Here is a 72,089-nt window from a genome sequence, read left to right on the forward strand (position 1 = left end):
AATGTAAAATTTCATGACTTTGATTCTTATATTTTAATTTAAGAACTTTCTACTTTATATTGTAGTGGTTAAAATCATTCCTCATTTTCCAGCCATCTCTCTCATGTTTCTGGATTTGTTTTGATCACTGATGGTGTGAGCACCTAGGAAAGACTGAATGACTTTTTATCAGAAATGTTATCAACAGAGTTTAAGCACTGAATGTGTGTTTGGCAATTTCTAATTTTGAGATTGTAACTACATCCTTTCACCAAAGCTCTCCAGTAGCCAACACGTTTTTGTTTTTTTTTTTCTGCCTTATATTTCTCTCCTGGTGAAAGAAATGCATCATTTTTAATAATTATTCACAGCAGTTACTCATTTGGATACTTAGGATATAACACTAGAGGTGACTTTGGGATAATTTGACCCCATCCCATTTTGGTTGCTAGCCGGCTATGGGCAAATCACTTAAACATTTTGAGTATCCGTTTCCATAATTATAAAATGAGGGGTCTGGGACCTCTCTTTACTAACGATCATTAATTACTAAACTTACCAAATAATGGTGTGTTATAGTAAAATTAAAATGAGATAATTGGGAGTGAAAACATTGGGTGAATATCTTAATTTTGGAAGCTGTTTTATGCATTATTAAAATGCCCTCTCAAGGTTTTATAGGTGACATCTGGTAATATATGTGACAGCTTTGTAAATTCCAAAGTACTATACAAATAAAATGATTAATCAGCAATTAAGTACCTTTTATGTGATAAGCTATCAGGAGACGTTCACTTTGTTCCCTTTTCTAGTTTAAACACTTATTGTGGTTGAATCTCATAAAAATACTACATCATTTTGAATAAACGGAGCTGTTCAATTGATTGTTTAGAAACTGGTATATAACAATGAAATAATCTACTTTGTTATCTGATGTTGTCTCTGTATTCAGAGTAATGAGCTTAACGTAATTGATATTCTTTTGCGTCTTCAAAATTGATGTTAATATTGGGTTCTACTTAAAACATTAACATCAAATATCTAGTTCTGCAAAATATCTAGTAAAATAGCAATTTAAAACGAACATTTCTTCACTGAATTAGTTTTAACTGTTCAGGCATGAATCTTGTTTGGCTCTCTTCCTCTAGTTACTTTGCTTTTTTACTATTTACATGAATGTGGCCAAAATTCATTTGGCTTTTAGTCTTTAGAGTTTGTGATATTTACACTGTTCCTTAACATGTTACAATTATTATGTCTAGTTGAAAACCCAGATGTATTATTCAATGGATTAAATAAAGTTTACCTTAAAAATAAAAAATACTGCTTTTGTATTTTAAATATGCTAACATTAAATTCATATTTGACATGAATTCTTACTTGGAATTTGTGGATTTCCTGTTTGAGGTAAAAAGAAAACATTTACAATGTGGCTATATAATATAACATTTAATTTTCCATTTTGAGACTTTTATCTTTTAAAGATGCAGGTGCACTTTGTCTTATTGTGCTCTGACTTACTGTGTTTTGCAGATATTTTATTACTACAGATTCAAAGTTGTTCGTAACCCTATGTTGAGCAAGTCTATTGGTGCCATTTTTTCCAACAGCATGTGCTTACTTCACGTCTCTCTGTCACATTTTGGTAATTCTTGCAATATTTCCATCTTTTGCATTATCATTATATCTATTGTGGCGATTTGTGCTCCATGATCTTTGATGATACTGTTATAATTGTTTTGGGGTGACATGAACTGTGCCCGTGTAAGATGGTGTGCTCTGTCAGTGAATGTTGTGTATGCTCTGTCTGCTCTACTGACGCTACTGACTCCCCATCTTTCCTTCTCATTGATTGCCTCCTATGGTGCCAAACTTGGTGCTAAGGCCTTGGAAGTTCAGCGTTGAATAGAACATGGCTCTTCCTCTTAATATATCAGGGCAAGTGAATAAAACAGTAGTTTTAGGGAGCCTTGGGGACCTAAAGAAAGACCATTATCCTAGCCTCCGAGTTTGGGACCATTTTCTGGAGGACATAATGCCTGAATGAAATTCAAAGGGAGAATAAGACTTAACTGCAAATGGTGACCCGTGGAGAGTGTTGCAAGCAGGGAAGCATGTGGGTAAAAGCATTCAGCCATCAAGTAGCAGGAGTTCTGCTCAGGAACTTACTTCTAGGTCTTAGAGTGTGAGGTAGGTAGAGACCGGCAGAAGAGCCTAGGTTTCTCCTTTTAAACTTTGTTGCTGAAGCTGTTTAAAGTATATGCGAATCAAATTTAGACTTCTAAAATGCATTTTTGTTTTCTTTTTTAGGATCAGTTCGACAGCTTAGACAAGCATACACAATGGGGAATTGACTTCTTGGAAAGATATGCCAAATTTGTTAAAGAGAGGATAGAAATTGAACAGAACTACGCGAAACAATTGAGGTAAGTTAAATTTTTTTCAGTTCTTAGAAATGAAGTTGCGTGTTTAAAAAGTTGAATATTAGATAAATGTGGCATTCCAGAGGTTAAATTCTATAGCTTTTATTTTTTTCTTTTGAGTCAGTGTCTCACTGTATCACCCAGACTGGAATGCAATGGCACAATCACAGCTCACTGCAGCCTTAACCTCCTGAGCTCAAGTGATCCTCCAGCCTCAGCCTCCTCAGTAGCTGGGACTACAGGTGCATGTCACTATGCCTGGCTAATTTTTTTATTTTTTTAAATTTTTTTGGATAGAGACAAGGTCTTGCTGTGTTGCCCAGGCTAGTCTCAAATTCCTGGGCTCAAGCATTCCTCTCATCTTGGCCTCCCTCATGCCTGTGCATGAGCCAAAAAAAAAAAAATCTAAATAGGCATGCATGACTGGAAGTTCAGGCACATTTTGATTCAGAGGTCAAAAACCTTCAAGTCCTATCACTTGGCTCTGCTCCCTCTTGTTGCCTTTGGTCTCAGGCTCAATTTACCAGTATCTTCTCTATTCCTTGAACTCTAGATTTGATGTCTCCACATCCTGGAGAATGATGGTCTTCTCTATTATTCGTGTGGGGAACAAGAAAGGGCAGGTAGGGAGAGGAGGAAAGAGATTAAAGAGGGGAAAAGGGAATGAAAGGAAGGGAGAGTGTAATCCTGAAATAGTCTTCTTTTCTTCAGACATCCTGGCAGATGGTCTGTTTTGTCCTTCTGACTGTGGTTAGGTTATATGTTTATCCTGAACAATTCATTAAAATGGTAGTATTGACTTATAGCTGATGATGGGGGAAGGATAGTTACTCAAAATACTTTTAAGGTAGTGGTCCCAGAAGGAAAGAGGGGATATTTGAGTTGTAAGCTGCCTATGTCCCCTGCAGTCCAACTGACTGGGTGTAGGGTTGAAATAGAGTAGACTATTTATAATATATTTATAAGAATATACTTATTATGATGATGATATTTATACAAATAGTGGCATTATCCTAATTTCTTAATCTGTCTCCTTTTTTAAAAAAACAAGTTATTTTCCATATTCGAACAGGGAGCCTATTGGTGTATTAATAATAACAGTGATGATATGTCACTATCTAAAACTTATAGTCTAGGAAACTTACCCCTCTATAATCTAGAAGCATGAAAGGGCTTTTGAGAGATTAAAATAGCAGTTACACAAATCTACTCGTGTGGACAGTTACAAATTTCTCTCATTTAATTTTTAATTTGATCTCAATTTTAGCACATTAAGCTGTCTGGTTTCCAAGTTTTCCAGTAGAAGTGAGAAGAAGGAATGTTACGGACAATACAGTGATGGCAATGCAAAGTGATAAACAATAAAGGAAAAGGTTGAAAAATGACCAAGACAGATGCATTTTAATATAGGAGTGTCTTAGTTTGTTTTGTGTTGCTATAACAATACCTGAGACTGGATAATTTATAAAGAAAAGTAGTTTATTTAGCTCATAGTTCTGCAGGCTGCGAAGTTCAAGACCATGGCCCTGGCTTCTGGCAGTGGCTTTCATGCTGTGCTATGACATGGTGGAGGAGGTCAAAGGGGAAGCAGGTGCATGGGAAGAGAGAAAACCAAGGACATCCTGGCTTTATAACAGCACACTTCTGTTCCCTCAAAAATGAATTCAGTCTAAGCAGAGGGAAAGCTCACTCATTACCAAAACAGCGGCATAAAGCCACCACCCAGGAGGGCAGAGCACTTAATATCCAGACACTTCCCACCATGGATTTTGGTGGGGACAAACCAACCATATCCAAACCATAGCAAGGAGTGAGTAGTGCTGTCTACTTCTGCGGCCTCATGGGTTTCACTATATTATAACAGAATAAGAAAATGATTATTGGTGAAAATGAGCCTCAAGAAAAGAATTATTCAGATTATTTTAAAGAAGGTAGGGAATTTAACAGTGTATCTCAAAATAAAAGTCTGTCTTTTAATCCAGCATTTTCATTTCTAAATTTTCCTGCAGAAAAACACAAGTGTGCAAATATGTATACACAAAACTTTGCATAAAAATATTGATTGCAGCCTAAAGGTGCCTGTCTGTAGAAGAATGATGAAAAATACTCTGTATATGCCACTTGAAAAAAATCCGGTGTATCAGCATATTTAAATTTGAAAGGCTAGTCAGTATATCAGTGTAAAAGTCAAGTTGCAAAACTAAATGTACAGTAAGATCTCCTTATTGCTTATTTGAGTGTTTGTATATAATATGTATACAATTTTGTATGTATTCTGAAGAGATCTGGAAGGATATACCTCCAATTGTTTTATGGTGTTTACCCCTATGGAATGGTAGTGGGGGTGATAAGGGAAGAAACTTTTTATTTCATACTCTTGAATTGTTGAAGTCTTTTCAATGATTGCACAGTACTTTTGTCATATAAAACACTTGCTCTTTTAAAAAAATTTTTTTTAGATTCAAGGTGTCCATGTGTAGGTTTGTTACATAGGTTTATTGTATAATGATGAGGTTTGGGCTTCTGTTGAACCCATCACCCAGGTGGTAGGCCTGGTACCCATTGGGTGGTTCTTTAACCCTCACTCCCCATCTTCCCTTTCCCCTTTAGGAGTTCCTCAGTGTTGACTGTTCCCATGTGTGTGCTTGTGTGCACATAGTGTTTAGCTCCTGCTTACTGGGGAGAACATGTGGTATTCAGTTTCTGTTACTGTGATAATTTGCTCAGGATGATGGTCTCTGACTGTATCCATGTTGCCGCAAAGGACATGATTTGGCTGTTCTTTGTGGGTGTATAGTATTCCATAGTGTATATGTATGGCATTTTCCTTATTCAGTCCACTGTTGATGGACACCTAGCTTAGTTTCATGTTTTTACTGTTGTGGATAGTGTCGCAGCAAACATGCACATGCAGGTGTCTTTTTGGTAGAGTGATTTGTGCTTCTTTGGATATATACTAGTAGTAGGATTGCTGAGTTGAATGATAACTCTATTTTTAGTTCTTTGAGAAATCTCCAAACTGCTTTCCACAGGGTTTTAGCTAGCTTACATTCCCAGCAACAGTGTATGAGTTTCCTTTTCACTGCAACCTTGCCAACATCTGTTTGGTTTTTTTTGACTTTTTAATAAAAGCCATTCTTACTAGTGTGAGGTGGTATCTCCTAATGATTTTGATTTGCATTTCTCTGATGATTAGTGATGTTGAACATTTTTTCATGTTTTTGGCCACCTTTATGTCTTCCTTTGAAAGGTAAACACTTATTCTTAATCAAAGAAGATGGTGCACTTCAGAGAATCCTATCACAAATTATAAAATACAAGTTGAATATTTGTAAGATAGACTTCTTGTAATATTTAACTGTCCAGGATGACTCAGACCTCAAAGATTTCAGCTAGATTACTCTAGCTAAGTTTTCACTAGAGTAACTGGACCCATCAAATCAAATGGCAGATTTGTTGGCCTTTCTGTCTATTCTGAGATGATAATCATCATTACAGTTTTCACTTACATGCAGAAAAGGAATTTGAGTATCACTTCATTGAAGCAAAGATGGGTAGAATTACATGACATGGAAACAAGAATTTTGTATTAAGAAAGTGGGTTTTATTATGCACAGATGCTTTAAAGCAGCTATTTGCGTCTTTTAAGGAGTATAGTACACTGAAGAAATTTGGCACTTTTCCATTCTGGCGATGACTCTCAATGTTAGTGACTCTCACAAGGGCAAAACTGTTGGATAGTTGGGGTATGAGGAATTAGGAAGAGTCTGGAGGAGGAATGTTTAATTTGAAACTATCTACTCTTTCCCCTCCCCCTGCATTGGGATTTACTGCTTGGGACCCAATACTTAGTAAATGATTGGATTATCAGCTGTTGTTTTTGTGTTTGTGTGCTGTATGTGTTTTGTCCAAAGGGAACAGATTTGTCTTGCTTATTTCCTCTTCCTTAATGGGAAATTCTTTTGGTTAACTCCCCTATTTTTTGCTACTGCAGGGGACACTTTCTTTCATAGTGAGGCAGCACTTTTTTTCCTCCTAAATAATGACTGTGTTAAGGGCGTCAGATATTTACATTTTAAATGTATTGCAAGAATAAAAATTTTCCATTAGTCTTTGATATCCCCAGATTGTTTTCTTCTTTTATCTTCTGGTCTTGTGTTTTGATGACTTTGGTTTAACTTTATTTAGGTGTTTGGTATTGGTTTGGAAATGGGAATAAATAGAAAATAAGGCATCTAATCAGGTTTGAAGACAGTTATAGACAATTGAATTTTGTCTTGATGCTAAGTGTTCACTTATTTGATTTTTGATTGATGCTAAATGATGACTTCAAATCATCTGGTGGAATGTGTTTTGTCTGCAAAGATATAAACATCTGAAATTGGCCATTCTTATTAATAATAGTATAATAATAATAGTCTTTGTATAACAGATATTAATAACTACCATTTCTAAGTAAAAAAAAGAAGCCCTATTTATATGATAGGTGTGTATCACTTTATTTTTTTTTTCTAGTAAAGGAATTATAGTATTAAGTTCTATCCCAGAAACATTACTATATGAAATAACACACCCCAGTCTCTACCCCAGAGTATACACATTTTTGATTCAGATGTGGCAGTGTAGTATATTGGAAGAAGTAGACTGGAAGAAAGGAGCCTACACACTACTCTTACCTTAGCCAGAGCAGAAATCTCTCAGAATTACTTTTGGCCGGAAACTATATTATATGCATTTTTGTACCCATGCCAAGCCATTTTGTTTGCCCATTCATCTGTTAATGCACCTTTTGGCTATTGTGAATAATGCTGTCAAGAACTTGGGGAATAAATACCTGTTTGAGTTCCTGCTTTCAGTTTCTTTGGGTATATACATAGACGAGAAATTGCTGGATCATATAGTAATTCTGTGATCTTTTTTGGGGGGGTAAGAATTGCCATACTGTTTTTCACAGTGGCTGAAAGCTTTTACAGTCTCACCAGCAGTGCACAAAGGTTCCAATTTGTTCACATCCTTTCCAGTACTATTATCATTTGTTGTTTTGCTGGTAGCCATCCTAATGCATATGAGATGATATCTCATTATGGTTCTGATTTGCAATTTTCTAATGATTAGTGATCTTTTCATATGCTTATTGATCATTTGTAAATCTTTGGAGAAATATCTATTCAGATCCTTTTTAAAATTGGGTTATTTGTTTTTTGTTGTTGAGTTTTAGGAGTTCTTTATATATTCAGGATATTAAACCCTTGTCAGATATACAGGGGCAAGGGTACCTTAAAAATCTGAAACTTATTTATAAAAAAATGTGTATTTATTCTTACATATTTAAACTTAAGTCACCTTCAAAATACTCTCTGATGTAATACAGCTATTGAGATGCTTTTTCACTGCTCAAGAGAGTTTTGGAACTCGTCAATTCTTATGCCTTTTAGTGCTTCTGCCATTTTTTGTTTCACCTCTTCCACGTTGGCAAAACATTTCCCTTGGAGGACTTTTTCATTCTGGGAAACAAAAAAAGTCACTGGGGGTGAGGCTGGATGAATGGGGAGGGTGGGGCAAGGAGGTCTTGCTGTTTTGGGTCAAACACTGCTGAACACTCATCATGGCGTGGGCAGGTGTGTTGTCATGGTGGAAGAATCAGTAACCTGTTTGCCACAATTCAAGACATTTCTTCCACAGATTTTTTTTTATTTTTATTTTTTTGAGTCAGAATCTCAATCTGTTGCCCAGGCTGTAATGCAGCGGCACACTCATACCACCATAGCCTCGACCTGCTGGGCTCAGGCAATCTTTCCACTTCAGCCTTCCAAGCTGGAATTACAGGCTTGCTCCACCACATCCAGCTAGTTTTTGGATTTATTATAGAGACGAGTATCACCATGTTGCCCAGGCTGGTCTTAAACCCTTGGGCTCAGGTAATCCTCTCTCCTCCACCTCCCAAAGTGCTGGGATTACAGGCATGAGCCACTGTGCCTGGCTCTTCCACAAATCTTGATGCAACCTTCTCAAAACTTCCTGATAAAAATTTAGGTTTTTATCAGGAGGAACAAATGCTAAGTGTACTACAAGGGCCCTGCTCTCCAAAAGGTAAATCTGGGTTTTTTGGGGTCCCCCTCATATGATTTGCAAATTTGTTCTCCCATTCTAAAGATTGCCTTTTCACTCTGTTGATTCTGTACTTTGCACTGAAGTTTTAAATTGTCATGTGACCCGCCTGGGCAACTCGACGAGTCCTCATCTCTACAATAAATCAAAAAAATTAGCTGGGTGTGGTAGCGCACACATGTAGTTCCAGCTCCTTGGAAGGCTGAGGTGGAAGGATTGCCAGAGCCCAGCAGGTCGAGGCTGCAGTGACCAAGAGTGGCCACTGCACTCCAGTCTGGATGACAGAGTGAGACTCCAACTCAAAAAAAATTGTGATGTGGTCCAATTTATCTATTTTTTTCCTATGTTTTTGATGTCATTCCCAAGAAATCCACTGTCATGGAGCCTTTCTCCTATGCCTAATTCTAAAAGTTTCATAGTTTTAGGTCTCTGATGCATTTTGAGTTAATTTTTGTATGTGGTGTGAGGTGATGGTCCGACTTCATCCTTTGCATACGGATCTCTTTTGTGTTTAACTTCCCACTGTATGAGAGAAGATTCTTGGCTGTAAGTGATGGAAACCCCAGGCTGAGCTAATTAGGCATAATGGTACACTTACTGACAAGATAAATTTACTGACTTTTAATTTTTTATTGAGTTAAAGGAGTTGAACAATCAAGCTGCTAGAAAACTTAGGCTACAGCTAGGTCACAGAAAAAATAAAGATAGTATCTGAAACACAGCCTTTGTCTTTTTTTTTCCTTCTTCTTTTGATGGGTTAGTGGCTTTATTCTTTTAATGCAGACTGGTTGGAAACAGAGGCACTAACAGTGCCAGTTCTACATCTCAGAAATTCTGTTCTCAGACTGGCCTGAAAGCTGTGTCAAGTCCAAAGTCTTAAAAATTCCAGAAAGGGAACTCTTTGGCCCAGCTAGAGTCATTGTATCTCTTAACTAAGCCTACAAATAGGTCCGTTTGTATTAATCTGGCAGCTCTTAAGTAAGTTAAGAAAAAGTACTAGTCAGTCTCAGGTCTCTAATATTACCCTTTGTCAAAAGAAGTAGTATGATTTTTATCCCATTTTGTAAATAAGTAGGATATTGATCACCTGTTAACAATAATTGGAATTCAACCTTACAAATGTTGAAAGGTTGAAAATGTAAAGAGGTGATTCTCAGCCTTTCAAGATTTGTGAGATATTTTATATTCCAGCATTTAACTGCAAAATGTAGCTTTAATAAAAGTGAATTAAAGTTTTAAGAAATCATTTGGAGTATTTTGTGATTTTTCACTAAAATCTAAAGATGACTGTAAACATGACAAAACTAGAATGGATAAAAAAGTAGATTAAAAATTTAAATATATGTTAAGTAGGGTGATATATTTAATACCATATATGTGTACTAGTATGTATATTAGTATAATATGTATACTAATATGCTTTAATCTTTGAAAATGCACATTAAATTTAAAAGTTTTTTTCAGACCACTGAAGGAACAAACTTTATTTCTTTGTATCCAGAGTTCATGCTCCCAAGGTCCTTAGAAAACGTGACTGAAACATCTCCCCACCACAACAAAATACCACCATATCTATGAGATCGGTTATAATTTCTGCAGTGTGTACTGTGTGTATAATAAAGCCTTCGGTTTCAGTCATCTTTTGATTTATAATATTCTACAAAAACATGTCTTACGTGTAGACTGCTGTCATAATTGGTAACTTGGATAATCTGAGGATTTAGAAGAGAAGAGAAAGTTCTGAAAAAGAATAGCCTAGAGGAAATGACATTTAAGGGCAGATTTCTTGAAAGAGATGAATTGTATAAAATATTTTTAGTTTAGAAACAATCTGAATGCTTTACACTTACATATTTAAGATAAACCAGTTTGAGATTTATTTGCACTAATAAGCATATTATGTTAAAACTGCAATGCAGGGATTTGTGGGACTTAACCATTCACTCCTTGGTATAACTTTTTGTTGATTTAGACTGTTTTCTCTCCCTCCCTCCCTTCCTTTCTTTCTTTTCTTTCTTTTCTTTTTTTTGGTCAGAGGCTCACTCTGTTGCCCAGGCTGGACTTCGGTGTTGTGATCATGACTCACTGCAGCCTTGACCTCCTGGGCTCAGGTGATCCTTCCGCCTCAGACTCTTGAGTAACTGGGACTATAGGCACATGGCACCATGTGCAACTAATTTTTTAAAATTTTTTTGTGGAAATGAGGTCTTGTTGTATTGCCCAAGCTGGTCTAGAACTCCTGGGCTCAAGCGATCCTCCAACTTTGGCCTCCCAAAATGCTGAGATTATAGGTGTGAACCACCATGTCTGGCCCTCTGTTCTTTTCTTTTTTTTTTTTTGAGTTGGAGTCTCACTCTGTTCCAAAGACTGGAGTGCAGTGGCCACTCCTGGCCACCGCAGCCTCGACCTGCTGAGCTCTAGCGATCCTTCCACCTCAGCCTTCCAAGTAGCCGGAATTACAGGCATGCGCTACCACGCCCGGCTAATTTTTTGATTTATTGTAAAGATGAGGTCTTGCTGCCCAGGCAGGTCTCAAGCCCACGGGCTCAGGCAGTCCACTCACCTCAGCCTCCCAAAGGCGCAGGATTACAGGCTGAGCCACTGAGCCCGGCTTTGTTCTTTTCTTTTAAGAGACAGGGTCTCACTCTGTTGCTCTGGCTGCTACATAACTCACCCAGCCTCAAACTTCTGGGCTCCATTGATCCTTCCATCTCAGCCTCCCGAGTAGCAAGGTCTAAATATTTTAGACTTTGTGGGCCATATGTCATGACTACTCAACTTTGCTGTCTTTCAACTCTGTTGTTGTCATGCAAAAAGAGAGTGTGGTGTATGCCAGTAAAACTCTATCTACAAAAATAGGCGGTGGGCCATGGTTTCTTTACCTCTAGTCTTCTGGCTGTTCATCCTGACTGTTCTCAACTTATCTTCCTTCCCTGATAAATGTGTATTCCTCCAGTGTCTTTTGCCACCTTTCATTTCACCCTTCTTGAGTAGCCTTGGTCACAAATCTTACTTTAACTATCTCAGGTGTCTGGAAGCAGTTTTGAGGTGGGTTTTGGCTTTCCCTGTTACCAGCTGTGTGACCATGGGCAAGTTCCTTAATGTGGCTTAGTGCTGTAAAGTAGTGTTAATGATAACCTGTGTGCAGTTGTAAGCACAGTACTACATATAAAGAGTCCAGCATTAAGACTGACAAACGATGCATGACTGATGAGTGGTAGCTCCAGTGGTTTCTGCTATTGTCCTCACACATGTTGACTCACATCTGGATCTGGATTCCAGAAATTTTTTTCGAGTTCCAGTTTTTACTACATACCTCTGTTGGGTGTTTTTACTTAGCTGTTCTATAGTGTCAGTTAAGAAGCATTCAGCTGCAAGTCTGAATCTTCTTACATAACAAGCAGTTTGGAAGCGGGACATTAGAGCTCAGGGATGTCGGGACATCTTCATGAATCTCTTCTCTTCCCCATCACAGTTGCAAAATATTGCATAGCCTCAAGCATCCACATTTGTATCTAAAACAGCAAAAAAGGGGACAGAAGAAGGGGCTTGGTGTATTTTTTCTTTGTATTATAAAAATTTTCATTTAAAAAGAGTTAATTAGGAAATAGAATCTGTAAGACTTTAACATGTTTAAGGTGGGAGAAACTTGATAAAAGAGGAGGATGATTGCTAGCTTTTTGACTTAAATGTCTAGACTCTAGGTGGATGGTGGTGCCATTAATGTGAGAAAAGAATAAAGTTTATAAAATAAGATAACTTACATGTTAGACCTGTTGAACAGAGGTACCTGACGGCAGGTGGACTGCCTACCCAACTGCTATTGCTCCTCCTAGAACAGCTTGGGGCATAATTCATATACCATAAAGTTTACCCTTTCCAAGTAGACAACTCTGTGTTTTTTAGTGCATTCACAGAGCGAGCTATGCAGCCATAACCACAATAGATTGCAGAACATATTCATCACCCCCAAAAGAAAACCCCATACCCATTAGCAGTCATTTCCTCCTCCTCTGTACGCTGGCAGCCATTACTGTTTTCTGCCTCTGTGAATTTGCCTGTTCTGATTACCTCTTCTATTCATCATCCTTTCCCTGTCTTCCTTTCTGATTCGCTTTTAGAAAGGACTGTCAGTCATGCACAATGACTAGTTTTCTAGCCATGACTCATCCCTTTCTGCCAATCTAGTACCTGAAATAATTAATTTGTACCACACAGTAGCTTTATTGATATCTGGGTGAATTAATAAATTAATTCATTGACAGCTATGAGTTTGGATAGTGTTTTGGGTAACCAGGATTAAGAACCACAGGTTAAGAGTATTTCTTTCAGCTCTTACAGCTGGCTTAGAAAGGTTTCTGCTTAGTGTCTCTTTACCTTTTCAACCTCACTGCTTGCCATTCTCTGGCTTATGTTTGTTGCTCCAGCAGCATTGAACCCACTCATGGTTTTTCCTAAGTGCTGTGAGGTTTTTCTTACTTCTTTCTCGTACTCATTGGTCTCCCTATTTAGATTCCCCTCAGTGCTTTCCAGTTGCCCCATTCCTGTTCACTTCTTTAGACTCAGTCAGGGAATCAAACATTTAAATCCACCCCCAAAGGCCCTCTACAGAGCCCTCTGTTGTTCTTACCACATTGTGTTATATAAAATATCTATGTATTTTATTTCTCTAGACCAACGATTTCTGAACTTTTTATTGCTCACCTGTGAGAAACGCTTGAGCATATACCTATAAAGTTATTTATAAATTATGTGCATGTACTAGTGTAGTATTAAATATTAATAAAGCTTTTGATAACAAAATATACAAATGTAAGGCCTAATGTTTTCATCCTGTGCCGTACTTTATAACCAGTGATGACTATGGGTTCCTTGATGGCAGGAACTCAATAAATGTTGATCTGAGCTCTTTTCTCAATGTCTTGCCTGATCTTTATCCACCTCTCATTGGTTGTTAGGTCTTCCTTTTCTTTTTATATCTTTATCATAACTTTTCTCATACTGTATATTATAATAATTGGCAAATGCTTGTCTTCTTGTCTTCTTTCAGTCTTCTTTCAGTAGCTTGTCTTCTTTCTCATGTCTCTTGAGCATGAGTACTCTTTCTGATGCTCCCAGTAGCTTGTGCAATGCCTGGCTAGCATGTAGTTGATGATTGTTTGTAGGATGAATAAACTGAATTGAATTGATTAAGTGGAATGAGTTGATATTAATCTGAAAATAATTAAGACAGTGATTCTTTTATAGTATTTATTTGAAAGATAGCAGGGTCTTTTATTTTTAGAATGCTTATGGTTTAATGCAGTGCATTTCAAATTATTTGTGATGGTAGACCAGTTTCTTTCTAGTTTCCAATCCATTATGTACTGATGGTTTTGTAAAATATAATAAAAAACTAGAAAAATGATATAGAAAGGGATACAAAATATAAGTCCCAATTTTTTGTTATGAGATTCGGCAGACATAAAGTAGCTCTCAATTTCTGTGCTTATCTCATGGACTGGTAACAGTCTGTGGACCTTTGCTGGTCCGTGTACCATACTTTTGAGACTCATGATATAAAGTATCATGATATAAAGCACTTTATGTCATTCAGTTCTCTTAACTGTGTGGGGTAGATACCGTTGGCACAGAGAAGCTAAGTAAATTGTCCAAGTTCACATAGCTTTTATGCAAAACAGTCAGGATTCAAACCCAGGTAGTCTAGTCTGACTCCAAAGTTCATGTGCTAGTCCACTTATTTCAAAAAGATGAAATATGGTTGTAGTCTAGCTTAAGAATGGTAAGAACAGATATGGATGTGGGCAAAGGCAGTTACAAGTCAGAATGTAATTCATTTGCCTAGAGAAGAGAAGGTTAAGGGGTCACATAATGATTTGCGTACACAAGTAGAGTTATGGAGGATGGTGGCCAACTTTCGCTCTTTAGCTCTTTCATAAGTCAGCATCTGCTTACATTTGACTTTAGTTAGTATTAAAATCCCTGATTTGCAAAACAGGAGTATTTCTTGAAATGTGTCTTTTTGCCACAATTTTACATACTGAGTATAGTTGTCCCTGAGGGGGATTCATTTCAGGACCCCTGTGGATACCAAAATCTGAGGATGCGAAGTCCCTGATATAAGGTGACATAGTATTTGCACGTAACTTATGCACATTCTCCAGTGTACTTTAAATTATCTCTATATAATACAATGTAAATGCTATATAAATAGTTGTTATACTGTATTTCTTAATGTGTATTGTTTTTAGTGTTGTAATTGTTACTTGTTCATTTGTTTATTTGAACATTTTCCACCCACAGTTGGTTGAATTTGTGGATGCAGGACTCTTGGATACAGAGGGCCAACTGTATTTTGTTTCTCCTACTTTTCCTTTCACCTCTTTTCTTATTTGGTAGCATAATCAACCAAAGTGTTAGGATTATACTCATAAAAACAGAAATAGCCTATAGGTTATTTCTATAAGTATCCATATTTTAAGAACAAAATGTGGCCAGGCACAATGACTCATTCCTGTGATCCCAGCACTATGGGAGGCCAAGGCAAGAGGATTGCTTGAGCCCAGAAGTTTGAGATCAGCCTGGGCAACATAGCACAACCTTGTCTCTCCAAACAATAAACAAATTAGCTGGGTGTTAGAGGCTGAGGCAGAAGGATTGCCTGAGCCCAAGAGGTCAAGGCTGTGATGAGCTGTCATTGTGCCACTGCACTCCAGCCTGGGAGTGAACTGAATGAGACCCCAACTTCACCCCCAACCCCCCAAAAATGGATCAAAACGTAAATAATGATCATACATGATGATGTTAATAAAATAGAGGATCATATTTCTGTCTTGTTTTATATCATGAAATTAGAAACAATATTTCAATTTCAACAATAGTAATTTTAATAAAATTTAAAAAATTTTCTTTCTGTAGAAATCTGGTTAAGAAGTACTGTCCCAAACGTTCATCCAAAGATGAAGAGCCAAGGTAAATTATAGACCTGTTTATTTTTGCATATTACAATATTTTAAAATACTTATTATTTAGTAAAATAAATACACCATTTGCTTTTTAATAAAGATTTTTTAAAATTTATTTTAATTTTAAAAATCACTGTTTATGAAAGAGGGAATTACTGTTTATCTTTTACAAGGATAAATACTTTAGTAGGTTTAATCAATAGTGTTCTAGAATAATTAAAGTGTGAATTTCCAAGTAAGTGTAGACTAATACTCCACTTGAGTGATTTAGTCTAGAGAAGAAAAGGGTATTTTTCGTATTTTATTTTGTAGTTGTCAGCTATTAGATTTTTGCTTTTACTCTTACAGGTAGTAAAACAATTTGGCTGGTTGGTTTAAATGGATCATGAAAAGGACTGAGATTTTTTAGGGTAATTTTTGAACCCTGAATAAAAGGTTGGAAATTGCCTATGAGCTTTTGGCAACTGTAAACAGGAATACATGGATGACTGTAAAAGGCAGAATCACAAACTGACTAGACTTAAACAAATGAACAAGGAACTTTGTAATTGTTAGTGGCTCAGGTTCTCAGGCTTAGTGTTAATGCAGTCCTATATCTGAGCTGTCAGTCTCCAGCTGTAGGAGTGTCCAAGTGTGTTCATAGTAGATATGTACATTTTAATACAGTGATTCTCTTTGTTTCTCTCCTTCCCTCCACACACATTTTTACCCTTATTTTTGACCCTTCTACCCCCCTTGGTGCCAACCATAATGGTGCTTCACTTCCATTCAGCATGTGGGCAGGCATACAGGCAGCTGTGTCCAGAGCTGATAGCAAAGTTGTTCTGTAGATCAGCCATCGAGATGCATGTGAGTGGTATGATTGGCAGGTTCTGTCCTCGAGAGCAAGCACTTCATCTCTGCAACAGGTTCAGCTGCCAAGCCTAGGAATCCAACCAAGTTCATTCCCAAGCTCAGGCCAGTCATTTGGCAACTTGAGCGATTCCAGTATGCCAAAAGAGCCTGCAGGTAGTATTTTTATTACTTTTTGATTCCAAATACCCTTTACTAATAAAGTAGACTACTTGAAGATTTGCAAACGTGTACAACTTGAGATAAATGAAACATTCTTTTCATGTGAAAGATAATTTAGAACTAGTAGCTGAGATTTAGGTTGAGTATGTTAAAATTGTCAAGTGTTAGGCTCAATCCATACCTCACTGAAAATATTCATAATGAAAATAAAAATGTCTCACCATTTTAAAATGTGTTTTTGCCAGGTTTACCTCGTGTATAGCCTTTTTTAACATCCTTAATGAGTTAAATGACTATGCAGGACAGCGGGAAGTAGTAGCCGAAGAGATGGCACACAGAGTATATGGTGAATTGATGAGATATGCTCATGACCTGAAAACAGAGAGAAAAATGGTAATTCTTATCATTTTTATCCAGTTTACAGTAGTACAGAAATACTTTCACAGAAAGTTACTTTGTTTAAAAAAAAAATGTGTGTTCACTGTTTCACTGAATTTCTTCTAGCTGAAAATCACTACAAGATACTCTTGCTAATTTATGATCTTTTTGAATTTAAGACCAGGGTTTGGCAAACTACAGCTTGTGGGCCAAACCCAACTTACTGCCTGTTTTTGTTTTCTAGTTTCCACAGCTAAGAATGGTTTTTCCATTTTTAGATGGTTGAAAAAAATCAAAAGAATATTTCATGACATGTTATAGTTACATGAAATTTACCTTTTAGTATCTGTAAATAAGGTTTTAACTGCAACAGACCCATACTCACCAAACTCACTGATGTACATACTGCCTGTGGCTGGTTTTGAGTTGACAGAGACAGCGTGGCTTGCAAAGCCTGAAATAGTTATCAGCTGACTCTTTATGGAAAATATCTATCAACCCCTATTCAAGATAATCATTATTTTTCTAGACAGCATTTCTGTTTTAATGGTTATATTTAAAGAATTAAAATAATGTTCTATAAAATACATTTTGGAGAGTTTTGCTTTACTTTCTTTAGAGTATTGAGAAAGTTGTATACTTAGTACCTTGAAAAAAAGAAAGTAAAAAGCCTTTTTGGTACTTTAGACTTTATTTAGTGTTTAAATGTAATTATTTTTGTTTGTTTTGTTTTATTCTATTTTTTGGTGGTGATTATAATCTTTAGCATCTCCAAGAAGGACGGAAAGCTCAACAATACCTTGACATGTGCTGGAAGCAGATGGATAATGTGAGTTACGATGTTTTCAGGGTTAGCATAGCATTTTGTGGACTCCCTACATTCAGTTATGCTTTACATCTATTTGAGCTTAATGTTTCTGAATGTATTATTCATAATTTGACATTGGTTTTGTTGCCTAAGGTCAATAAAGTGCAGATGGGAGAGGTGAGGTCATTTTGTCAATTTTCTTTTTATTGTGTATAATTCTATATTAACACAGACTCTGCTGTCCTCACATCTTTGTGAACATCTAGGGAGATTCCTTTTGACTTTACAGTAGTTATCTGTAAAGTATTAATAGAGGGTAGAAGACTATTTGAGACTGAGAGAACCGGGATTCTCTTTCTACCTTTCTCTTAGCACATGGTTTCTCTTTACTTCACTATTAGCATATGAAAAATGAAGAGAGTGGGCCAGATTATATGAAATGTTTCTTCCAGTTCAGTAATTCTATAGCATTGTAAATGCTCCTGATATTGGCCTGCTAGTCAGCGACCATCCCACTGTAGGAAATAAAATACTCTGTGGTGCAAAATTTTAAAAGCACAATAATTATTTACTTAAAAATTTTTCCTAAGGTTATTGCTAATGTGGTTTTTCTTAAATGGTCTGGTATACGTTAATTTGAAAAACAAGATGTCTGTATGGAACACTGCGGTCACTTTTACTTGTGTTGCTCTATAATGTACCATGGGATGAATTTAAAAAAAAAAAAGAAAGAAAAAGAAATGCTCTATTAGATGATGTTCTGTAGTATGAGATACTAGTTTTGAACCCTCAGGTTATCAAGTAGTTTCCTCTTCACCAGCATATTTCTTTTGTGGATACTGTGTTCCTTGGAAATTATGCAGAAGGGAGTTTCTCGTGTTAAATTAATCAAGTTAATATGAGGTTGTTACAAAAAAGGACTTTGAGATTAAAAATCTCATGCATATTTCACTATTTTCAGCCTGTTTTCTTTCCCTTTCAAAAAAATAATCAAAGCTTAGATTAAATTTCTACTGTATAAATGCCATTGATGTCAGTTCTAATCACCAGTGCTGGTTAAGAATTCTTAGGCTGTTTTCTTCCTTTTTTTTTTTTTTTTAAGTGGGGGGGAGTCTCACTCTGTTGCCCAGGCAGCTTCAAATTCCTGGGCTCAAGCAATCCTCCCACCTCAGCCTCCAGTGTAACTGGGACTACAGGCATGCACCACCACGCCCGCCTTTTTTTTGGTAGAGCCAAGATCTCGCTATGTTGTCTAGGCTGGTCTCAAACTCCTGGGCTTAAGCAATCCTGACCTCCCAAAGTTCTGGGATTACAGGTGTGAGCCACTACTCCTGGCCTGTTTTCATTTTTGTTTTGATTTTCTTTCTAATTGGTTTCACAATACTTTTAGGGAGTATTTATGTTAATTAAATTTTAAATTGCCTTAACTAGCATTCTTAGACACCTAATGAGTGTGTATATATGTATTTGTTTTCATTTGCACAAAATAAAAGACTCCTACACTCATGAGTCATTGATTCCTTTAAAAATTGTTGCTGGCACAACTCATTCTTGTTAATATGTACCAACTTGCCTGTAGAAGAATTGACAGTTTCTAAGCAAAAGTTACAGAGGTCATAAGTAAGAAAGAGGCATCAAAAACGTAGAGAGATTTCTTTATGGTATTAGCAATACTATGCACAAAAGGCGAGTTAAACTCTTTCGTGTTTAGTGAGAGGATCTTTGACCTGGTTCCTGTTTTTATAGATCCTACAGTCTGGTGAAGGGAGATGACAAAAATAATTTCTATTTAATATGTAGAAACAAGTGTAGGATTCTGTTTCCTTGTTCCATGTCTTTCTGTTCAGTCAGGAAAATGAAACTAGAATTCTTAACATGTTTTAAATAACCGAGAGGTGATATACAGAATGGTGGGATCAGATTGAATTAGAGTATTAAAAATAAGGGAAAAAAATGTAAAGATAGTTATTAACCTCAGGCCAAACAAAATAGGTATAACTGGGATTTAAGATTATGGCAGAAGAGCCTATGAAGGAGGTCTTGAACGAATGGTCGGAGATTCATGTTGAAGCATCAGATGCTGGGCCCATCAGTCAGGAGGTGACAAGTAACAGAGCATTCAAGGGGGGACCCCAAAAACCCAGAATTATTGTTTGGAGAGTGGGCTCTTTGTAGTACACCTGGAGTGTGTTCCTCCAGATCAAATGGTCAACCAAAGTTTTTATCTGGAAGTTTTAAGATGGTTGCAATTTGTGGAAGAAACATCCTGAGTTGTGGCATACAGGTGACTGGGTCTTTCACCATCACAATGCACCTGCCACACCACATGAGTGTGTGTGTGTTTTTTTTTTTTTTTTACCAAAAACGGCATAATCTTCATGCCTCACTCTCTCTAGTCACCTGATCTCACCCCCAGTGACTTTTTTTTATTTCTCCAAATGAAAATGTCCTCAAAGGGAAACATTTTGCCCGTGTGGAAAAGGTGGAACAAAAAACTGCAGAAGCACTAAAAGGCGTCAAAATTGACAAATTCAAAAACTGTTTTGAGCAGTGGAGAAAGCATCTCAATGGGTGTATTGCATTAAATGGAGTGTACTTTGAAGGTGACTGAATTTGAAACATGTAAGAATGAGTACATAATTTTTATAAATAAACTCCGGATTTTAGGATCTCCCCCATGTACACATTGAGAAGAACAGAGCTCAGAAATGGAGCCATCCCAGGACTGTCAGTCGCTCAGTGATGTCACCCAGGCTGCATCCCCTTCCCACCAGCTACTTTGCCATCTTGACCATGTCAACTTTCTTCCTCAGCCTGTTGCCTTCTGGTCAGCAGTTAGCTTAAGCTGCCAAACACCAGGTCCTCCCTCATTCAGCTGCATCCAAAGGCATGAAAAAGGGAGCATTGCTCTGCCAACTGTCTCTCGTTATCAGGAAAGGAAAACTTTCCTGGAAATCCCCAGCAGATTTATCTCCTTGGCTGATATCACTTGCCTCTGCTCAGCTGTGGGGAGTCTGGGGAAGCAAGCTGTTTGCAGCCTCTGTGCCAGGAGGCAGGTTCTGCTAATCAAGGTGAGGGAGCAGAAGTGGCTGTTACTAGTCTGCCATACAAAGGGTGAAGAAAAAAACTCATCTTTTCTGGAGTATACGCCTATACCATGCAAGGATATATTACCATTATATATCACAAGAAGGAGTGTTGTTAATATTATTGTCCTAGTAGTTCTTTTGCTCTTTCAAGGAAATTATTAGGTAGATGTTTTTCCACAAATAAAACACCTAATATAAAATACTTTTGTATATAAATAGACTCAGTTTGCACCAAAATTAGTAACCTGTAGCTACTCAGTTTGAAAACACAGGTCTGAACTGAGTTTCAGAGAATTAAGTGGAAATTTAATTTTAATTTTCATGGAAAAGTGACATTCTGTATGTTATGTGTATTCAGATATTTTATGTGCTTTGAATAAATTTTATTTCATTTGGTGTCTCATTAATCAAAATGCCTATACTAAGTAAAACCTATATTTAAAGAAATGTAAACATTTCAGAGCATATTTATAAGTTATTGGTATTTCTGGTTCTAACTATATGTCAAACTGAATTAATCTAGAAACATTTTGGCTACAAATACCTTGATATAATAGCTATTGTATTTTTTTTTTTTTTACTGTATTTAAAATTTTCAGCTATCTGAAAGACAGGGACATTATTAACTGCTAGGAACGAAGGGTAGACTGAGCCAGAGCAATAGGTATATGAGCTAATGCAGTGGCATTTGGAAAGATAGGGCAGGGATGTTGAAGTATGGTGGCATCCTGGGCCTGGTACTTGCTGAGGGGTTGGGTTTTGCTACCCACACAGGGACAGAAATTTGGATGTTCATATGTTGTAGGGACTTGGAACTGAGACCCTTGTATACAGTTTAACCTCTGGAGGACTAAACCTGTAGTGAAAAAGGTGGACTATAAGAATTATGTCTACTGGCCAAGAGAGAGATCAGAGAAAGTGTTCTCTTTCTGAAGGTCAAAGGAGGAGAGGTATCCCATGAGAAATTTAAATCCTTTGATCTTGTCATGAGGTTTGGGATCCAAATTTGTACTCTTTTTATGTCTTTGTAATCCCCAAGACAAGAAACTGACATTGTAACTGGTTCAAAAAAGAAGGTTATAAATACAGTGTTGAGAACCCCTGCTTTCTTCTTCTCAGCCGTTCTCAGAATACAGATTACAAGACATGCATTTAATAGGCATGATGTTGGAAGAGTTTTCTCTGGGGAATCTAATCAGCTAGAGCGGGGGAAAAAAAAGTTACTAATACTAGGGCCTTACCTGGCCATATCACCCAGAGGTTATAATCCACAAGCTGCATCTGTGGGGCTTTCAGTGGCTCTTAAAGTGAGAGCAGATAGCCAAGAATCCAAGATACTTAAAGAAAACAGCTGAATGTGCACATCAGCTACCAAAACTAATATGCAGGAAAATAAGCAACCCAGAAGAAACAGTAACTGTGAAAGGAAATGAAAATTAGAAAGCAAAAACAAGCAAGCAAAATTCCCAAAGTTGTTATTAATGTTCTCAAAGGGGATAGAGGAAAATAGTACATCCATAAAATAGAAATGAGGTATTATTATTGTTATTTTCTTTTTCTGAGTCGGAGTCTCCTACAGGTGTGCACTACCACACCCGGCTAATATTTGATTTATTGTAGAGACAAGGTCTTGCCAAGTTGCCCGGGCTGATCTTGAACCCGCAGGCTAAAGCAATCCACTTGCCTTGGCCTCCCAAAGTGCTGGAATTATAGGCTGAGCCACCGAGCCTGGCCCGAAATGAGGTTTTATTAAAACAAAGAATGTATAAAGAACAAAAAAGAACTTTATGATAGCAGAAATGAAAAACCACTAGAAAAAAAGGAAAGATAAAATTGAAGAAATGTCTCAGAAAGTAGAGCAAAGTGACAGAAATTGAAAATATGAAAGAAAATATAAGAAAATTAGAGGACTCTTCTAGAATGTTCATTTTCAAAATAATAAACCAAAGGGAAAACGTAGGAAATGAACAAAAATAAAGTTTCCTTAGAACTGAAAGGCACGAGCTTCTAGATGGAAGAGATTTTCCTGGTGGATCCACATCAAAACATATCTGCTTGAAATTTCAGAACACTTGGGGGAGAGAGAAGATTCTACCAGCCTCCAGAAAGACAAAGCAAAATAACAAGCATGCTTTATACATTGGATCAGGAATCAGAATGGGCTGGCACAGGGTAGTCATGCAGGAAGCCAAGAGATGTTGGAGTGATACTTCTAAAATTTTGAAAGAAAATCATTTTCAACTTAGAGTTCTAATTTAAGGCCAAATTTATCAATTAGAAATGATGGTAAAGGCATTTTTAGCTATGGACACTCAAAAACTTACCTTCTGCAAACCTTTTAGAAAGCTACTGACAAAAGTGTTCTAGTACAACGAGGAAGTAAATCAGGAAGGGAGAAGCAGGAAACTGGGAAATAGGCAATCCAGATGGAGAGGTGAGACAGGATTTTACTCTGTAGCCCAGGCTGCAGTGCAGTGGCATGATCATGGCTCACTATAGCCTCAAACTCCTGGGCTGAAGTGATCTTCCTGCATCAGCTCCCCAAGTAGCTGGGACTATAGGTGTGCACCACTACACATGAATACTTTCTTTATTTTTTGTAGAGAGAAGGTCTCACTTTGTTGCCCAGCTGATCTTGAACTCCTGGCCTCAAGCTATCCTCTCAGCTCAGCCTCCCAAAGTGCTAGGATTACAGGTGTGAGTCACCGTGCCTGGCTCAGTTGTGAATGGCTTTAACAAAGTCATAGTAATTTGAATTAAATAACAATTTTAAAAGTATCTGGGTCTGGGCTAATGATTTTCCATCATCTGGGTAGAAAGGTCTTCTTGGGATCCTGAGAGGAAACAATAGGACACTACTTTGGAGAATATTCCCCATGCCAAGCATGTTTTGTCCCACCAAAAAAGCATGAAAACAGATGCCAAAACCAACCAACTAAACAAAAACACCAAACAAAACCTAAAATGTCCTGCTGAAGATAAAAATTATGAAACACATTTTTTAATTGAGAAGTGATGAGCCAGATAATAAATATTGACTCAAACATGCCTGTGTTTTCTTCTTAGCCTATAGCACATGTATTGGTGGCAATAGTAAAATTTATTTTCTAATTTAGAAAGGACAAATTTTCCTTTTTGTATGCAATTTATTTCTACACATTATACAGTGGCAACATTTTGAAATTGTTTCTTAAATGTGATAGACCTAATGTTATTTTGTCTGTGATATTTTAATTTTTTTTAACAGAGTAAAAAGAAATTTGAAAGAGAATGTAGAGAGGCAGAAAAGGCACAACAGAGTTATGAAAGATTGGATAATGATACTAATGCAACCAAGGCAGATGTTGAAAAGGTAAGAAATACTCCAAACCAACTTTAGTATCAAAATACTGTTTGTTGCATATGGAAAGTAGTCACAATGTTTGTGTTGGTATTAGAATTTACTCAAGAGATACAGTATATCTAAGTCTAAAATATGCAAATATTTGCCTACTTTAAATTGCAAATATTGGTTTGAGAAATTAATATGTGTTAATTTGTTATAGCATTTTCGCTGCATTCAGAGGAAAGACATTGTTGTTATTGGGAGTGAATTTCTGTCCTATTCAAAAATAGGATAGAAAGCCTAAGGGTGTTGATGGGGGAATAACTAACTAGTTAGTTACATAATAATTAATTAGACTTTCTACAAGAGATTGAGAGGAATAGAACTATATTCAACATAAGCACTCCTTTAAGTACATGTGGTTTTGTACAGAGATGAAAATCATTGTTGACTATTACATTATTCAAAGCACACATTTTTATTATTTGGTTTTAAAATGAGCTTAGTTTCATATTTTAGTTGGATATGAGTGGATCATAAAGAAATGTGTTACTATCAAGCTTTTTACCAGTCTGAAGTATTCCTGAAGCTACCTGTTTTTCTCTTCTGATGAAAAGCTCACTGTTTTTAGTAATGTTGTCATTTACTTAATGTATTGTGGTCTGGTTTGATGAGGAGAGACTTTCTTCAAAGGTTTCTTACTGTGGGGGAGGGGGAGTATTACAGTAAGGAGACCACATGCTTTTGTTGTTCTTGTTAATGATTTAGACCAATTTGCTCCTAGGCCAAGCAGCAGTTGAACCTGCGTACACACATGGCTGATGAGAATAAAAATGAATATGCTGCACAGTTACAGAACTTTAATGGAGAGCAACACAAACATTTTTACGTAGTGATTCCTCAGATTTACAAGGTAAAATTTAGATATGTGAAGTTAATCTGGTTGTAGAGTTGAAGGAGCTAATCTTTACATGTAAAACATTAAATCTTGAACATACATATCTTTCTAGACTCATTAGTCACCAAGATTGGGGATGGGAGATTTCTTTATAATTACAGATTTGGAAAGTAAATTTTTCCTAATTTTTAAATTACAAATTTCTCTACATATTTATCGTTAGTGTTATAAACCATCCACTAAAACAATGACATTTCTGAGATAAATTTAAATACCATGTCTTTAAGTTAGTTTGATTTGAGACAGGGTCTCGCTCTGTCGCACAGGCTAGAGTGCAGTGGCGTGATTGCAGTTCACTGTAGCCATGAACTCCTGAGCTCAAGTGATCCTCCCACTTCAGCCTCCTGAGTAGCTGGGACTTCAGGCATGAGCTGTCATGCCTTGACAGTTTTTAATTTTTTTTTTGTAGATGTGGGTCTCGTGTTTCCTAGGCTGGTCTCAAAATCCTGGCCTCATGGAATCCTTCTGTCTTAGCCCCCATAGTACTGGGATTACAGTGTGAGCTACTGCAATCCACTTGTTAAGTATTTTGATGTGACAGGGAATTTGTTTAAATTGTATATTGTAATCGTCTCACCTAGAATTGGGATATAGTTTTCTTATACCAAACAAGAATCATCGGCATTAGTCCAGGTGGCAGAAATAAATCTTACAAAATGTATTTGCTAGTCTTGTTTTGCCTGCTTATCTTGCTGGCTCTATTATATTATAAATGTAATTCAGGCCTTGAATTTCCTTATAAATGCTGTCCATCATCACTTGACGATAACAGTTGCCAAATAGCCTCGGGTAAAGACCCCAGAATTTACATGAGGGTGAAATTATATTACTGCCTTTTCTAGAAAAATTAGAGCAGAGGGCTTTAGTAAAATAGCCTTGAATGGGGTAGTATCTCGGAGAGCAGAGCTTATGTGGAAAGAATGTCAGCTCAAGTAGTCTTTTTTCATTCTTAAGGCAAGTTAGACAAACACGAGGAAGCACAGTGAGCATTGTGCTAGAGTGGGTACCAGCTTCTGGTCACTGAGTTCGTGAGGTCACACTGCCAGTCCTTACTCTGGGGCACCTTTCTAGGCTCATGTGCTAAGTCTTCATGTTCTGGGGAGACCTTGACTTGAAGATGAACTGTCATCTGTGTTTGGGGGCCTGATCCTTGTATTTGGACCTTTCTATGGAGCAATTCTTTTGTGAAAATGCAGGTCTCAAACTCCCAGGCTTTGGGAAGTAATGAAAGAGGAAAGTAGCATGAAGGCTGTGGGAGTCTGGGGTCCAAGGAAAGAGAAAGGTCAGTGTTGGCAAATAGCAAGTGTCAAAAATGCCTTTCCACTATTGGACTTCGTGTGTTCCAATGTATTTCATAGTGGCATGTGCCAATGATTTTGGAATTGTGGGATTCTATATATGTGACACTTTGACTTTGTGGCTTCCTGTTTTTTCTTGTATGTTGCCAACTCTGAACTATAGACTGTGATAGGTTTGGGTACCTGTTGGTATGCAATCACTTGTGGTCCTTGGTCCAGCCAGGTCCTACCAAAGTATTCTGAACTAACTTAAGGGGTTAGAAGTCTCAGACTTGTCTACTTCACAGGCCAATTGCTTAAAAAAAAAATTAGTGCCAGAATTTTGTCTGCAGATGAAACTTTTTCTAGAAGCACAATACCAAGAACAACTCTGGTTGCAGAGTCAAAGGTGTGAGTGGTATGGGGGAGGAACCTGGTAGCCAGTAAGGGGTCCTTTTTGAAAGCTAGAACACAGTGTCATGAACCATGATTTTTTTCTTTCTTTCTTTTGCTGTTTAGCAAATACTTAGATTTTAAGTATTGTAAGTCAATAGGATTTGTTAAAAGGTAGTAACAATAGCAGTGAAGGCAGTTATTTTGGGGGGGAGGGCAGTAATTGATCTCCTTTAGAATGATTGGAAAATTGTTTTCTTTTTTTTAAATTCCTGTTTATTAGCAACTACAAGAAATGGATGAACGAAGGACTATTAAACTCAGTGAGTGTTACAGAGGATTTGCAGACTCAGAACGCAAAGTGATTCCCATCATTTCAAAATGTTTGGAGGGAATGATTCTTGCAGCAAAGTCAGTTGATGAAAGAAGAGTAAGTGCCATATAACTATCTTTGACTACGTCTGTGTGGTTCAGGTTTGCAGGTGAAGTTAATGAAACGGATTGGGAAAGGGGTAAAGTAATCTGATGTGCAAGTGGTTGTAAATCATGATATGTAGAGAAAGTCATGCAACAGGTTAGACTCCTTAGCGCTCTGAAGACCATTCTAAATGCTAAAGGCACGATTTTTAAAAGAAGATCTTCTCCCACTAATTTTCTAGTTTTAATCCAAGAGTTTAACTAATGCAAGAGTATGAGTGTGTGTTATGGGATGTGTTATATTAGTCTAGTGAAAGTTTAGAGAAGGCCATAAAGAGTTGTCCGTTGCCTTTAACACTTGAGCTGGATTAAGAAATGTATTTGGTTGTGTATGGAATGATGCTCCATGAGGAAGAGTAGGAGGGGGGAGGGCAATATGAGTAGAGGATACAGCAGGGTCCTCTTGCCCTTGAGGAAATATATCTAGTCACATTATATATATATATATATATATATATATATATATGTATGTATATTGAGTCAGGGTCTCTGTCACCCAGGCTGGAGTATAGTAGCATGATCACGCCTTACCACAGCCTTGAACTCCTGGGCTCATGCAATCTTTCTGCCTCGACCTCCAGAGTAGCTGGTACTACAGACATGAGCCACCACACCCAACTAATTGTTTTTGTAGAGATGAGGTCTCAGTGTATTGCCCAGGCTAGTCTTGAACTCCTGGACTCAAGCAATCTTCCCACCGTGGCCTTCCAAAGTGTCAGCCACCACACTGGACCCACATTGTATCTTGATTAGATTAGGGTGTAGCAGTCTTATATCTGGCTGTTTCTCAGTAAATATTAAGTGATTAAAAATCATAATTGGTAAAAACTGAGGATATGAGAGAAGAGAACAAGTGTTTGGGACGTGTCTAATACGTACCACATATTTCAGTCTTCACAGCAAACCTATCAAGTACATAATGCATTGATGAGGATCCTTCCTGTAACAACTAATGGAGTGCTTACTTACATTTAGAAAAGAGGATGTTTGACTTCTTTAGTTGGAAATTCCAAAGTGCATATTTATTTCAATACGTCTGGGTCCAAGGTTATTCCATAGAGTTAGGTCCTGCTTTCTCTCCTTACCTTGAGCAAATGATTGTCATGTGTCGTGTTAGTGACAGAATTAAGGTTTGACATAAGGGTGACTTGAATAAATGATGGGCAAAATGTACTGTTAACATCTAGGGAGCAAAAGAGGAGAGGTGGTGAGGGGTACAGAGAAGTTTGTGGAGATAAAGTATTTTGTTTTAAAATAATGAGTGTAAGATGTCAGTAAAGCATTCAGATAGAGCTTGTCTAAAAACAATCTATAATATTTATGTGGGTTTTAAAGTTTTAGGTAAATGCTATTAAACTTTATATTTTCACACTTCTTTTTTGCACTCAGTGTTTGAGGTTTTTCCATTGCTCTGTTAACATTCTGCAGAATGTATTTAACATAATTTATGTATCTTTTTTCCATGTTGGATGAATGAAAGACTTTCTACTTGTTCTTATCTCTTTTACAATTGGATGCTCTTTCCTCATTCCAGAGATCAACTTCTTTGTAGCCATCCTTTAAAGCACAAATAATTTTTCCATTGAAACGTCTCAGAATTTCTACTTGACAATCACCTCTTTCTATATCCCTTTGTCAGTTAGGTCTTTCTTATCAGCTAGCTAGTTTTCAGATAAATGTCTAGGGGTTAAAGCTACTGAGTACAAACATTTCGTGAGTATTGTAAATTGTGTAAGTGGTAATTTTTAAGTATATTTTTCTATTGGAATTAAAATGTTTAGAGTTTATTACAAACTCACAGGAAGAAATTATTCACTTTAAACCTTTAATGATTACTGTAGAATTATTTCTTTATTTTTATTTATTTTCTTGTACTGAATAAAGTTTTGAATGTTAATGCAGTATTATGAGCAAATGTAGTGGTCTTAAAACTTATGTGTCTTGTGTGTAGGACTCTCAAATGGTGGTAGACTCCTTCAAGTCTGGTTTTGAACCTCCAGGAGACTTTCCATTTGAAGATTACAGTCAGCATATATATAGGACCATTTCTGATGGGACTATCAGTGCATCCAAACAGGAGAGTGGGAAGGTGGATACCAAAACCACAGTAGGAAAGGCCAAGGGCAAATTGTGGCTCTTTGGAAAGAAACCCAAGGTAAAACATAAAATTCTTATATACTAATCAGCTTTTTTTAGCATGTCAATTATATTAATGTAGATATTGATTGGATAATCAATTACTACTCTTGGGAGGTAAATGTTTTCAACTTGAATGATTGCATTAACCATCGCTTGTAGGAAACATAGAGTTTTATACCTTAATAGTAAAAATTATTTCTGGACTTAACATTTGATCATTGCTTTATAATGAGTAAGAATATTAACTAAGTTGCTGATATCTAGTTAAATTATATGTTTTTGAAATTTCATTTGTATGTAGTTTCCATCAGAATTTCTAAGGAACATGATCTAATTAAAAAACTTCTCAATTGGAATTAATGATTGACCACAGCAATAATAAATGTCAAGTTAGGTCTTATAGATCATACTACTAAAATTGTTTTTATTACCCATATGAGTTTTCAGTGGGGAGGGCTAAGTGTTTTTGGTTAACTGAAGTTTTAAAAATTTCTACTTTGCTAAGAGAATCTCACTCTTAACTTCTTGTTAGACTCCACCTTTGGATGTGCTTTATTTTATTTTACATAAATCTAGCTTGGCAGGTGAGCAAATAGACTAGATGAGTGCTTTGTCTTTCTTATCAATTAAGTGTTTGTAGTAGTGTCAGATCAGTAAGGAGAGCAGATAGATTTAATCTGATATGCTGTATTAAAGTATTCTCAATTATTTTTAATTCACTTTTTTGATCTTGGTGTACGAATGTGGATAAGATTAAAATTTAGCTCAATTTATAATATATCTATACATATTTTTAAAAGCACAATTATAAGCAACTCACATTTTTTTTATGCTTTTAATACTGTCCAGTCAAGAAGTTGAGAGGTGAGACCGCTTTAAGTTTGATCAGTGTAACTAGAATACCTTAGAAATACAAGGAATATTGAAATTTAAAAAGAAAAAAGAGGTGAAATAAGGATGAAATAGAAACACTGAGAGGAAAGCCCTGAATGTAATGAAATTTTTAAATCTACTCTTGATAGTAATCAGTTACAGTTTTAATACTTTATGTGTGACATTACCTATTTAGATAACTTTAGCTGCTGCCTTTATCTATTGATAAGTACCGGTATTCTAGAAATATTTCTAATGTTCTAGAAATCAGAAGAGAATTTTAAAATCAGGTGGTATTGCTCTCGCTAACATTAGAATTTGTGTACTCTATATTTTTAATCTGTCAGTTTGTAGAAAGTGATCGAGTGAAATGGTACATCTTAAAAAGTAAATTTGATTTTTTAAAATGATAGTTTTTGGCAAAACCGTATTTACTTTCTTACAGAAAACTTTATTTGAGATATGTGTTGTGAAAAGTATGTTGCCAAAAAATAGAATTTTCACTTAGGAAAAAGCTGTGCACATTTGGCTTATTGATTCCTTTCTTTATTTCCATACTAGCCACAGTCCCCACCCTTAACCCCCACTAGTTTATTCACATCCAGTACTCCTAATGGGTCCCAGTTTCTCACATTCTCCATTGAGCCCGTGCATTATTGTATGAATGAAATAAAAACAGGGAAGCCCAGAATTCCTTCTTTCAGAAGCCTCAAAAGAGGGGTAAGTTTAATCATGGGTTAAAATGCATGATGGCCTATTGTGTGTGTAGTGTGGCTTTTAATACTCTCCACCCTCATTATAAGGCTCTCTCCTATAAATAAGTAGTTTTAAAATGCCACAGAATTAAGTATAGCTGCCCTCAAGCTAAAAACAACTCCTCTTTATAACATTTGAAATGCTCAACCATGAAAGAATGGTATTATAAAGAGGGTGCTGGGTACAGTCATATTTTAGCTATTTTTTCTGTTTATGTGAAATCATATGTTCACCATTGTCTTGTAATGTATTTACATTTTTGAGACTTTCAGTAATTTGTCGCTGGAATTACTCTTGTAATTTGTCACTAGTGCTAACTTCACCTGCCGATTGTATAAAGTATTATTTTGTTGACAGTAAAATGTCAAGTTCAGTTTTAATTGCCCTATTTAAGTTTTAGAAGCATAAAACAATTTCCAATAGTTAAAAAAGATAGGCATGTTAAATATCAAGATTACAGATCACATTAAGATAATATATTAGAAAATATTTTGTAAATTGTACAGCCTGTACAAATACTAGGTATTACTGAGTAATGTTTACATGGAATTTGTTTTCTTGAAGTATAAAAAAGTAAAACTATTTTTACCAGAATTTTTTCTTTATTTTTGTTAAAAGTTGGTCAGCCATTGGCATTTACTTACTCGTAGGAATACTCTGCAAATAAAAATTTATAGAAGAGTAAAAAACAAATAGAAAACTGTTTCTTAGTAACAACTATTATACTCCTGATATGTTACTGAGGCTAGTTCTTCTTGTTATATTTGATTTTACGGGCTTGCTTTTAATATTCATAGCATATAATTTAGGCTCATTTATAAAATGTGAGCCTTTGGACATTTGGAAAGTGTTTGCTAGCTCGTAGATGAGGAATCAGAGTCTCTCAGTGTCATAAGCCTGATTACAGTAATACACAGAGGTTGGACTCTTCCTTTCTTCTCTCCTTCCCCCTCCCCTGCTGTTCCCCCCTCCCTCTTCCCTTCCCTTTTCTTTCCCTTCTCTTTGTCTTTCTTCCTTTCTGTAGCTTTGTCTATCTTCCTTCAGATTGCATTTTGGTCTCCGATAGGATAAGACATACTAGTTTAGAGCAGAATTGCGTTATTACTGACATTTCTATTAAAGCAATATGATAACCTCAACTGACATCAGTAATACAGCAGGAATATCCCAGTGTGTTAGACCTTTTTTGGAATTCCCTGTTTCCTCCAATGACATGAACTTCTTTGCAAATATCTTACCCACTTCTCTGTGTGGATGATATAGGTAATTTATGACATTTTGGAAAGTCCCTATGGATGAGGCTGTATTATATTTACAGACATGCTTTGATCACTTTTAAAAGCTCTTAACACTTGTTTGAAAGACTTGAAAAAAATCATATTTGGAATTTCTGTTGCCTGAGTTATGTCGATTTAGACTACACTCGATATTGTTACATAATCATCAGAAATTACTATTTAGTAGCCATGTTTTTGTAATTGTGTTTCTTACATATGAGCCTACCAGGCCCAGTTAAAGTACTCTACACAATATAGTCAAGAGAGATATGAAATAAGTGTAATTCTATGAAAAAAAGTTTAGGCAATTAGAACTGTGAGCCCTGGAGAGAGAAGCTTACCTGTGTAATATCTTCATTCTTACTAAATAAGTTTGTAGGTAGAATTTTACAACTATAAAACTTAAAGCTATTTGCTTGATTATTATTTGTTTTTCACAATTGCTTTAATTTTAAATATTAATAGATTATTTTTGCTGGGGCCTAGTTTTAGAAAGCTGAAATCTTCCCCCAGTTTTATTATTAGGTACTACTCTAAGGAAGAAAGCATGTGCATGATAGAAAACATGAGACAAACCAGCTAGGGGCTTGGAGAAGGGAGCAGGGAGGAAGGTGTATTGAAACATAGGGGCTGAAAAATTTATTTCTGTGTTGATTGGCGTTTGGTAGTTTACTAGACACCATTGCAGAATTAACCTGTAAAGATGTTTTCCTTCTACTTAAGAATGTTCTCAATATAGAAAAATTCAGAAAGAAGTTTAACTTTAATAAATCAGTTTATATGTTTTTACATGGATGATTCACTCCATTGAGCTTATAAAATAAGTCTTGAGGTTTTAAAAAGCTGATTAATTGTTCAGAAACTCTTGTTTGAGCTATATTTGTGAGACAGTGCTTTTTCTAAATACCATTTCTAAAAAAAACCCTATGGTTTTGTTTTTATTTTTTTAAGAAAAAATGGTGTATATAGATTTCAGTATTAATAAGAATAGGAGGAATGTTCTGTTAGGCATAGTTTTTTAATTCAACAGTAGACCTTCTCTGAAGAATGAAGGTCTATAATTTCTTGCTGTGACATCCAGTTCTAACCATTAATGGATATTTGGGGATACATCCAAACTTAACTACTTAATATACAAACTAATAATTTTTACTCTGTAACAACTTCATTTGAGCTTTATTGGGCACTCTGTTTTTTAAGTAAAGATTTATCTGGCCATAAGTCCATATTCTGTCTAAATAATTCATGACTTTATAGACTTGAAGAATCATTTTTCTAAGCTTTTATCTCTCCGGGGTACAGTTCTCACAGGATTTGGGCCTATCTTAAAATGAAATACCTCTAAGAATTTTAATTGCATAATTAATTTCCTTTCTACCTTCTTTTGTATTTATTAATGGGTATATAAAATCTTCTAGTTTGTAGGCATATGATAGTTGTATATTCAAATAAGGTATTTTTGTATGGAACATGTATTATTTTAAAAAGTACACAATAAATTTCTAATGTTTTTACAAAGAACTTGAGTTTTGTGTATCCCCAATCTAAGGATAAAAAACTGTAAATTTATTTTCCAATTGATAATTTATTAAGACAGGATTAACTAAAAAGTGAAACAGTTAATATTTCAGCTATAATTATCTTAATGTTTTCTCTAAAAGATATTAATATTGAAAAAATAATTTGTGTCACTTAGAAATTTAGCTGGTGAAAATTATCATAAAAGATATGTCAGGCTGCATACAGTGGCTCACACCTGCAATCCCAGCGCTTTGGGAGGCTGAGGTGAGAGGATTGTTTGAGCCCAGGAGTTCGAGACCAGCCTAGGCAACATAGTGAGATCTCATTTCAACAAAAAAAGCAAAAACTTACCTGAGCGTAATGGTGCATGCCAGTAGTCTCAGCTACTGAGGAGGCTGAGGCAGAAGGATTGCTTGAGCCCAGAAGTTTGAGGCTGTGGTGAGCTATGGTCATTGCCACTGCACTCCAGCCTGGGTAACAGAGTGAGACTCCAACTTAAAAACAAAGTCAGATTCAAATGCCTTAAATATTTTATTTCTTGTCTTATGTAATTTTGTTTATTAACATTTAAAGATCATGAAGATATTTCTTTAATTTAAACTTTTAAAATTCCTCACCAGAAATTTTGTCATAGTGAAATAAATTGTGGTTTTTGTTTCTCGAAACTACTGACAGTCTAAAGAATGTTAAGCTTAATTTGGAAAGATAATTGATAGCAAATGTCATCTTATCATAATCATTAATATATATGACCAACTCATCAGAGATAAAGGGTAGATATTTTTGTCAAACATTATTAAAATTCATTCATATTTTTATGCGAAACTCTGCCTAGCATCTCTCTATCACCTTCTCTTAAAATATCATGACTTAGAAAACAGGGAAAAATAAAAATTTTAGAGAATTGCTAACCAGTTGTGATAAATGTGAAGATTAATTTTGTATAGCTTTTTTGCGTATGCTGCGTTTTGTTTGTGTGTGTGTGTGTGTGTGTGTGTGTGTGTGTGTGTGTGTACGTACCATGCCAGTTCAGAATTCTAAACTCACAGAATGTAGTAGATACATACATACATACATATATATGGTATTCATACTGTATCAGAGCACTGTGGTTGGTGTTGGTCTCTTCAGAATCTGTATCATTTCCTATTTTTAGAAAGAATAAATTTTAATAAATTTTCTAAAAATGAAAGTTAGTGTTTTTTAAACATATGAATTTCAGAATAAAACTGAAAAACAGAAGCTATATTTTTAAAGCAGAATTCAAGCTATATATTTGTGTCTATTTGGAATATGCATGGAAGCTTGAATCTGGATAGTGCATTTATTATTTTGATAATAATGTGTTTTAATGTGTCTGTACATTTTTTAAAAGTCTTAAAACTAAAGTAAAAATGTTAGCCTCGCCTAACCATGATCGTATTTAAATTCAAAACAGTATTTTGAACTATAAAATTTAAAATAATGGTGCTTTCTTTAATACATTGGGAAGAACATTCTTTTTTGAAAATTTCTTTTTAAATGGCTAATATTAGATCTTTTGTATTCAACTTGTAAAATATTAATATTTTGAGAATGAACAGTTATAAAAGTAAAATTCACTTATGTCAAAATTTACTTTAAAAGAAAATGCATGATTACTGATAGAATGATTACTATTTACTTTTGAGTTTTAGTTAAACTTAGAAAATATCTGCCCATTATCATCAGTGTATGCATTTTTGCAAGTAATTTACTTTCCCAAAATGTGCTTAAAATTGTTTTTCTGCCATAATTGTTTGGATTGTGAAATGTACATGATTTATTTTAATACTGTAAAAAAAGTATGGGCTATTGCATCTTCTGTATTATGGTTTCATGTGAATAATTTACCATTTCTTTCTGTTTTCCATTGAACTATTCAGTGGTCGGTGAAGATGGTAAGCCTTATGTGCTGATCTATATACTGTGCCAACATTAAGTAATCTCAAAACATTGTTGTGTTTAATTCAAAGCAAGTGGTAAATTACATTCCACATTTTCACCTTGTGTGTTTTTTTCTTTGTGTAGTTTAATCCATAATCCAGCATATGCCAGTAACTCTTGATGTCATCAGAATAGAAAATAGTGTGCTTAACTGTCATCAGCCCATTAAGTTCTTGAATGTTATTGGATGGAGTCCTTGTCATGTTACATAAGAGCATAAAATTATGGTTAAACATCAGTTTTAAAGTTACGTGGTAGAGCAAAAATTTATGTTTAGTGCAGAAGGAAAATTTAGCAAAAACTATTTTTCTTAGCATCCTTTAAAAAGAGTATATGAATTTGATACGTAGTTTATCACAAGAATCGTTTTTTGCAAAAAGAAAGGATGTATTTCTGCTAGTATCATTGTAAAGTCAGTGCTCTGTTCTGTGCTGTTGAAGGGGAGTGGAAGCACAAGCGGTCTAAATATTGTGAGTGTGTGTGTGTGTGTGTGTGTGTGTGTGTGATGTTCCTTTGCATGTTTATTTCATACAAATTAGTGGAGCTACATTATGAAGAACTAACCCCAAAATTATTGTATAGGAAGGTATACAAAACAGCTTTTGGGAAATAGACTACTCCATTATATACTGTTGCAATCAGCCTTTCATAAATTCTCTTATAGTAAGAAGGTTGTTAATGACTCAGAGAGCTTCTTAACATTCGTAGGAAATAGAGTGAAGTTAGTTCTCATATTCTATATAAGAATAGGTTCTAATATCAAATGGGATATTAGAAATGTAAATGCCTAGATATTTACTATTAATAAATTTGAGAACAAGATTTGAGGATAAGTGGAACGCTGGCAGATTTCCTTGTGGATAATTGTGAGTTTATTATAATTTTAACAACAAAAACTCATGCTACATTTAAATGCATTTCTTCATGTAATATTTTTAATATTTAATATTTTAATATTCTTCATTAAATATTTTTTCAAGATATTAAGAAATATTTTTAAAAATATAAATCAGAAAGTTTATCTTTGGCATAGGTATATATAATCATTTTTAAAACCTGTACTCCTCACCTGTAATTCTAGCTATGTAGGAGGATTACTTAAGACAGGGAGTTTGAGATCAGCCTGGGCAATATAGCCAGACCCCAGCTCTTTAAAAAAAAAAAAAGCCAGGTGTGGTAATGTGTAAGTCCAATCTACTTGGGAGGCTGAGGTGGGAGGATCACTTGAGCCCAAGAGTTTGAGGTTATAGTGAGCCATGATTGTCAACTACACTCCAGCCTGGGTGACAGAGTAAGACTCTGTCTCAAAACAAACAAACACAATAAAGGGTACTCCACCCCAGCACTTTAGGAGGCAGAGGTGAGAGGATTGCCTGAGCCCTGGGGTTCAAGACCAGTCTGGGCAACTTGGCGAGACCTCATCTCTATAATAAATCAAAAAATTAGCCAGACATGGTGGCGTGTAAAGTGGTTCCAGCCACTTGGAAGGCTGAAGCAGAAGGATTGCCTGAGCCCAGCAGGTTGAGGCTGCAGTGGCTGTGAGAGTGCCACTGCACTCCATCCAGCCTGGGTGACAAGTGAGACTCTGACCAAAAAAAAAGTACTCCAAATTAGATTAAATATGACACTTTATATAAAGGCACTTCATGTAGGAAATTTTGTCATTCATTCACTTAGGTCTAATTTGGTTGATTGTCATTCTTGGTTCTGGTGACTGGTAGATGAAAAAATCAAAAACCACTTAGACAGGATGCCCTACTTTTTTTCAACCACTTTTGAATGTCCATGATGGGCAGGCCACTGGGGACAGATTCTAGGGATTCTATTATTAATTAAATGTTACATTTGATCATGGCTCATCTTAGGAGTAAGCATTCTCCTTTTTAAAAAAGTAAGTGAATCGTTTGTGTAGATGGTGAAATGAAGCTGTTTAGCATATGCTATAGACATAAGTGACCCAAGAGCAAGCATGCATTTGTTTTGGGAGCTTCTTTTAGCATCACTTTAAAAAATTGAACCATATTTATAATCTTAAAATAATCATTTTGAAAAGAAAAATGAATACTGGTAGGCATCAATTTTTGGAATATATAAAGACCTAAGTAAACATATTTATATTAAATGGATTCAATAGCTGCTAAATTGGTTCTGTTATAATCTCTAATAACATAGCTAAAGTAACAGTGATTAAAATAACACTTAAAATAAAAAAGACATCATTTGAATCAAAGATTTACATCTAAATACTAGTGCTTTTCTTAAATTTTCGCAGTGTCTTGAATGTCAAATCATTAAAAAATTTTCAGACATTGAACATCCTTCCCAAAGAAGGATTATATTTTTCTTTTGTTAACAACTGACGTATGTTATTTGGTTTTACAAAAGGTTAATTGAAAATATACTTCTTGTTGGAAAATAATTTCTACTTAGTGGATAGTTCTTTTTATTCCTTAATCATCAGGTATATTTTGATTTTGAGGAATGGTTTAATTAATCATTCAAAGGCTGCAGCATTAAAATATATTTCACTAATTAGATTGTCTTTATGAGGTAAGTTGCGTTGCTTGTTTAACTCAATTATATTCACATTTTTAGTTTGAACATTTGTAACATTCTGAATGTCATAACAATTGGTTTGATTTGGAATTGTAGTGAAATGCTATATATAAAATAATAAGCTGTGCAGACAAGAAATGTTATGTGTTTCCATTTTGTTGTTGTTGCTGTAAGAAGGTTTATATGTATTCATTTAACTCTGCCAAGATTTGAGAATAATGTGATACTGGTCATTGCCAATTACCTAGTCTGTTTCATGGCTTTCTAAAGTGACTGAAATTTTAGCTCTTTCTTCAATACAGTTGTTTTCATTAACATACAAACGTAAACACACATATCTATGTAGATTTTTAAAAGGGGTTGTTTAAGGTAAATTTGAAATTAAATTTAAAATTGACATATATTCTTATTTTATAGTAGATATATTTTAAAAATAAAGTCTCCTGAGAAGAGTTTGTTATAATGATTCAGATTCTCTTTTCAGGGCCCGGCACTGGAAGATTTCAGTCATCTGCCACCAGAACAGAGACGTAAAAAACTGCAGCAGCGTATTGACGAACTTAACCGAGAACTACAAAAGGAATCTGACCAAAAGTACTGCTCCTTTAAGTTGCTTTTGTCATTAGTTTCTTTTAGGATCTGCTTTGAATGATGCCTTTAAATGTGACGTATAGAAAGTTTTTAAACTATATTGTGCATCTTAATTGAGATAATCTTTTTTTTTTTTTGAGTGGGAGTCTCACTCTGTTGCCCAGGCTGGAGTGCAGTGGCATGTTCACAGCCACTGCAGTCTCGACTTGCTGGGCTCCTGCAATCCTTCTGCCTTAGCCTTCCAAGTAGCTGAAACTACAGGCATACGCCACCATGCCTGGCTAATTTTTTTTTAATTTCTTTTGAAGACAGGATCTCACCAAGTTGCCTAGGTTGGTCTCAAACCCCTAGACTCAAGCAGTCCTCTTGCCTTGGCCTCCCAAAGTACTGGGATTACTGGCTTGAGCCACCACACCTGGCCCAATTGAAACATCTTTGGAGAGAAAAATATTCTTCTAAACTGGAAAACTTTATGGCTGCCCTGTCATATATAGAAATGGAATGCCAGCCGGGCTCGGTGGCTCAGCCTGTAATCCCAGCACTTTGGGAGGCTGGGGTGAATGAATTGCCTGACCCTGCGGGTTCGAGACCTGCCTGGACAACTTGGTGAGACCTCATCTCTACAATAAATCAAAAATTAGCCGGGTGTGGTAGTACGCACTTGTAGTTCCAGCTACTCGGAAGGCTGAGGTGGAAGGATCGCCGGGGCCCAGCAGGTCGAGGCTGCAGTGGCTGGGAGCGGCCACTGCACTCCAGTCTGGGTGACAGAGTGAGACTCCAACTCAAAAAAATAAAAAATAATAAAAGGAATGTCAGAGAGTTTCTTTGGTTGCACATTTTTATTGGATGCTAATAGTAAAACTTCCATAAATTTGCAAAATTGCTTTATGATTCATTATCAAGAGTAGTTTTACAAACGTTAACCTCCTCTTACGCTTTGATGTATTTTCATTTTGCTTTGGTATATAAATTGAGTTCATTAGCAACCTGAGGCTATAATTATTTTGTTTGCAGCAAAACATGTTGGCAAACAGTGCTTGATTACTTACAGCTCCATATTTGTTCATGCATAGCTTTGATTTTTTTTTCATTTTTACAAAAAGTTTCCTTTAGTTCAATTTAAAAAAATGGACACAGAAGAGTTCTTTATGATGAATAAGGGGTTTTTACAGTGAATTGGTGATTTACAGTATCTACACTGAAGATAAAATGAGACTTAAATTGTAACACGAGAAATTGAAGTATGAGGCTAATCATTGTGTATCAAGTGTGATGTGCTCAGTCACAAATGAAATATTGCAGTATGGTTCATTCTCATTATTCACAGAGCCATGTTCTGTAAAGTCACCATGAGCACTGCATTATCAAATACTCAAACATTGCTCTTTGGGGAAATAGGCTCTGGTCACAACATTGTCATCAACTGATTGACTGTAACCTTGTTTTATATGTTTCTGTGTAAGACACCACACGTTTTCTCTGTAAGTAACATCCAGCCTTCTTGTGCTGAGGAACACTAGACAAACTTCAGCACTCTGCTTAGGGACTATTTTAAACACTTAAGATCATCAACAAAAAGTACAGATGTATGAAAAACATAACAGTAAATAAGTTGATTGCAAAAAGTACACTTGTTGAGAATGTGAGAGCACACAAAAGAAGGTCAAAGTATCATCTTTTTCACCTCAGCTGGGAACCTGAATGTCCTCTGGTGACTCAGATTTTTCTCTGCTCTGTCCATGTCCTAAACAAGAATAAAGGCACAGAAATGTGAATGTTCTTGCCATATACTAGAGCGAGCTCTAATCCAGTGAGATTTTATTAAAAAGTATGTAGCGTGTAATAACAGAAGTGAGGGATGCAAAGTTACAGAATGAATTGTGGAAAGTCTTGGATGTTTTTCTGGGGAGTTCTGTAGGTACTGAAATCGCCAAAAATTGCTGAGCGAAAGGGTGAGATGATCGGCTATGTATTCTAAAGAAGGTCATTGAAAGTTGTATTAAGAAAAATGGTTTAGGGCAGAGGTTGGAGGCAGAAGACTAGTTAGGAGAGTTCTGACAATCCAGGTGAAAGATACTGAGGTCCTAAATTAGGGCAGGCCATGGGAATAGAGAAAGGAAGATTCAATAAAAGAGTCATTTCAAAGCCAAAGTAGGGTGGACTTTTACCTGATTGGATGCCTAAGAAGAGAATAATGGAAGTGGTTTTTAAAAAAAGGCTCGCGGTTCCCGAGAGCAGCTATAGAGTTTACTGAAACAGTATGGGAAGGTAAAGTTGGGGCAAAGGTAATGGTTTGGTCTATGTTGGTTTTTGAAATATGTAAAAAATTCATATTGGATGTGTCCAGTTGTGTTTGGAAATACGAATCTAGAACTTAGGAGAACTGGAGATGCACATTTGCAGATCATCTGAAGATAGATGTTACTAAAATAGTGAGAGATCATCTTCCTCAAAGACGAGCGTAGGGTGAGATGAGAAACCTTTGTCATCTTATGTAACATACACTTCAAGGTTGAGCAAAGAAGGAGCCAGTGAGGGAGATGGAGAGAAAGCAAAGGTGAGGAGGAGGAAAACATGTAAACTCAGGAGGCCAAGAAGGAAAAGTATTGAGGAGTGTTAGTTAGTCGTGTCAGTTGTTGGAGTCCAGGAGAGCTAAGGCGTGACCTATTGTAATGTGATTAGGAGATGGTGTGAGAGGAACTGGCAAATGCCTGAATTTAGAGGGAGGAGGCAAGTTAAAGCTGCCATTCCTATTTCTAGCACAGGTGAGTGGGAGGACAGAGGTGCTGTGTGAGCTGAGATGAGGAACACCAGTGAGGTAACACGGCTGGCAGGCATGTGATGAGCTTGACTTAGGACATGATGAGTTTAAGAATACTGAGGAGTATTCTTCCAGCTCTTGATTAGACATATATACATATGAGATTTTATTTTTAATATATATTTATTTTTATAAATAAAATACATATAAAAATAAAATCTCCTTTTTTTAGAAGCCAAGAAATGAGAAATGAAATCTGTTCTCTTTTGTAGTCCAAGTGTTTTCAAAGATTATCTTCATAAATTACTAATTCTATATATGTTATTAGCTTTGTGCAAATTGTCTTCAATCAGGCAATGCTAGATTAAACTTAAAGAGATATAACTCTGTTTAAGATTAAGCTGCATAAGAATCCCCAGAGTCCATAAAAGTCTTTTATCTGGAAGCATATGGAATTAATATTTAATTTTGTGGTTTCCTTTCCTTTTTCAGAGATGCACTCAACAAAATGAAAGATGTGTATGAGAAAAATCCACAAATGGGGGATCCAGGGAGTTTGCAGCCTAAATTAGCAGAGACTATGAATAACATTGACCGCCTACGAATGGAAATCCACAAGAATGAGGTAGATTTGTTATTCAGCAGTTGTCTGAGATAAGTTACTTTTGTAAGCTTTTTATATAATAGATTGGTTTTTGCTAGAATGACCTTCAAATGTTTGTATTTAATTTTAGATCTTATGATCTAAAAGTAAAGTGTCATTGTGGTATATAATCATTAGATTAATCCCTCATTAAAGTTTTTTATTTAAACATTTATACTTTTTTTTTTAGTTGGGGGGGTTCTCACTCTGTCACCCAGGCTGGAGTGCTATGGTACGATCGTGGCTCACCACAGCCTTGACCTCCTGGACTCAGGTGATTCTCCCACCTTAACCTCTTCTGTGGCTGGGACAGCACATACTACTCCACCCAGCTTACTTTTTTATTTTTTTGTAAAGATGAGTTCTCACTGTGTTGCCTGGACTGGTCTGGAACTCCTGGGCTTAAGCAGTCCTCCCACTTTGGCCTCCCAGAGTGCTGGGATTATAGGTGTGAGCCACTATGTCCAGCCACATTTATACTGTTTTTAAAACCAACTGTAAAGCTGATCATTGATCAGATTGGAATAAGGGTTTCCCATCTCTAAGAATTACATAATTATAAAAACTCAAAACACATTTTAAGTGTAGAATATCTTACAAACTTCTGAACATATTTATTGAGCTCAGTTGTCTGCTTATTTTTTCCCCAAGGCTTGGCTCTCTGAAGTTGAAAGCAAAACAGGTGGGAGAGGAGACAGAAGACACAGCAGTGACATAAACCATCTTGTGACACAAGGACGAGAAAGGTCATTTTTTGCATTTTACTTGTATGCCTTCTTTTCTTCCAAATTTTTTTTCACCGATTTGTTTTACATTTTGTATAGTTCTTTTTCTTTCTTCCAAATTTAACAAAGTTGGCATTTTAATAACTTCAGTCTTTTGAATCTTAGTAATTTTCTGTTTCTTTAGCAGTGGTTAGAGGTGAAGTGAGAAATTTCATCTTGCTATTTAATTCTAGTGTGTCATGCATCCAGAAACAGAACTAGGAGCCATAGAAACTTCCTAGAGCTACTTCCTGGGGCACAGGTGCCCCCAAGCATGGGGAGAGTCCCCAGAGGCTTAGATAGAGTTGGGTGGCTTATGCCCAGGAAAGATTTTACTGTCAAATTGCTCAATGTTTTATGAAGGAAAAAAAAAAATCTGTGTTGTTAGTTTGGATCAGAGCTTTCAGAAGGCATTTTGCTGAATCTGCATACCCCTTGTACATTTCTCTCTTGGTGAAATATATCTCTTTTTTCCCATAACAAAAGTCTACAAATTAGGATTCACCTTAGAGAAGAATCTGACAGATCTAGTATCAAATCTTGGTTTTTTACTTAATTATAGTGTAATTTGAGCAAGTTCATTTTAATGCTCCCTGAGTCTCAAGTTCCTGAAACATAAAATGGAGGTTGAAATACCCATTCTTCAGGGTTGTTAGTGAAAAAGGGAATAATGTCCATAAGCACCTAGTGGTAGGATACCTGGTAATAGTAGATGATTCACAAATGTTAGTTCCTCCCTTTCCTCTCTTATCTCCCTTGTCACTTCTTGAAAGAGCACATATCTTCAATATGTGGGCAATATCCACTAATAATAACTGGCTTTTGTTATTAGGTGAAGCCTAGAATAAAAGGATCTAATTTCTCCAGCATGTGTTATTGCAGAACATGGCTTCCAGGCTTACTGTTAAACCTAATCCTGTAAATTTTTCCATTATTAAAATTTTATTCAATCATTTGATTCCTCAGCAAAATTATTAACATTTTGATCTTTGATTTTTAAAGTTTTAAAGAAAAATAAGGTTCATTTTTATTACCTGCCTTTCTGGATTTTCTAAGTTACTAACTTTCCTGTTACTACCATTAATTGGAAATTAACTTTACTTCTTATTTTAGTTGAGTCTTTTTTTTAAATAATCATGCTTTTATTTGCTGATGCCATTACAAAAACCGATTACGTTAGAAACAAAAAGTGTTTTCTTGAGTTGAAGTCAAAGACTTTTTTTTTCTTTTGGGTTGGAGTCTCAATCTCACTCCAGGTTGCAGTGCTGTGGCACACTCATGGCCACTCCAGTGTCAACCTGCTGGGCTCCAGAGATCCTTCTGCCTCAGCCTTCCAAGTATCTGGAACTTGGTTTGCGCAACCATGTCTGGCTAATTTTTTTTTTTTTTTTTTTTTTGTAGAGACACGGTCTTGCCAAGTTGCCCGGACTGGTCTCCAACCCGCGGGCTCAGGCAATCCACTCACCTCAGCCTTCCAAAGTGCTGGGATTACAGGCTGAGCCAACAAGCCTGGCATTTTTTTTTTTAAGGTAGGGTTTCACTCTGTCACTCAGGAGTGCAATAGCGTGATCTTGGCTCACTGATACCTTGACCTCCTGGACTGAAGTGATCCTCCTGCCTCAGCCTCCCAAGTAATTGGGAATATAGGTGCACACCACTACTCCCAGCTAACTTTTCTATTTGTTGTACAGATGGGGTTTTGCTTTGTTACTCATGCTGGTCTCAAACTCCTGACCTCAAGCAGTCCTCCCACCTCAGCCTCCTAAAGTGCTGGGATTACAGACATGAGCCACTGACACTTGCCAGAATCTTTTGGTTTTCAGTGACAGAATGAATACTTACCCATACTGGCTTAAACTAAAAATGAACATCATTAGTTGATTTTAGGGGGAGCTTGCTAGGAGCTCAGATGTTATCCTCAAGCCTCAGTTTCTCTCCGTCTCACGGTTCTGTCTTCTCCTGTGTTGGCTTTTAAGGAGTTCATATGGGGTCTTCTAAGGATCTGGGTGACTATTCCTTCAAATTCAGGTCCAGTGGAAAAGGGAGTATCCTTCTCTCCCAACAGTCCTAAGCGGAGGCTCTGTGTATCTGACTGGGTTGCAGAATTACTTGAACTATTTATTCCAGCCATAGAAACAACTCCACCTGAAGCCTGGGAACTGAATCTGGGTCTGGGTGGGTTCCCTAAAGAATTATAGGGTTCTTTTGCCAAAAGTCGGGATGAAGAATCTGGGATGATGAAAGATAAGTGTCTACTATATTTTTTCTTTTTCTCTATAGACCCAGTAATAGTGAGATGTATGTATATACCGAATATTGTTCTGTTCCTAGAACATTATAATCTTTTAATTTTTTATTTCAAAAAATTCTGCAAAGAAGCATTTTGTATTAGAAGCAAATTATATATTCAGCGTTTAAGAAAATAGGACTATTCAGAGCCATGTCATTGACATTTAATTTTCTGAATTAATCCTGAGGAAATCAACTTTAGGTAATATATAGAGTTCTCATGTTTGTGATACTTGATCAGCGATAACATTGTGTTTTATAGTCCTGAGGGAAGTTACACTGATGATGCAAACCAAGAAGTCCGCGGTCCACCCCAGCAGCATGGTCACCACAGTGAATTTGATGATGAGTTTGAGGACGATGACCCCTTGCCTGCTATTGGACACTGCAAAGCTATCTACCCTTTTGATGGTATGATTTTCTTAATATATCGTATTTGATAACATTGGTTCCTTAAAGTCTAAATACATTGAGTCACTCACTTTAGTGTCCTTAGGGAAATAATTCACTGGCAGAAAATTGTAATCTACTTCATTAGTATGCATACTGTGGCTTTAACTGTGTAACAAATACAGAGATTTTTCTCCCATACATAGAATTGAAAGAAAATATTCACATTATTAGTGCAATAGTTCAGATGATTATTTAGTTATCAACTTTGGTCAATACAGAATTTCCCCCAGAGTTGTTACTAATGCTTACATGTGGTTAACAAAGTTGAGGCAGCTTGAGCATAGCCCATCCCGGGAATGGCTGGCGGGTCGAACACGTCATGTTCTTCCTTGCAGCTTCCTGACATCAGGAGACAGGTAGAAGGCGTAGCTGAATGCCATCCTCATATCCTGACTCTGTGGGCCTTTTTAGATGAGAGTGGGAGAGGATGTGGTAGCTGCACCTCTGTCATCTTTTCTCCTGTGAGAGTCAGAGAGCGACTCTGTGAGGGCAGTGAGGCATGGAGGCCCTCTCCTACATACTTTTAAGTGCCCTTCCTTCTCTTGGCTTCTGAAAAGTGTTTTTCCTCAACCAACAGGATAGCAGAGAAACACCTTCCCAAGTAAATTGTTTTAAAATGTTAGATGGTTTCAGGTTTTTCTACTCACTTTGTATTGGTTTTAAAGTTGAGTGAAGTCTTTAGTAACTTCTCCTTTTGAGAAAACAGATGAAATTTAAGACCTGCAGTACAGTGGTATGCACCTGTAGTCCCAGCTGCTTGGGAGTCGGAGGCAGGAGAATCACTTGAGCCCAGGCTGGCAGCATAGCCAGACTCTATCTCTTAAAAAAAAAAGCAAGAAAGGAAGGAAGAAATGAATATCTTACTATAATCTAGAGAGTAGGGAAGGAACTTATCACATGTTCAGTAAAGATTCAGGTGTGAAAATTGTTACTACTAACCAAGTTGGGGGTGGCTAGGGGTGGGAAGAAAGGAAATTCTGAGGCTGATGAGGTCTTCAAGGAGAGTTGCGCTTTGCAACCATTCTGCTTCAAGGTCAAATCTGCATTCTTCTCTGCTCTCTCTTCAAACCGTATTCTTTCCTTCTCTCACCCTTTCACTGTCTTGTTACTGTTGTCCAGATCCGTACCTCATGAATTTTTTAGATAGCAACATTACTCAAAATTTGGAAAAGGAGATAGCATTGTGAAATAGGAGTTAGAATACCCCATCAAATCACATAGTGTCACTGTGGCTTGGTGATTTCATGTGTTACACGGGGTGACCTGAATTCAATATTATGGGTCTATCAAGCAGCTTAAATGAGAGATTGTATAGGAATGTGTTGGGTGAACTGAAAACATAACAGAGATGCTGTTGCTGGTGAGAGTCAGTGGGCTTGTGGCTCCAGGCACACTGCAAACTAGTAGGGTTTCATTTTATTTTGTGTGTTGTATTTGTAGTTTTTATTTAAAATTATCTCTGTGCTTAAATTGTGCTTGTGCTGTGAAAACTCTCATCTAGGACATAATGAAGGTACTCTGGCCATGAAAGAAGGCGAAGTTCTGTACATTATCGAGGAGGACAAAGGGGATGGATGGACAAGAGCTCGGAGACAGAATGGCGAAGAAGGCTACGTGCCCACATCTTACATAGATGTAACTCTAGAGAAAAACAGTAAAGGTGCAGTAACTTACATCTAAATAACCAGGCAGCCTATGCCATGTTGATACGGGACCGATAACATAAAATGAAAACACATTCAACAGGTTGGAAAAATAAGAAACGAAAAGGGCAGTTAAGGTGTGTTGCTCACTCTGTGAGTTGAGGGCAGGCCTGATCTTGGGAAGGGAAACTACTCGTGGCCCTTTACTGTTGAGTGGTGTTGGTGTGAAGCTTAATTGATGCCTTTTGCTTTATGTCCTGCTTAAGTCTGTGTGAAGGATTTGTGTTTTTCTGCCTTATAAATAATAGAATTTGATTTATTGGGCAGGAATCCATAGATAGTAATGCTCCCCTGCCCCTTGACTTCTGAAAACCCAGAGAGTACAGTGAACTCAAATAAGTAAAACTCCTTTGGAGTGCTGTGGAAAGCTGACTCCTCAGAGTGGGGTTTGTTCTAGGAGTTTGAATTGGTAGCTACGGTGTCCGGGAAGAAAAGAAGTAGTTGGGTAATTGGGCAAAATAATAATTCCATTTTCATTTTCTTCCTTTTTCTTAACTTTGATTTCCTAAAGGAAGGAAATAAGTACTCAGTACGTAATCTATTTTACTAGGGGGTTAATCAAGAGATCTACAAAAGAGGCTGGGCACGGTGACTCATGCCTGTGATACCAGCACTTTGGGAGGCTGAGGCGGGAGGATTGCTTGAGCTCAGGAGTTGAGACTAACCCAGGCAGCAAAGTGAGACCCTGCCTACAAAAAAAAAAAAATTAGCTGGGTGTGATGGTGTGTGCCTGTAGTCCCAGCTACTCAGGAGGTTGAGGCAGGAGGATCACCTGAGCCCAGCTACTCAGGAGGTTGAGGCAGGAGGATCACCTGAGCCATGATTATGCCACTGCACTCCAGCATGGGTGACAGTGAGACCCCCCCCCCTAAAAAAAGAGATCTATAAAAGAAATCATATGGTCTGGTTCTTAGGTGAATAAAGCGACTTTCTTTTGAGACCTCAAGATATTTTGTAGTTTTCTGATAATTTTCAATAATATACGAGCTTCCTTCCAAATTAATCTTATGCTTGTATTTTCATCTTGAAAATGTCTTTTGGGAAATATTAGCTTCTTGGCTATTTAGCATTTAACAGTAATATACAGGAAAAGGATAGTTAGTTACATTAGGAAAATATACATTCAAGATAGGGGGATTCTTGGGGAGGATGTACTGGCAAATTTTACTTTTAAAAGAAACAACTTTTTTTGACTGTTGTAGAAGATATCTGTACCACGTTGAGAACATTTTGTTATTTTAACTAATTGGAAGATTATTTTTCCAGTTAATTTAAACAAGCATTTGTTGGAGGATTGTGCAGTGCTGGTTGTGTGGTCACCCCTGAGTTAGTGGCGTGGGGAAGTAACTAGGGAAACAGTAGGACTGATCTGTGGTTTTGCTCGTGTTTCAGAATTCTCTGTTTTCAGTAGCTGACTGTACAGTGATTTTAGAGACATTCGAGACAGACACTTTAGACTGAACACCCCTTTTTGGTCGTACCAGAGGTCTTCAGTAATTGTTCTTTTCTTTTTCCTCCTGGACTGCAGGTTCCTGAAGAGGGTTTCTGAGGAAATGGGCAAGATGTGGAGGAGGTTTCATGCAGCTGCTGTGGGGGAGGGATTAGAGTTGTCAGGCTGAGAGAGAGAGAGAAACCAGTGCATGAATGCATGCAGACATGGTGATTTTTTACTAACTTCATTAGCATTTCCATACATTGTTTTTAAAAACCATTGTAATACCAATCTTTAAATTTGTAGTTTACAGTTATGAGCAAAAGAAAAAGGCCAACAATGGCTGACCATTTTTCTGTTTATTTTACTAATTTCTGGTCAGTAAAGAATTCAGAGTTGCCATCAATTGTCTTCCATTTGGCTGTCCCAACAGACCGTCTCCAGCCGGCTCTGTTTAGTTGGCTTGCAGACCCATGTCCCGCTAGCTCCTTGCCATGTCCGTGTCTGCCTGCGCCACCTCCGTGCTTGCTTAACATCCTGTTGCATGTCTAGCGCCATCGTGCTGGGTTTTTCAGGCATGTCTTTGTAATCCCTTGTTCTTGTCAAGCCTCTGTTCTGTTTTACGTTTGTCGTGCAAGCCACTTTGTCAGACATCTCCAGCACTGATGTTTCCATCCTAGTGTTTGTGTGTGCTGCTATGACTTCCCCACTGCCACTGCAAACATTCCAGTTTTGGCATTCCGAAGTAGTATGTGAACCTGAAGTATTTACGATAAGAAAAAGAAACATCTCTGCTCTAGCCTACAGCCCCATTGAAAGACTCTGAAACGTGATACATCTTCAGCACCTCAGTTTGGGAAGACTCCATCCATAGTCAGCACTGAAATCCTGGCATAACAAACCCAGAAGATACCACCTCCAGACAAAGGACTATTGTCAGAAGTCAGCTGCTTCCATTCAAATGCTGCCTTAAACTAGAGTGCCTAAATCTGTCGGTTGCCAACACTCCCACTCCAGTATCCCACAAAGGGCTTGATGTGTCAGTTCAGTGCGACCTCCTTTAACTGCAGCACTGCTGCAGCTGCCGACGGAGCCTTGGTCGGCTCTGCCGTGGACGATGGTGCATCTTCACATTTGTGCATCAGACTAAAGACAGTCCGAGTCCACTTTACTTTATTCAGTGTTTTTATGAGAAGTTTTACGGATCTCCCCTGTTGTCTTTTCATTTGGGGTTATGATGATCTCATTTGGTTATTACAATGATAGTCTGTTTCCAAGTGATGCTTTTGTTTGAACCCGATAAAATTTAGTGAAACTTTGTAATGATCTGTGCACTTTTTCTTGTAAAAGGGGAATTTCTGTATGTTTATACTTGTAAATATAATCGATGTTAGTGCTCCTTTTCCCATGTTGTCCTGCCTCGCCTCTGTGCTTCTGTTGATGACTTGTATCTTAACTGCTTTCTTAGTGCTGTTGTAATAGGGAGGTGGGTGGGGGCCGGGGGTTATTTGTACCACTAAAGCTTCATTAGTTTGGTTCTTTACTGTTTTGAGGGGAGAAGGCGAACGTGAACTGGTTTGTTATTGGATTTTAAGCAATATTTTAGATGCTGTGTGAAGCTCTAATAATTTCCCCCAGTGTTATTTGAATCATACTACCAGTTACACTAAAGCTGAATGACAGTTGTGTGAAAGTTAATGCCTTCATAAGAACAAGTACACCACTGCTACACAGCTGGCATAGTGTGTTACCTTTGCGACTAGTAAACTATAAAGTTTAGATATTGAATCTCGTTACAGGGTTATTTATATAATGTGACATTACTCAGTACTGATGGACTACATGAAGTAGTTTTAAAATCTGTGCTATTTTTATGTTAAAGGTTAGCGGTGAGGAAGAAATGTGATCTGGCTGTGTTTGTCTTCTGTACAGAGCCTGATGTGCTTATGTGTTTTTGGCTAACAGCCACAGAGGGCAAAGTGTAAGACTTTCTTGTAAGAACTAACTGTTCTTTTCAAGCTACTGTTTGTTTTTCTAGAAGCAGGATTTGCTTCCATGGGAGGCAAGCTCCTTCATGTGGAATAGTGCAACTTGTATATGGATTATGATGGTAGGAGAGACATTTGTACTTGCACAGTTTAAATCATTCTTAAATCATTCTTAAATTTTGAACATGTGAATTGTCTAAGAGAAATCTTTAATTTTTCAGTAATTTTTACTCTTTTTGTGCACATGTTGATTTCTTAATGGTAAATGCTTTGTTTAAGATAGTGTTCTCTGTTGAGAATATTTTCATGGAATAAAACAATCTTTTCATGGCCGGTTAAGGTGTACAGTGTGTTTATCTCTTATTTCTGTGTGTACCAAAGAGATGTAATGGTTTTGTCCTTGAATGTGCTAAATTTCAGATAATACAAAGAAGATGACAAGTTCCATAAGTGGGCAACCTGTTTTGCCAAGTGGTTTTAGAAATTTTATTCTAGTTTTGGTTTCTCTCAAGCTTCCCTAAAGGGTTGAAATGGCATGTAATAATTTGGATTTATCTTCGTTCTACAGTAGCTGTGTTGCATAGACTTTCCTTGTGCCCTGTCTTATCCTCTGCATCTGTGAGGACTGTCTTGTCCCACGAAGCCTGATATAGCCACCCACCCTGGGCCAGCACTTTATGTGTGGCTGCTTATTCTCGGTCAGAGAGAGAGCCTGAGTCTTCCTGGCATTTCAAAGCATGGAAAGATAATGTAACTTAAGGAAGTCTAATTACAGAAGATTCATCTTTTTTAAAAGGCAAATGTGAAACTATGGTGCAAATTTTAGAACCCAAAAAGGGAATAAAACTCAGGGTGGAGTGTGAACAATGAGAGGTTACAGTTGTTGAGATGAAATTTGAGATCAGTAGCCAAGACTTGAAGTCAGAACACACAACACAATGAAAAAACAGCAGGAAAATAGTGTCAGCATTATAGTTTCAGATGAGCAGTGATTTGGCAGAAAGAAAAAGCTCAAAACAATGAAAAGGGCTTTTACTATCTGAACTAAGATCAGGGAAGTCCCATCCTACTTGCTAGGAAAGATTAACATCCTTATAACAATATTAACAAAAGGAACTGGTCTCCCGGCTTAGTGAAAATGACTTCTTTTGATGAGGGTATAGACTGAATATTCCTTATCTGAAAGGTTTTTGGGACCAGAAGCATTTGGGACTGAAAATGCAAAATCTGAAATGCGCCAATGAGCATTTCCTTTGAGCATGATGTTGGCACTCAAAAAGTTTTAGATTTTGGATTTTCAAATTTGGGATGCTCAAAGTGTATTAGTTTAGGTGTGAAAAAGATGCTTAAGAAACACTGAACCTACTTCAATGAACTCATTTGATCTAGGATCAGATGTATTCCTGAGTATAGTCACTGTCAGTAATTAGGGAAACTATAGAAAATATAAGAAGTACCAGAAGATTGCGGAATGGGCAAACATTTTAAAGAGTAAATTCTGTGAAGTTGGACAGCCCTTAATGGTACTAGATAATGTTGTTAGCAGTTAGGAGAAAATGTGTAGTGGGCAGCCATTTTCTAAGTTCCTAAGAATAAGTCATGCCAACTTATGTTGTTAGCAGTTAGGAGAAAATGTGTAGTGGGCAGCCATTTTCTAAGTTCCTAAGAATAAGCCATGCCAAATTAGTCCCATTCCTTTCTTTTGGTACAAATGAGGGGATTCTAAGACATAATTAACCCTTTGCACTCAGAGACATCTTGCGAATCACCTCCCAGCAACTCGACCATATTTTTTCACAAAATAGTGAAAAATGAATCACTTCATATTAAATAGAATAGCATTGGAACCAATTATTTTATTGTAATGATTGTTTGGCTTATAATGGAATTTTTGACATTGAACTTATTTATGATAAAATCAATTTTATATCATATTTTTCTAACGTGTGGTAATGTGTGAAATAGTCACTGACATGCATTGCAGATTCATTGATACATGTTGTGCAATGGTAACTTGTTGGACGTCTTCCATCTGGTGTTTTTCTATTTGAGCACAGTGTAGTCTCGTTTCCTTCCTCCCACATTAATAATAGGCAATTTATTGTCCAGTCTGTGCACCACTGTGAAAGCACTTCATTCATTCTCTTTCTGTGTAACACTGTTTTTTTAAAAATGTATGTGTCAGTATATATTCCATCTCTTTATTTGCTTTTTCATGAAGTTTGAATGGAAAACTTCAAGGGAACATGCATTTTTGAACAATTTGCACTGGCATACATAAAATTTGTCCTGAGTAATCACCAGCAATTGTTGTTTCCTGGATTTACAATGTTCCCCTCAGAGTGGACATCTGAGTGCAAAGTGTCTTGCTTTCAGCACAATTTTGATTTGACAAGATTTTCCACACTTTTTTTTTAAGGTGGTGACAACATTATGGAGAGAATGGGGGCTTATGACAAGCTGATCAGGTAAACCTGGAATCTCCACTCTGAGGAGAGTCTTGTGGATATATGTATGCATATTATGAACCATTATAAAATAAACAAGTTAATGATATAAATTTCATTATTTCTCAGAAACCACACATGCAGGACTTGCTGTGGATTTACTATTATTTATTTCAGGTGTTGAGTTTTCTCTGGTTTCCTAAGCCCTTGGGTGGGAGGAGCTCTGGCAGCCAAACAGAGGGGGACCTACTTTGTTCATCCCCCAAAGAAATGCCCTACCCTGCTCATGGGGTGGAGCTCTAGTAGCAGCTGGCGGGAAGCATGGGCAGACACTGGCTCCTGTGATGTAGTCATGGCCCCTTAGACGGGTTTCTAAGGTTTTAAGTTTTTTGACGGCTTACTCTGTGGTGGAGAGTGCATCCACCTGCCTTGTGCATTTTGAGGAGGTGCATCCAGAAGAGTATTCTCTTGCAAGTGATGACACACCTCCTGCTGTGGCCTCCCCTTTCCCTTGGGTGGTGTCCTGACAGGAGTGGCACGTGGATCTGCTCTCTCCACTCTCCCCCTACTTGCCTGGGCAGACCATGCCCCTCCAACTCTGCTCCAGAAGCCCTGGCAGGCTTGACGAGGGCACTGTTACTGTCCGCTTCTCCTTCTGCCTTTGTCCTGTTTCATAACTAGCATCCAACCAGTCAGTGGTGGTTTCCTGATTGACCAGTGTGGGGAACACCATCTGGGTGTGAGATGAGACAGAACCCAAAAGCTCTCAGTTCTCGCCAGCTAAGATCAGCAATCCCCAGCTACCAGTCCCTTTTCCTCCCTCTCTCCTCACTTGTCTGTGGCTGGTTGCTCCTGCGACTGCCTCCTGGTGTATAGCCAGCACCCAGATGGTGCCCTGCTGTCTGATGAGGTAAGAGTTGAAGTGGGCATCATCTGCATATCCCCTCTCTTATGGTGCCAGACAGCGCATTAGTGAACTCATGACTGTCAAAATGGAACGGGGGGCATCATGGGAAGTCTGCAGTTGTCTGTGTCAAAGCAAAGGGGCATTGCTTACCTCGTGACAGCCATATCAAACAAAAGATTGTGCCAATTCATTTGTTTAAACAAATGATTTGAAAATTATTAGTGATGGATGAATAATTTGTGCTACTTTTGCCACTTGATAAAGTTTTATGTTTTTTTAAAGAATAGTTACTTTGTTGATTTGCACATTGATTTATATATTCATTAATGTATGTGTTATATATATTTTTAGTAACATCCCACTTATCATTTATTTTGAATATCCCATTGTGTCTTGGGACTTGCTGTTTTACTCAGCATTGTATCTAAGATTTATCCATGTTCATGCATGGTTCATTTTACCGTGTATGGTATTCCATTATATAAATAAGCACAGTTTGCCCATTCTCTTGTTGATGGGCATTTAGGCTAGTACCTGAATTTTGTGAGTAAAAACAGTGCTGCTTATCCATGTGCTTAGGCATGCTTGCTAACATGAGTTTCTCAAAAATCTGTAACTAAGAGTGGAATTGTTAGGTTATGGATTATGTTAATTTTCTATTCTAAAAGAGAGTGCCATAGCCGGGCTCAGTGGCTCAGTCTGTAATCCCAGCATTTTAGGAGGCCGAAACGAATGAATTGCCTGAGCCTGCGGGTTCAAGACTAGCCTTTTACAACTTGACGAGACCTCATTTCTACAATAAATAAAAATGAGCTGGGTGTGGTAGCGCACACCTATAGTTCTGGCTACTTGGAAGGCTGAGGTGGAAGGATCGCTGGAGTCCAGCAGGTTGACGCTGAAGTGGCCATGAGTGTGCTACTGCACTCCAGCCTGAGCAATGGAGTGAGACTCCAACTAAAAAAAAAAAAAAAGGAGTGCCACATCTTCCTCCCAAAGTTATTGTAACATTTTTACACTCCTACACGCATTGTTAAGGTTTACTCACAATCTGTATCCTGGCTAGCACTTAGGTGTCACATTCCAATTTTTATCAGTTCAGAGGATGTAAGGGCATTTCCTTGTGGACTTACCTTGTGTTATCCTGATTGTTGATACTAAGCATCTTTTTATGTTTACTCTGTTTTCCTTTCTTGGAAAAGCCGATGTTTATCTTCATCCTGTTTTGGAGGAGATTGGTTGCCCTTCCATCTCTATTTGTGTGAGTTATTTATGTATTGAGGATGCTAATTGTGTTAGTCGACTCTTACCATGTAACACAGCTGGCTGATTTTGGCTCAGTTACTCAAGAGGTTTCTCGAGGCTTTGACAGGCTGGAGAGCCCACTTCGAAGGTTATCTTTGTGGTTGTTGGCAGGCCTCAGATCCTTCCTGCTGTTGGCCAAAGGGCTCAGTTCCTTGCCACGTGGTCCTCTCCATGGGTTGCTCCCAAGGTGGGATCTTGCTTCCCCAGAGAGAGTGATCCAGGACTCAGGATGGAAGCTGCAGCCTTTCTATGGCCTGACTTCAGACGTGGCATGCCTTTACTTCTGCACAGACCAGCCCTGTAGGGTGTAGGGAAGCAACACAAGGGTGGACCCCCAGGAGGAAGGGGACACTGGAGCCATCATGGAAGCTGCCCACCACACTAATCCTTTGTCAGTTTTATGTGTTGCTCATATCTGTTTTTTCGGTTTTGAATAGAAGTTCTTCATTTTAATGCAGATTTATCAATATTTCATAATTACTTTTTTCTCTCTAATTTAAGAAATTCTTACTTGACAAAGTATGAAAGACAATTCTGGACTGTCTCCTACACCAGAAGCCTTAAGTTTTTCATACTACTTTGCCTTTCACATGTAGATTCTTAACTCATCTAGATTTTATTTTTGTGAATGAGGAAAGGACCACTTACCCCTTCATTCATTTAACCAATTGTTCAAGAATTATTTATTTTTAAAAGTCAGCCTTTCCCCCACCGATCAGCAGTATTACGCTTCATATATTAATTTTCTAATGGTAGTGTTGTTATTATTGTGGCTTAATCATGAGTCTTTTAGATCTGGTAGGCACCACCAACTGAGACCATTGTAAATCAGTTTCTTGGTTTTTGATTCTTTTTACTCTAGACCTAGAGGACAGGCCTGTGATTGCAAATCCTCATGCATTCATTATACTTCTTCCTGGAGCTGATGTGAAGACAGGCATGTTTCCTGGCAAGTGCCCTTTGCTGGCAGGTGGTTTGTTTTCCCAGCCTGTTAACAGGGGCCCTCTAAGGATTCCCACCCACTGGAGGTGTTTCATGTTCCGCTCCTCCGAGACAGAGTTCGTTCCTTGAGCTGGCATTACTGTTTGCTTCTAGGTCTACGTAAATTTCTGTTTTCACATGAAGTCAATTTAAATTTGCTGTACCTCTTTCAGGTGACATGGGAAGGGAGGTTTGTTCCTTGGGGATTTACCTTTTGTTCTATCAAGGTTGATCATACATTAAAAGGTATGTTTATTCGCGGTCTAAAAAAAAAATGCATTCAGAGCCGGCCTCGGTGGCTCAGCCTATAATCCCGCGCTTTGGGAGGCCGAGGTGAGTGGATTGCCTGAGCCCACAGGTTCGAGACCCGCCTGGGCAACTTGGCGAGACCTCATCTCTACAATAATTCAAAAAATTAGCCGGGCATGGTAGCGCGCGCCTGTAGTCCCAGCTACTTGGAAGGCTGAGGTGGAAGGATCGCCGGAGCCCAGCAGGTCGAGGCTGGGCGACAGAGTGAGACTCCAACTCAGAAAAAAAAAAATGCATTCAGAACTAACTTAGCTATATTATAGTGAGAGGATTTTCTAAGAGCATCTGAACCACTGTATTGCCAGAAGTGGAAGTGCACTTTGGGTTTTTCAGCAAATAAAAAAATAATAGGATGGTGCTTTAAAAACTGGGAGCAGGGCCTCCTGATTCTAGGCTCGTTAATGGAAGCGCAGAGCCCAGGATATGAAACGAGTATGCCCTTTGTATTGCGTAGACCACAGTGAGAGTTTCATACTTAGTTCTACGATGACCGACAATAGGATGATGGTGAAGTTACAGTATAACTTCTGTAACCAATAGACCATATTTTTTCCAAGACTAACATTATGGAGAAGTTTTCACAGCTGGTTGGAGAAAAGGTGGATATACAAGTTGGTATGGTCCCATTATTGCTTAAAAGACAGGCAAAAAAACCAAATTGTTAAATGTTTGACAGCTGGTGGCAGAGTGACAGAATATTTTAAAGTCTTGTATTCCAAATTTTGTACAACAGGAAAAAATTGAGAGAGATACTGATAAGCTTTGGAAAGTCAGAAACCTAGAAAACAGTCCTAGAAAACTCACTGTTGTGCTTATCAGCTAGAGGAAAAGATAACACCTGACTCCTCTGAGATATGTAAACTGCCATGTGGGTGCTCAGCCTATACAAGATGCTTTGCTCCATGTGGGACTTACCCAGGTCAACTTGGCCAAGTTCAGCTGCCTGCAGACACCAGAGCTTGCGCCTGAACCCAGCCCTCCTGGGGCATTTCTACCTGTATCCCTATTCAGTCTGTCTCCTATACCAGAAACCTCGAGGTTTTCATACTACTTTCATTAATTCTGGTTTACTATTGGGATACAGTGGCTAGGGAAGAAAGTGCCTTAGGGGGCTGGAGGTAGAATTACTGTACCGAGACGAGTTGCTTCGTATTAAAGAGACTGGACACAACTGTTTCACAAAAAGATATATTTTCATTCATGACTATTTACACTTTTCATATTTATTTAAAGAATATCATACAACTGATACCTTCTGAAATGTTTCATGCTTTTAAACTCTTCTATTTACACTTATCTGACATGGAATTAAAACTACAATGGTCAAATACCATGATAATAGAAAGCAACCAGCCAACATAGCTAAGTCTTCTCTTTAAATTTGCTGATCACCATTAGCAATAGTTACCGTAATAATAAATTATCATTTAAGAATCAGTAGTAATTTTAAGCAATTCATAAATAAGTGTGCTCTCCACAATTTACACGTTTAATATCCTGTGGATACTAACAGCTTGTCTATTGTCAGATTTGCACATTATTACTTTATCAAGTGATAGGCTTTCCCAGAGAAGCTTGCAATACAATCTTAAGATTCTCTGGAGAGTTATCAGAGCTCTGCCTGCTTCACGGGAGGGGGTTCCAGTTTACGGGAGAGTGCAGTTAGAATCTGGCTGAATTTCTCATATCTCTCTGTCTGATTGACTTGTGCACCTTTGCTGCCCCATAGCAATCGAATTTGAAATTCGGTCTTGAAGATTTCACTCATTTCTTCATCTGGTTGAAAACCTAATCGAAGCAAAACAAAACCACCAGAAATGTTACTTCAGTTCTGCCTAAAAACAGTGTTAGAGATAGACTGAAAACTGGCTTGTTTAACAGTAGGATCAAATCAAACTTCATCTTCTCTCAGAACTTGAAAAGATGCCCCCAAAGAAAAATGTAGCATCTGCTCCCCAGAAACTAAGCACCTGGCAAACTTACCCAGTAGAATTTTAATCTGTGTACACGTAGCAATGGAGGTGGTGCTGTGGGAGGAAGTGTTCTTGTTACCTTGTTTTTGTTTTTAGCCACTCTACAAATGTGTCATTTGCATGCCATGTAATTCACCTGCTTTAACTGCAGTTGGATTTATGATAGATGTGCGCAGAACAACCGTCACCACCAGCTACAGGGCCCTCCTGGCCCCCCAGCTCCTCTTTGCAATCAGCCCTCGTTCCTACCCCAGACTCCAGCCAACTATTGATCTGCCTTCTGTTGCTACTGTTTATTCTTTTCTAGAAACCGGACATAAATGGAATCATCCAATATGGACTTTTTTATATCTGACTTCCGTCACCTGTGGCATGATGCTTCTGAGATTCTTCCATATCTTGCATGTTACCATTATCAATTCATACTGTTGAGAAGTATTCGGCTATAGGGACATACCACATTTTGTTTATACATTCACCAATTGATGGCCATTTGAACTGTTTCCAGTTTCTAGATACTATGAATAATGTGTACATTTATGGACAAGTCAGTGTGTAGACATATGTTTGCATTTTTCTAGAAAAATTATTGGGTCATATGGTAAGTATATGTTTTATTTTAAAGAAATTGTCAAACTCTATTCCAAAATGGCTGTACCATTTTATAGTCATACCAGCAACACATGAAGATTCCCATTTCTCCACATGCTGCCAACCCTTAGTTTTGTCATTCTTTTACGGTGTAGCCATTCTAGATCGTGTGATGATATCTTATTGTGGTTTAAATTTACATTCTCTAATGAGGAATGCTTTGAACATCCTTTTGTGTAGTTTTCATTTGTATATCTTCTCTGATGTAGCATCTATTTAAATTTTGTTTTTTCATTGAGTTGTAAGAGTTCTTTGTATATATGCTATATACAAATCCTTTATCAGATACACATTTTAGCAAATATTTTCTCCTAGTCTGTGTCTTGTCTTTTCAAGTTCTTAATGGTATATTTTGAAGGCCAAAAGTTTAAAATGTTAATGTATCAATGTTTTCTGTTATGGTCCATGCTTTTCGTGTCCTAAAAAATCTTTATCTAACTCAAGGACACAAATAATTTCTCCTAAGTTTTCTTACAGGAGCATTATGATTTAGCTCCTACATTTTGGGTCTCTGATACATTTTTGATTAATTATTGCACATGGTATGAGGTAAGAATGAAGAGTCTCTTTTTTGCATGTGGATATCCAGTAGTTCTAGCAAGTTTTGTTGAAAGACTATGCTTTATCCATTGAATTTACCTTGGTACCTTAATTGGCAGCCACATATGTGGGCCTGTTTCTTGACTCTCTGTTCTAAGAGGAGATCTGGTCTACTTAGGGCCACAGATGCTCGAGTGACTCTAATAGAGATGGGGAAGCCTCTAGCCAGAGTCATCTGGTCTCTATCCTTGCTCATTGCTAGGGTAGTTTGCTTTGTTTATGGAATATATTCCCACCATGTAAATGATAGGACCTTGGTGGTGGAAAAAACAACAGAAGTCTCTTCTTGCTGATGATGCCAAAATCTCTTTAGCAGGCAACCAGGCCAGGGCCAGGTGGTGACTTCCATTTATTCAGTTAACATGCTTTGAGCACCCACCCTGGGCCGGGTGCTGGTGATGTGGTGAACAGACCTCTGCCTTTCCTGGGTTCACTGTCACTTCCAGCGGTGGGAACTTACTCTACAAATTTGTGGCAGGATAAGCTGAGAAATTCCATCATCTACCTTTAAAGTGATTTGCTGTGGAACAGCTTATGACACACTTTTCTCAACACCCTTCCTGATATATTGGCTTATGCAACATCCGATGGTATACATTCATTGGCTTTGTATAATTAGGCACTCTGATACCTGTTAAAGTGTGTGCTTTTACTGTTTGAGTCCCATGTTGCCAACCCCGGAGAATTTTTTGAGGGGAAGAAATGAAACAGGTCTGTGATGCTTATACCCACAGCAAACACAGTGCAAACTGTCCAGCCCCACATTCTGGTTCTGCAGTAACAACTTTCTTTTAGGATGAAATCACTAGGCCTTGCTGCCCCAATAGTCCTTAACCTAGCGAATCAAACTGTGGGCCTTGAAGAATTTTAACAATTATACAGTAAGAGAAAACAGTCATCTCTGTTGATGGCCTTGGCAGAGCTCCCCTTCCAGCTTCTTAGGTGGTCTTTCTGCCATCAAGCCCTCAGCCCTGCACCCTTCCTCTACATGAATGCCAGGATAACTGACTTTAAAACATCAGTCAAACGTGCAACGATGCCCACGTTTAAACCCTTCATGGGCTCTTCCTCAGTCACAGTCCTGTGGGCAGGCCCTGCCACTCCCTGTGCAGCCTGGCTGGCCATTCCTCAGGTCATACCTCCCGCTCATCCAGACCTAGGTACTTATGGGTCCTGCCCATCCCCACTCCCTCAGCGTCCATCTGCTTCCTGGCTGGCTGCTTTGGCTTTCCACAATCCACAGGGGTTGCTTCCTCTTTCCCTGAATCTGACCAAATCATGTCCTTTTCCCAAGTGCTCCCATCGTACGAGCCACACTTCCTGAGCACCTTGAGGACAAGCAGTTAGCATGGTGCCGTGCACATACCATGCCTGTGACCTATGTCTCCTAAGCTAACTGAGGGGGCTGCTTTCCATGACCCTAGTGCTTACGAGAAGGACCCGCTTACACAAACACTGTGCAGTGCTTTCCAGAATGTGTCTGAGGCTAAAGGCGGGGTGCTTACTTCCCAGTGTGACTGGGAGGAGCAGGAATGCAGGTAAATGAGCTCCAGATAAAACACCACCTTCTTGCCCCACCCGCCACACCTTTCCTAGTCTCACCTCTTAGAGGTACTCACAGTAGGCTAGCTGGCTAATTCTTGACCCCCTCTCTGTTTATTCTGTACCACCAATACAACAGAACACATGAGAAAGGAGGAACGGGGCACTTGAGTCACTTTGGAATTAAGAGGAAGTAATGATCAGCCACATGGAAAACAGTGTTTCCAGGCCTTAGACATTCCTCCTTGGTCTCTTTCTAATTGAGGGCATCTGCGCTTCCATGTCTTCATTTCAATTACTACCCCGAGTTAGACCAGCAGCTTGCAAAATCACTCTGACCTGCCAGGATCCTCTCAGCATTCGCGCGGTAGCTGTCAGCAGCCTCAGCCATGAGTCGGGCTGTTGCCAAGTGGTTCAGCATAATTTCACAGCTTTGGTCATTCTTTTCCCACATGTCAGTTCCTTCAAAAGTGACAGCCTGGCGCTCCATCAGGGTCACAAGGGGCATCAGCAGCGGGACTGACACATTGCTTGGGGGAACACACGTGGACTCTGAAGAGCAAGGAGCAGAGTTTCCATATCATATTTTTTTTCAGAGTTAAGCACAGCATGAGGCCAAGTCTTGTTACAGCAACTGCAGACCTGCAAGTGATGCTGTCATCTAATAAAAGCCTTCACAAGCCATCAACGGTCCTGCAGATATTGCGGGGCCTCGAAATATGCCACTAAACGCTTTGATAACTGGGACAGACAGACCTGTGCACACCCCTGCGGGACAGCCCCCGAGCCCACCCCCGCCCCTCTGCCCTGTGCCCACCTCTGCCTTCATGCAGGATTTTGCTGAAGGGCTTCAGCTGCTTCTCATACAGGATGGCCGTCTGGGTGTACCGGTGCCGCAGGGCAGTCCATGTTTGTTCCAACCTTGTGATCTGAAAGGGAGTTGTTTTCATTTGGGAAAGGCTCTTTTCAAAATCACTTTTTGCTTACATTTTGGAACCGGTGAGAGGTGCACATGGTAAAAATGTCAAAGTGATTGAAGACTACAGAGAAAAAGTAATCCCCGTCCCACCCCGTCTACACTGCTGTAAGACGTCCTGGAGACAAGTCTTCTCTTGGGCTGTGTGTGGTGTGTGCGCGCCTTCACACACAGCCTGGTCTGTTGGTTCAGATGTCAATATTCTGGGCAGTTTTAGAAGAGAGGAAATAAACATGATGCAAAACACACACCTGAATGAAAAATTGTAACTCTGTTAGAGTAGAAATTAGTGTGTCATGAAAATATGGCAGAGTTTATGAGCTGCTTATTTCAAATATCAATCCTACAAACTTCCAGTGTACCTAAAGAATTCTGAAAGCTATTTAAATACTATAATTGGGACTGACCCCCAAAAAGTTCCTGTCTGTGCACATACTTTTTAAAAAAATAAATGCAGGCCGGGCTCAGTGGCTCAGCCTGTAATCCCAGTACTTTGGGAGGCCGAGGTGAGTGGACTGCCTGAGCCCGCAGGTTCGAGACACATCCAGGCAACTTGGCGAGACCTTGTCTCTACAATAAATCAAAAATATTAGCCAGGCGTGGTAGCGCACACCTGCAGTTCCGGCTACTTGGAAGGCTGAGATGGAAAGATCACCGGAGCCTAGCAGAGGCTATGGTGGCCGTGAGCGTGCCACTGCACTCCAGTCTGGGTGACAGAGTGAGACTCCAACTCAAAATAAATAAATAAATAAATGCATATCATACTATATATTTCTGTCCATTGCTTGGAAATCAATACATACAAATACATATAGAACAGCCTTATTTTGTTAAACTTCTGCATATTTCACCGTATGGATAAACAATAGTCTAATCTCTTGAAGATAAGAGTTTTAAACATATTTTGCTATTATAAAATTACCTCACAAAGATTTTGCAAACGTGTACATGTGTAAAAACACTTCAACTTATATGTTACAATATATAAATTTCCAGAAGTAGAACTTCTGGACCAAAGAGTACATGTATTTTAAATGTTGATGGGTGTTGCCTACTGTCCAAGATAGAGGTTGTAACAAGTTAAGGATGTAGGAATGTAATGGAAAGCATTTGAATATTGCCTGTCTGAGACGCACAGAGGATGGCCCAGACCACAAGGCCGTTCCTCATTTCTTTCTTCTGAACAATTTAGTCAGCACCAGTGTGTGCCACTGACTCTGACTATCCTAAAATAAATGGTCCCCCACTCATACCATATAACCAGCAAGCCTGAGTCAAGCTTTTTTTTTTCTTTCAGTCAGGGTCACGCTTTGTCACCCAGGCTGGAGTGCAGTGGCATGATCATGAAAATCACAGCTCACAACAGCCTTGACCTCGGGGGCTCAGGTGATCCCTCCACCTCAGCATCCCAAGTAGCTAGAACTACAGGTACATGCCACTATGCTTAGCTAATTTTTTTACTTTTTGTAGAGACAAGGTCTCACTATGTTGCCCAGGCTGGCCTCGAACTCCTGGGCTCAAGCAATCTTCCTGCTTTGGCCTCCCAAAGTGCTGGGATTACAGGCATGAGCCACCGTGCCTGGCCAATTGTAAAGTTTTCTACCTGAAACAAGGAAGGGCAAGAGTATTTAGGGAATGAGAGCCAATTTTGTGTCAGGTATTTGAAGAATTTCATTTAATCTTCACAGGCCCTCTTGGACATGTATTTCGGCTCATTTTACAGATAAGAAAGAGATTAGGTCACTTGCCCAAGGCTTCCCAGCTGGTGAGTGGCAGGTCAGTGAGATTCACTTACTTGCCAAGAACGCCCTGTGTATTCCAAGAGGAAGGGGAGGAAGCTTAGCACCAGCAGACTTGCTGGGAAGAAAGGGCTGTGGCTAGCCTGCCTCTGGCCCATCATGCTGGCCTCTCTTCTGGGAGGCTCCCTCCCCTGCCCAGTCCCTGAAGCATCAAGTCCAGGCTGGGCCCTGTCTCCTGCATGCACTCTCTTGATCCCAGAAGCTGAGAACAGAAGGCAGCACATGTGGCTGTAATCCAAGGACTGGTTTGGGTGGTGACACACAGGGATGTGACTCTCTCCTTGGGTTTCCCTTGTGTGCCATCTACAGTTGCAGGGCTCACCCCAGGCCCTGAACACTCTGGAGGCCGGCGTCCCTGCACTTTGAGGTGCTTCAGAAGGGAAGGGCTGGCAGGCTGGAGGGGAAGGAGCAGCCCATAAAGTGCAGTTGGGACAAGCCCCTGACTGCAAGTCTGGCAGCACACACCATGTGATCCCACAAAATACCCCTTGCTTCCGTCAGAGGAAGCTTTGGGCTGAGGGCTTCACACACAGCCTGGCCAGTTGGCTTAGCTGTCAATATCATAGGCAGTTTTGGATGAGAGGAAATAAACATGATGTAAAGTAAAACACTTGAATGAAAAATTGTAGCCCTTAGAGTAGAAATCAATATATCATGAAAATATGGCCGAATTTATGAGTTGCTTATTTCAAATATCAATCCTATAAAATTCCAGTGTACCCAATTTTGAAAGCTCTTGAAATATAATTGAAACTGAACCTCCAAAAATCCTGATGAAGGCACTATGTTGTTCAAGTCTTGCTTTTTTTGTTTTTTTTTTTGAGTTGGAGTCTCACTCCATCGCCCAGACTGGAGTGCAGTGGCCGCTCCCGGCCACCGCAGCCTCGACCTGCTGGGCTCCGGCGATCCTTCTGTCTCAGCCTTCCAAGTAGCCGGAACTACAGGCGCGCGCTACCACGCCCGGCTGATTTTTTGATTTATTGTAGAGATGAGGTCTCGCTGCCCAGGTGGGTCTCGAACCCGCGGGCTCAGGCAATCCACTCACCTCAGCCTCCCAAAGGCCCGGGATTACAGGCTGAGCCACCGAGCCCGGCTCAATTCTTGCTTTTAAGGTGAGCTTGCTTTGATGCAAGGAAGTCATGCTCCTGCCACGCTGTGACTTGCAGGCCCTGTGACTGTAGCTGTCATTCTCAGCAGCAGCTGTGGGATATCAGTGAGCACCTGGCAAGACTTCTGAGGCAATCTGGGGCTATGAAATATCCAAGCTACAGGACCAGCAGTTTTGGGCTTACTGGTTGCACAGTTTGCTACAGGACTGTACTCTCTACTCAAGAGCCCTCCAAGCACCCAGGGCTTGGAAGAACAGCCCATTCTGAGCAATAAAGACAGCAGAATGACATTCCTTCCTGAGGCCTACCTGATTGCAAATACGGGTTGACACTCATCCTAAAACCCCCAGCAAATCGATTCAAATGCCTGATTCAGAAACTCTAAGTAGGGGGTGATATAGCAGATGGGCCAGGAAACTGAAATTTTCTTTTTTGAGTCACTGTCTCATTGTCATTGAGCCTGTTGCCCAGGCAGGAGTGCAACGGTATGCTCATGGCCACCGCAGCCTTGACCTGCTGGGCTTAGGTGATCCTTCTGCCTCATCCTTCCAAGTAGCCGGAACCACAGGTGCATGCCACCACCCCCAGCTAATTTTTTTGATTTTTTTGTAGAGACAAGTTGCCCCAGCTGGTCTCAAACCTGTGGGCTCTGACTCCTAAATGCTGGGATTACAGGCATGAGCCACCACGCCCAGCCAGAATCTGAATTTTTTTAACAGGAGAGTGTCTTAGGTGACCTGAGGGCCATATTTAAGATAAACACTCTGGGAGTTCTCTGATAGAAGCTCCCCAAACATCTCATTTTCCCAGAAATTATCCCAAGTTGCCAAAAACCTAGAGATCCATATGGAAGCGGTCTTTTTTCTATACAACACACTGTAGCCAGACGGCTCATCCTAATGGTTGACCAGGAATACCGATTGTTCGTGAGGATGACATTTGGAATTGTACATCAGAGGAAGCACACACTGTCAGCAGTTGTCCACTGCTTTTAAATGAGAGCCAAAGTACTTGGGACACTGCTCTTGGCTGTCCCTTAATCGAAGCAGCTTTCACTGATTCAGTCTACTTCTTGAGAGTGACTAGGACAGTCTGTGATTTGCTAAGCAGGGCGCAGATTCCTCTGCAGACCACAAGCCCACACAGGCCCAAGGGGCTGCAGAAGGCCAGCGGAAATTTACCTGTGGCATTTCCAGGGCTTTCATGACGGCCGAGAAGGAGTAGAGGTCCCCCATGGACTCCTTCAGCTCCACGGCCACCTGGATGATCCTGTTGAGGGTGGCCGCTCGGTCCTCCAGCGTGCCCGTGCAGCCCAGAAGGTCCACGGCGATGCCGATGGCCATCGTGTTGTGCCTAAGAGGGAGATCAGTGGTCAGGCCCAGGGCCAGTGGGGCCAGGAGAAGACCAAGCCACATGGGCCAGAAACAGACTGCCTCTATACCGTGTGCTGCTGCTGCTCACAAAGTGCTGGCGGCAGACAGCTTACACGGTCGATCTCAGCATGGGCGACTGCGGCGGGGTCCGCGTCAGGCCACAGAGGGAAGCACTATGCAGTCAGGAAGCGAGGTGCCCCAGGATGGGGCCCAGTTCAACCCTGGGCAAAGCTGCACACAAGTGAGTGCGGTTCCTTGTACCCCTCCCCCAGAGGTCCCCTCAACACACACATCCTGGGAGTCTCTCTTCAGGGAGGCCTGGGCCACTCCACTGGGCCCCCTGGACTCGGGAACAGAAGGGACAGAAAAATGAGAGGATGTGCTTGACCCAGGAAGACATGCAGGTTTCAGAACAGAGGAAGACAAGAGGAGCTGAGAATGGTGTTCTCAGTCCCAGTTAGGTGACTGGAGACGTGGACAAAGATGGAGCAGATGATGGGGAGGAATCTGGGCTGGAATCTGCCTGCAAGGCCAGACCCTCATGAAATTGAAACCCAACGGGGCTCGGTGGCTCAGCCTGTAATTCTGTGCCTTTGGGAGGCTGAGGTGAGTGAATTGCCTGAGCCCACGGGTTCGAGACCCGCCTTGGCAGCGAGACCTCATCTCTACAATAAATCAAAAAATCAGCCGGGCGTGGTAGCGCATGCCTGTAATTCTGGCTACTCGGAAGGCTGAGGTGGAAGGATCGCCGGAGCCCAGCAGGCGAGGCTCCAGTCTGGGTGACCGAGTGAGACTCCAACTCAAAAAAAAAAACAAGAAAAAACAAATTGAAACCCGATACCCCCAACAATCCTCCCTTTTCTCACCCTGAACTACACGACCCATGACCTCACAGACCCAGAACAGGAAACGTGGTGATCTTTTCTCTCCATGACAGGAGGACTAGTATTCACAAGGTCAGTCTGGGGCAGGAAGCACAGACTGCAACCCCCTTTCCCTCCCTCTGCACATCAGGACGCGGGCGCCAACTGTGTTGGACCAGAACTGCCGCCATTAAATTTCTTCCAGGCCACACTCAAATGCTGGAGGTGAGGCCCAGTTCATAGCTGTGGTTGCTAACATGCAGCATGCCTTGAAACTCCAGGGTCACCCTGTCCTGGATGTCCGCAGCTCAGGACGTTGCATCACCCCATCCCCTCTGTACCCAGGCGTGTTGGTCTCTCCCTTGCTCTCCTCGAGTAAAGGCAATGGCCACTCAGCTAGCGCCCCCTCCTCACTTTCCTGATGTGTGTTAGGTACGTAATGAGCTCCCCCCAAGTGTTTGTGCCTGTAGTATGCGTGGTGCTCACCAGCAGTGCAGCCTTAGGCTGCTCCACTCCTGAGTTTCTTCGTCTGTAAAACGGACACAAGGGTTGCAAGAAACAGAGACTGTGTGTGGATGTAAACATTAAGAAAATGCCAGCAATGACAGACCCTTGAGAACAGTTGTTAACATAACCATCTCAGTATGTGTCTCCCTCTGTATCCTGGTCTGTTTTGTCTGTCCGTCTTTCCCCCTTTCTCCATTTATCTCCTGTCTTTTTCAATGAATCCAAACATACACCTAAAGTACATTTTCATTATTTGCTGTATTTTTGAAGAGTTCTGATATCTATTTGCATCATGTTAATGACAACAAAACATTTTAGATGTTTCTTTCAACCAACAGTATATAACTTCCTATGCTGCAATCAGCTGATTCTTTATTGAGTGTTCCCCACCCCCCAGTGTTTTAATGGCCCTTAAGACAAGGCAGGTTCTCTACTCCTTAAGACCTGGTGTTCCATAGCCAGCTAACTGAATAGTTATATCCATTCACTTAACCAACATTTGCCTAAAGCCTCCTGGGTATACCACAATGGGAAACAATGCAGGCTGGCAGTCTGTAGCATAAGCCCCAGTGGCTGGCAAGAGGCAGCCCTCAGATGTCACATGAAGGGCATCTGGAGTGGGTGGGGTGCCTGGACGGAGTGGGATGGTAAATTAAAAATCAAGGGTGGCTTTGTGTTTGCATCTCACATGCAATAAAGCGGTGGTGTCACTTGACACTTCAGACCCCACTACCTTGGCCTTTATTTAGTAAACATGTTGTCATTCAAAAAGTACTCTCCAGGTTCCAGAGAAAGATCCCACAAGTCAGCCTTGAACAAGAAACAAGTTAAGGAGTGAGACCCCAGCCATGTGGCAATCAGAGAAAAAGGAAATGGATGTCAACCAAAGTGAAAGTCAGCAAACTGCTAAGAGAGGCATCCCAACCTGCGTTCTGGCCTGTCTCAGCACACCTGGTGACACTGAGAAACCAAGGCCCAGACCCACCAGGCTGGAGCTTGGAACTTCCCAGGCTGACACATCTGCAGAAGGCAGGGGGCAGCAGGGAGATGAGGGGTGATGGGGAGCCGGTGGCGGCATGGTGGAGCCGCTCACTGCAGCTGCCAGAGGAGAGGTTGGCGGACCCAGGAGGCAGGCACCTGGGGCATGAGAAGGGAGGGCTGGACTCTAGAAAAGGCTTGTCAGGAAAAGCGGGGAAATCCAGCATGGGACGGCCAACTCCCCAAGGCCTTGATAGCAGTGGTGGCCGAGCAGTCCCATGGGCCACTGTCCCTTCCTTCCACCCACGTGGCTTCAATGCAGCATTCTGGGTGTTTCCTATGGGTGTGTCCGCGGCTGCGAGGCCTTGGCAGCAGTTGCTTGGGGTCATTTTATCTGCTTTACAGCCAAGTCACCACAAAAGCAGCGGCACCGGTCCCCCAAGGTCATCTGAAATGGGCTGACATCCTAGGACTGCTCACTAGCTTTGGTGACAATAATGAAAATCTAGCCTAGCACTTCTTTTAGAAACAAGCCTCCCTGTTGGTGTCCTTCCAAGGGCTAAACATCTTCCAGTGTCTAAGCATCTCACACTCACGCCTCTGTTTCAGTGGACACCAAGGGTCCCAGCTTTCCAGGAGAAGAGGACAGTGGCTCGGAAGCCCGGGGCCAGGTGCCTTCACCTCCTGACCGCCAACTCCCATCTGACCACCCCTCAAAGAAAACGTCATTCTGACTGTTGTTCTCAGCCTTCCCCTCAGACTCCCTCTCAATTCTTCAAGCAACCCTAAACTCCAGAGACAAAGGCGCAGCTCACTGAGGCAGGGCTGTGGGGCCAGGAGGCCCAGGAACACCCCAGGCATGTTCTGGGGGCCCCAGCTTGGCCAAACTGGGAGGATCTGTGACTCCCGCCCATACAGGGCCAATGAGCCACCGCTTCAGGCAAGGCTGTTCTTCCCCTCCCCCCTGCGGGGAACAGGACAGGAGATGCTCTTAGTTCCTGATTTGCACTGCCTCTGTGTGCAGCTCCAAGGACTCTCTTGCTCGGGCTTCTGGGAGGAGCACTGTAGATCTAGGGCGGGGCTGTGCTGCCCTCTGTTCTGAAACTTGCTGTTCTGCTGGCTGCAAGGAGCTGGGAGGGCTGGAAGTGCAGAGGGCAGTGCCGCTCACCTTTCCATGATGTCCAGGCGCAGCTGGTGTCCGTGAGGCAAGGTAATGAGCTCCAGCCCTGAGCTCACACCCATGTTCCTCCTCGTCTCTTCGGAGACTTCGAGGATCCTAGCGACCTGTCAAAAGCCAAGGTGGAGCACGGGGGTCAGGAAGTGGGCCCGCCGGAACACACATGCTGCGTGACCCGCCACCAGGACAGTGTGGGGGCACATCACTGGCTGCATTTCCCCATGTGCAGGGACAGCTAGGATGTTTGGGACACTTTAACACATGTACTAGAGAAAGAAAGACTGGCGGAAACACCCGAAATGGGCTGCAGAGTCTGCAGAGTCTGCCCGGCCAGGGAACAGTTTAGTTCTTGGAGCTCTTGTCTGGCACGGGCTGGGCCCTGCTGCGACCTTTTGCTGCCAGCAGCAGGGCTGTGTGTGCACAGAGCCGGCCAGGTCCCCCACCATGGAGAAGCAAAGTCTCGCCCAAGCCCCCCTGCTGTGGGCTTGGCCATTCACATTCACTCACGCCGGCTGCCATTACCCTTAATTACGCCTTTCCTGGGTTCTATACGTCTGGAAACTATTAAAAATGTATACAGGGATTTGAAACCTGAGGTTTCAAACAAACAGTTCTTTCTCCTGAATGGTTTTAGAAGAAAATCTGTGTGTGTCTGTCCCAGTCAGCTCGCACCCCATCGCAAGTCTAGCACATAACCTCACAGTTTGTGGGAAACAGCCATGCATTACTACAAGCTACACAGAAATGTTACAACTGAATTGGTGTGTCCCTGAGTTGAGCCAGTGACACCTCACAGCACCTCAACAGGCCACAGGTGCGACCAGCAGAAGGACCAGTCTCCCTGCCTAGACACATGGCCGGCACGGGCCGTTCCCCTCCTCAGGCTGGTGGGCTTTTCCTCCACTGCCACAATCCCAGGCATGTGAACAATGCGGTTGTCTTCACAACAGGCCACGAGACATCTGGCTGTTCAGCTATCATTCCCTTAACTCTCATTCCTTTAACTTCTGAGGGAATGAACCTGTGCCACAACTCTCCAGGAGTGGATGCCAGAACAAGACACAGAATCCATACTGGGCTAGCCCTATGCTCTCTGGGCCTCACCTTCCCCTTGTCCAACCCAACTGTTAAGTTCATCTTTCTCAAGGCTTTTGCAAAGGCTTCAAATGACTTTAGAGACCCCAAAAGCCAGCTGAAAACACAAGTTGTAAATTCCCAGCCATGTGGAAAGGGAAGATCTGGCCAGATTTGCACTGTTGATGTGGCAGAAAGGGGGGTTGGTAGCAGTTAAAGGTATTTCCTTTTGAAAGGCAAGCTGCAAGCTTTAAAGACCCGCCAGGCACCAGGCAGGTTTTGCTTAAGAAAGGCCAAATGGCCAGAGACTGGCCATTTCATGGAAATGCAAAAGAGTAACTAATTCACAGACTTCTCCAAAACTCCTCTTCTGAAGTTGACAGTTTACAACCCTGCAGTTTCTGAAAACCATTTGTTCTTTGAAAAACCTGATTTTGCTGAGTACAACCTTGTAAGATTCCAAAGGAAATATACGTACTCACTCAACACGACCCCCTCCCTTACCTAAACAAGGGTATAAGACCCTACTTCTCCTGTTCTGGGGGCCTCGATTTGGACGCATTAGCTCCTCGAGCCCGCTGGGCTGGACAGCGTAATAAAGTGCCACTTCCTATAA

General features: G+C 39.3%; 2 protein-coding genes across 7 annotated transcripts in view; one reads left to right on the plus strand and one right to left on the minus strand.

Annotated features, from left to right (window-relative positions):
• Positions 1-2,292: 2,292 nt before the first annotated feature.
• Positions 2,293-51,244, plus strand: FNBP1L (formin binding protein 1 like). Of its 4 annotated transcripts, XM_008074602.1 has the most exons (16): positions 2,293-2,405; positions 15,429-15,482; positions 16,735-16,882; positions 17,634-17,696; positions 24,012-24,116; positions 24,874-25,002; positions 27,001-27,147; positions 29,146-29,349; positions 30,768-30,926; positions 35,665-35,679; positions 38,766-38,875; positions 42,126-42,258; positions 42,928-43,022; positions 45,592-45,740; positions 47,284-47,442; positions 49,014-51,244. In XM_008074602.1, the coding sequence occupies exons 3-16, from the start codon at positions 16,817-16,819 to the stop codon at positions 49,019-49,021; spliced, it is 1,542 nt and encodes a 513-aa protein (XP_008072793.1). In that variant the 5' UTR covers positions 2,293-2,405; positions 15,429-15,482; positions 16,735-16,816; the 3' UTR covers positions 49,022-51,244. The 4 variants fall into 4 exon arrangements, with proteins under 4 accessions (XP_008072793.1, XP_008072796.1, XP_008072794.1 ...); XM_008074605.1 differs by lacking the exons at positions 30,768-30,926; positions 35,665-35,679; XM_008074603.1 differs by lacking the exons at positions 2,293-2,405; positions 15,429-15,482; positions 35,665-35,679; positions 49,014-51,244 and having other exon boundaries at positions 16,741-16,882; positions 47,284-47,532.
• A 6,776-nt stretch (positions 51,245-58,020) lies between these two features.
• BCAR3 (breast cancer anti-estrogen resistance 3) overlaps positions 58,021-72,089 on the minus strand; it is a 107,563-nt gene continuing 93,494 nt past the window's right edge. For 2 of the 3 annotated variants that reach the window (XM_008074607.2, XM_021707321.1), the window contains 5 exons: positions 70,391-70,506; positions 66,683-66,854; positions 62,435-62,546; positions 61,957-62,169; positions 58,024-58,639 (listed from right to left, as the gene is read on the minus strand). In XM_008074607.2, coding sequence (XP_008072798.1) covers positions 58,461-58,639; positions 61,957-62,169; positions 62,435-62,546; positions 66,683-66,854; positions 70,391-70,506 — 792 coding nt within the window. In that variant the 3' untranslated portion in view covers positions 58,024-58,460. Of the gene's footprint in view, positions 58,640-61,956; positions 62,170-62,434; positions 62,547-66,682; positions 66,855-70,390; positions 70,507-72,089 lie in introns of all 3 variants that reach the window. The other variant, XM_008074606.1, reaches the window with a different exon arrangement.

Source organism: Carlito syrichta, unplaced genomic scaffold (assembly GCF_000164805.1).
Source record: "Carlito syrichta isolate Samal-C Ts95f unplaced genomic scaffold, Tarsius_syrichta-2.0.1 Scaffold316502, whole genome shotgun sequence".
NCBI lineage: Eukaryota > Metazoa > Chordata > Mammalia > Primates > Tarsiidae > Carlito > Carlito syrichta.

Coding starts and splice junctions, on each gene's coding strand:
- FNBP1L (XM_008074602.1), top strand. CDS start 16,817: ATGGCACACAGAGTATATGGTGAATTGATGAGATATGCTCATGACCTG. Junction 38,876..42,125: donor CAAAAGGAATCTGACCAAAA/GTACTGCTCCTT, acceptor TTCCTTTTTCAG/AGATGCACTCAACAAAATGA. Junction 45,741..47,283: donor AGCTATCTACCCTTTTGATG/GTATGATTTTCT, acceptor ACTCTCATCTAG/GACATAATGAAGGTACTCTG.